The following is a 72,089-nucleotide window of genomic DNA, read 5'->3' on the forward strand; positions in this document are numbered from 1 at the left end:
ACTCTGCTGATGGCTTCTGCTAGAGTGAATTTTGGCCCTCAAGTGTGTAAGATAGACTCCAGTACTAGGCAGGTAAGTTCAATATTATATTTATTAAGGAGAGCAAGCCCGCAACATCCGCTCACACTACAAGGTTCTCTCCATCTGCTCCAGTCTCTCCTTATGGTTTCCCATTCTAGAATATGCAGTATCCTTTTACGTAGGTACATGTAACTAGGATACCACACCTCCCTCTCGTAAAAATGTTTTCAATACTTTAACCAGATACAATACCAAGTAATACTTCACACCGTCACGTAGAAATCTGAAATAATTTAACATTGTAACTCGCCAATTACATGTTCAGCATAAACCCTGAACACCCCTACTCAGTAAACACAAAAAACAATTTACGTATTTACATAAATTCTCCATTGAGAGATAGCACTTTAACATCTCATCACAAACTAATTGAATTTCTTTGGCAACATTATCAACCTACCCCCACGCGTTGTTATATTGGTCTCCACATTTAATTCATTGATATTATCTTCTGGATAATGGGAGGTATTCTTCATTTAATCTAGAATCTCTGCTCTCGAAGAAGATGTACTGGTATGTACTGTTGATGTTTCTGTTCCTCCACAAGTATCAGTTACATCATCCCACATCCATTCCATCTGATGTGTATGATCCCCTTCTCTCCTTTTATTAATTTGCAAATCATGAATCCTATTGCGCCTACACATCCTGCTAAAGTGCCATATTTTTTTTTCACTTAACAAAGCAGATTTATTATGAACTTCTGTCACTTGTAGTGGGTCTGAAAACTTGCTACATCCTTTTCTTGTTTTGTGACCCAACTTTACTCTTACCCAACCGGCTGGTGTTAAGTGCATGTTTTTTATCATAATACGTTTTGTACAATTCTTGCATTTTAATCATGTTCCCTTTTACTACAGAAGGGGACAGTTTGCTGCAATCTTTCCTATCCTTCCAAACTAGGTTGTCTTATGTAAACAGTTCTCTCCCTGGTAAAATTCAAAACTGACTATACCCTATCCCTGTGGGAGTAAATCTATATGCCCTGACTGTACTGTTCAACTCCTTTACCCAATCCTTGTCAGCTTTGATAGCTGCTTGTATACTGCCCATTATCACTTTGTTAACGCGTTCTAGAATTCCATTCCCAGCAGGATTGCAAACTGGGATTTTGTTTTTACCTGTAATCCTATTCCTGCTAAAAAAATAATCCATATTTCTCAGAATTAAATTTCTGTCCATTCTGATTTAAAACATGCTTGGAAACAACTTCTTTAAAAATAATCTTTCTAGAAATCCAATCACAGCTTTAGCCTCAGTTTCCTCTATCACCTCAATTCCTGGCCACTTAGAATAATGATCCATAACACCAATTCCATACCTTGGTACACCCCATTTATCTAAAATAGGTCCCAGGGTGGCTATGCTAACCTCTTTCCATGGATAGTCTTCGTACTTCCATTCACCCAAAGATGGTCTATGTATTCATTGGGTTTTGCCAGAATTGGGACATACTTCGCAGTTCTTTGCAACTCTTTCTATTTCTGTATCAACACATGGCCACCAATACATAGATTCCACCCTTTTCTTTAGTTTTACAATACTCAAGTGACCATCATGATTTATATCCAATATTCTTAGTCTCAATCCAGAAGGTACTAATTTGTCTCCCCTGAAAATGTATCCTGGTTTACTAAGATATAATTCTTCTTTCATCTCCCAGTCTGTTTCTATTTCTTCATCAATATTTAAAGGCTAGTGAGTTAAATAAACTGCTACCTTGTTCATTTTTCCTGATAAACATTCAACATTTTATACATAATCTAAAAATCTCAGAGTCATTCTTGCTATGTGTGGTGTTGCTCTAATATTTCCTTTAGAAGTCCTTACAATTCTATGTATTCCTACTTCAAATCCTGATGAAGAACACACCTTACATATATCTTGTTTGACTTTTTTCAAAATCTACTTTCAATTGTTAATTCCACTTGAATTCCTGCCTCACTTTTGACAATTGCCTAATTTTTGTTTTTAGACATTGGAGCTGGGGAATGGCTTAAAGGTTTAATGATGTTTTTCTTTGGTGAAATACCCTCACTAACTACTTCGTGGTCCAGATATGTTGCAAAATGTACTGCAAATTTGTGTTTCTTTAATTCAACCTTCAGCCCATATTCAACTCATTTTTTCAATACCAACTCCGGTCTATAATCATGTTCCCGCCTGTCTCGACCCATTACTAAAATGTTGTCTTGAAAATAAGTCACTCAATCTACACCTATGAAAAGTTTGTACATAGGGTGTTGAAAAACTGCTGCCACTGAAGCAAGGCCAAATGGCATGCGAACAAATCTATGATGTTCAAATAGAGTGATAAATGCTGTGAGACTTCTGCTAGATGTATGTAGTTGGACCTGGTGATAGCCTGACGTTAAGTATATTGTTGAGAATCATTTAGTATCTTTCGATTGAGATCAAAGTTCATCAATCTTAGGTAGTGGGAACTTGCCAATAACAATGTTTTTATTCAACTCCCTAAGGTCATGCATAGTCATAATCGCATGTCAGGTTTGCAAGCTACTACCTGGGGAGTTAACCATTCTGCATTTTCCACTGGTCCTATGATCCCTTTCTTCACTAAATATTTTAATTTCTTCATGACATTTTCTTTAAAACTCATGGGTATATTTTTGACTTTGTGACAAATTGGTTTAGCCCCCATTCTTCAAGACAATTCTATAGACAAACCCTTTTAATGTTCATACATCACCAGAAAATACACTCGGAAATTGTTTCTTGACCTCCTCTTCAATATTCATTGTCAAATCAGCCAGTAAAATTACTTGGTATCCACTGTTAGGATCAAGTATGATGCCTAGAGCGTCTTGGTCAATCCATCCAAATACTGAGGGTCCCTTCTCAGTCTCTTTCAATTTTCCTTTGGCTGTTGCGTCCTTAAATTCAAATTCCACGTCTTTAAAGCCTACCATGGGGATCTTTTCACCCGTGAAGGTGACTGGGTGTATGTTTGATTCAATTGGAACCTCAAAATTGCTACAAATTTGTCTTCCCACAATGAATGTTCTACCATGGTGTATGGAGATCCTGAATCTGCAGCCACTTTTCTATGTACACCACATATTTTTACATCACATTTTGTTTTTTTTCTTGGAACTAATATTTACATCTAAAGCTGCATCTTCAATGCTGAGTACACCTTCATTGCCAGTAGAATCATTTTCTTCTTCTAAATTTTCTTCCTTATCTAACACGCATTTGACTGTATAGTTTTCACCTTTTTTGCACATTTTAGCATAGTAGCCCATGATCTCACAATGATCACATTTAATTATGATTGCAGGACAGTTTTTGCTTCTGGCTATGTGCCCCATGTTACCACATCTAAGACACACTGGTCTTTTGTCCTCTAATTCAGGTTTACCTTTTACTGATTTCCTCATCCCAGAATTGTTTGTGCATTTCTTGTCCACACTCTTTTTGACTTCTTTAGGATTAATTACCTTGCACACTGACTCTCCTTTGCTACTGTTCTTTAGAATTACTTTAGCACACCTTTTTGACATTTCAGCGTTCTTTCCTATTTCAGTAATCTCAATTATGATCACCACAAACATATTGTTTTCCTTGAATATTTGAAATATTAGAGTGCATAACTAATTGATCTCTAATGAGATCATGTATGGTCCCAAATTTAGAGTTGATTGTCAGTTTTTTTAGAGAAGCTTAGTAGTTTCATACTTCATCTGATTCCTTTGGAAGAATGTATACCTAACGATAGCCATATAAACTGCTGGTTGGTAATCAGCTTCCAGATCCTCCAAGACATCTCTAAATGCATCTGTTCTATCAGCTTGTCTGTATTTCATTTCAATCTGAAAGTATATTCGCAACACTTCAGGACCAAGACTATGTAAAAATATTTCCTTCTTTCAAGACAAAGTAAGTTCCTCATCATTCTCTTCCTCTACGTCTGATATGTAGTTTACAAAACATTCCTTCCAGTCTAACCATTTTAATAAAGGATCACCTGGTCTCGGAAAAAAACAGTACAGGAGGAGTGAGACCATTATTTTGAGAACTCATTCTAACTTGCAAACTTCCAAAACGTATTTACAATATTTAACAGTAGTTCATTTATGTGAAGTTATTATTAATCCATTTACCTAAGGTGTGCGAATCACCGAAATGTGCACTCTGTCCCGTAGATTACCTTAGAAGGTTACCTTGTATGGTGAGCAAATCACAAGATTAGCACTATGATTAAGGTGTGCACATTACTGTAATTCAGGAAAGATTCCTGTGATGCGCTGGAAGTATTACAATTAGAAGCAGCTTACAGGAATGGTGTGTATCACCGGACACGCTACTAAACTGAATGATGACAATTTGATGCGGTGTGCTCATACCCCGATACCTTCGAAAAAGTAAGTGAGCCCAAACTAAGATGGCTGTCAGTGTGACGTGCTGCTGCATCTCTTGCGTGCACTGCCAGGGGACGTAGTATGATGTGGTGCATCACTACAGCATGTCTCTGGCTTTTTCTTGCTTCCAGTAGGTACCACGTGCAGGTGAAATGGACATATATCATTCTCCAACTTTAGCGAGGTGGAGCGTGAGCAGTTCAATAAGGTGGAGCATGAGGGGCTCTATTCCCCTCCCCTCCCAGCTGCTCATTCTTATCACCAACTTCTGAAATGGTCAAGAACTTCTCAATTGTTCCTTTCATCTCTACAGCTAACTTATCTCATTGCCAAGATCAGCAGGAATACCTTTAACGTCAGCAATGCAGAAACTACTGGCTTGCTGTCCTCCTATAGGCACTCCAGTCTGGGTGTGAGCTCTCTGACACCGGAGCTTCCTCCTTGCCGCCAAATTCATAGGATAGACTTCAGTACTTCACTAATATATTTATTAAGGAGAGCAAGCCAGCAACGTCTGCTCACACTACAGCATTCTCTCCAACTGCTCCAACCCTCTCTTTACGTTTCCTCATTCTAGAACATGCAGCATCCTGTTACCTAGGTACATGTAACTAGGATATCACAAAGTGCTATCCCTGAGTTCTGGAATTCTTAACCGTGTCATAATGCACTCCTCCTAACATCGTGAGAAATCTGTAAATTGGAAACTCCTTGGCTCCAAAGACCTCTGGAGAATTGGGACATAAAATCCAAGCAGATCCAATGAAGATTCATTGCCGCTGGGTTGAAGATTCAGGTTTCCCCCACACCAAGCTTAACTGCAGGAGCAAATCTGATTTAGTGGGTCCTCACACAGATGTTATAAAGCATTTTTGAGCCCTCTTCAGGCAGATCCTGCACTATAGTCCCACCAGAGTATTTTGCACCCCAAAACTCCAAACATAGAAGTGTTCACTGTAAGAAGGTGTCAAAAGAATTAGACCAGTAAGAGACCTTCTTTGGGTGTGAAATTAAAATTTCTCTTGCTGTCTCTCCAAAACGGAATACCAGTAACCCAAGGCCAGTTTCAGCCTAGTTGGGTCTTTTCAGTCAGGTGAACCCTGGTCCAGTGGCACAGTGTGCACAGGATCCATGGCTAGATATTCCCCTGGGCGTTTAAAGAATGACATCAATCACAAAAAAATTGACAGGAGTAATGCTTGCAAATACTCTAACCACCAACATTCACCCGGGGTAGGATTCTAAACAATTGTTTCTTTTCGCCCACCATGTCACCTCAGATTAGCCCCAGGCATCTGTGACTTAGTTCAACTTTGACAAGGTTATGCTATTTGAAAAAACACTAATTACTTAGTAGTCAATAATGTTATCATTTAACTATATACCTTGGAAAGATGTATCAAATGGATTCCAGTATCCTTTGATGGATTAGTGTGTCATTAATTTAAAATCATTAAGGTTAGCAATTTTGAATTTCTTTTGGACCTAAAATGATATTCAACCCTGGAATACTGCCAATTTTTCCTGTATTTAAAGTGTGGTTATTCAATATTCTCCAACTATATTTGATTAACTTTGTTAGAGAACCTATTACAAACAATTGATTCTGTTAAGGTTTGTATGTGATTTTGCTTGTGGCCCCATTTGGGTCTTCTTACACTGTGAATTAATCTTCTAGCGGAAAATGTCTTTATTTGATTATCCATTCTCTCTGTTTCATTCTTTTGAACAGAGACATTTGTGATAGCTCCCATGTATAGACCAAGTATGTCTCAGCAGTTTAGTCCTCTGAGTTAGTAGTTATCACAAACAGTCCAAAGTATCTTTCAGGAGCATTATGGTTACCCTTCACTCTATAGTTTAGTCTTCTATTCCTGATCATTTAAGTGTTCCTAATGCACTATATATATGTTTCTTTTCTTGCAGGTTTGCCACATTATTTGTTATGCCCATCCTGTATTTTAATATATACTTCTCTTCTCTGTTCTGATTTGTCTGTGTTGAAAAAAGAGAATCTTGGGGTTTGGACTGCTTTCTCCACTAAATATCTTTTCCTTTTTGAAATCCGTAGGACATCCAATAAGGTGTGATATCCTATATATTCTTGTGCAACTGTCTTTCATTTGACTGTTTCAGAAACAATGTCCAAGTTTTTGAAATGGTTGCAGCTGATGCATTTAATTTTTTCAACATTATTTTTAGAATTCTTGAATAGTTGCACCCACCTTTCTTATCCTATTTTATGTCTTCTATTATCTGGTGAGTTTCTATTGCCTCTCTTCAGCAACGTTTTGTCAATTCAATTCCACTCTAAATGTAAGTTGAGTTGCATGTCCGACCTTTAATTTATGGTGGAAGGAAACATTATTCTCACAGAGAAAGAACATTAGAAACAACCATGAAATGCACTGCAGGTCGTCCTGTGCCTTGTAACTAACATGTGTGTGCATATCGTGCAACCATTTCTCAGCGCACTGTTCTGGCCAGAATGTCATTTACCAGAAATGAAGAGACAGACTGTTGCCTTAACACTGGGTTGTTGCTACTTCTGCAATGGCTTTTGGTTTAATTTGTTCTGCCACTGCCCTTCTATTGACTAGCCAATGTGCATAGTTTAGATTACATAGACAAAACATGTGACATGGTTCTGGTGGTTACTGATAGTATTCCAGAGCCCTACCATCCAACCATATAGCCTTTAGAAATGAGGTCAGATGGGGGCCTTGACAGTGGAGCAATGGGTGGCAATGCTGCCAACCCAGGTGGGTGTGGGGTGGCAAGACAGCAAGAAAGGAAAGGAGGACGCTATGGAGCAAATACTGAGAGAATTACACATGAATGCGCTGATGGAAAGCAATGACATCCTGATGGAAAATCATGAGAATAAGAAATATCACTGTTATATCCCCACAGCCACCCTCTTTCTACTCTTCTTTACTTACCTATTACATATATATTATATAATTCTAACCTACACTACTGTTTTTTCTCTTATGTCACAGACCCTTAGCTGAAATCAAGTTTTAATTGGAAAGTACAAACTGTTGTTTGGATTGCAAAGCTCACATGCAACTAGGCTCTGAGCTCCAGTTTGCAGGAAGGAAGAATTAGATGCAACCTAAAGAAGGCTACTATAGAGGCGAATGTTTTAGAAGGCTAGGAAGCAAAAGGAGCCCACTAGTGCCAAATCCCAATGGCATGCCTCCTAATTTACTCAGGGCCAGAGAACCCGGGCACAGAGGAGATCCCATGATGTTTTCTAAAACACATGGGACTCAGACTTTAAGAATAGAATGCTCCCTCTCCAAAGGTCGAATCATCTCAGAGCTATCAATAACATTAATAGGAAAAAAGATTCCAAGAAATCAAGCAACATATCTAGACTTAACCACCTACACAGAGAGGATACATAGTGTAGTGATAATTTATTGGTTGTCCTTGCCTTCAACTACTTGCAAGTTATCTTTGAAAGGAGTGTGAAGCAGATGTTGCAAATGTTGGAGAAATTCAAAAATAGATCTTTCTGGAAAATAGTGAATCTTTAATAAGAGCTGTTTGGAATGGGGTCTCTGGTTAGCAGTCAGTTTGCACTCTGTCCAAGCAGGGTCCCTCACTCTGGTCAGGGCAAATGAGATATACACTCAAAATAACCCCTGTTCACCCCCTTGGTATCATGGCACAAGCAGTCAGGCGTATCACAGAGGAAATGTGTAAACTATCTGTACCAACAATTTACAGTAACACAGTGAAACCACTACAAAATGGACACCACTCCAGTTTGGAAAAATAGGAAATATGTATCTAAATCAAACAAGACCAAAATGACAAAAATCCAACATACACAAGTCAAAATATGAATTTTCAAGAGAATAACAGTCTTACTATATAGAAAACAATGGAAACGATTTTACAAAAAGTACCTGGTTTGCGTCAGAAATAAAGATGCACAGGAGAGTGTGTGTCGAAAAAGTCAGTGATGCGTCAATTCCTCACTCACAAGTGAGACCGTGTGTAGTTGTCTTCCCCAGTTGGGTAGGCGCTGCGTCAATTTTCTCTCCCACAAGAGAGCGATGCTTTGATTTCAGTACGGGCACTTTGGATCCGTGCAGGCTTGCATTGACTTTTGACGGCCATCGATGATGCGTGTGAAATCCGGTCGCACAATGTTGTGAAACCGCGCTATGTGGGGTTTGCGTCATTATTAGCAGCCGCAAGTGGGTGTTGAATCATTTCTCCAGCTGTGATGCATCAATTTTCCAGCTGCAATGCAGGTGGAGTGATGATTTTAGCCGCAAAGCAGGTGGCATGTCATTTTTCAGCTGCATTGCAGGTAGTGCATCAATATTTTCCCCACACAGTGTTCTGTGCATGGATTTCAGTCCTTGTTCTGCCAACTTCACCTTTCGAGGGCCCAGGGACTGGATGTGCCATCACTTGGCAGGGCAGGAGTCTCAGCAGAGAGTCTAGGTGCTGGCAGAGGAAGTCTTTGATGGCCCAAGACATCAAAACAGGAGGAAAGCTCAGTCCAAGCCCTTGGAGATTCTTCACAAGCAGGAATGCACAACAAATTCCAGTCTTTGTCCTCTTTCAGGCAGAAGTAGCACTGCAGGCCAACCCTTCAGAGCACAGTCACAGGCAAAGGGACAGTACTCCTCCAGCTCTTCAGCTCTTTTCTTTGGCAGAGGTTCCTCTTGATCCCAGAAGTAATCTAAAAATTTGGGGTTTTGGGTCCACTGCTTATACCCATTTCTGCCTTTGAAGCAGGCAAACTTTGAAGGAAAGTCTCTGTTGTTCACAGGATCCAGCTTTGCCCAGGCCTGGCCACAGATGCACACCAGGGTGTTGGGGAGTGCATTGTGTGAGGGCAGGCACCGCCCATTCAGGTGTAAGTGACCACTCCTCCCTCCACTCTAGCACAGATGGCCCATCACAATATGCAGGCGACACCCCAGCTACTTTTGTCTCACTGTCTAGAGGGGATTCACAAACAGCCCAACTGTCACAGAATGGTTTAAGCAAGAAAATGCACACTTTTTAAAATACCATTTTGAAACTGACAATTTAAAAACCAACTTTACCAAAAGCTGTATTTTCAAAATTGTGAGTTCAGAGACATCGAACTCCATTTTTCTATCTATTCCCAAAGGGAAACTGCTCTTAAAAGGTATTTAAATACAGCCCCATTGTTAACCTATGAGAAAAGGCCTTGCAACAGTGAAAACAAAATGTGGCAGTATTTTAGTCTTAGGTCATGTAAAACACATACACTGCACCCAGCCCATGGGGCTACCCAGGGCCTACCTTAGGGGTGCCTTACATGTATGAAAAGGGAAGGTTGGGGCCTTGCAAGTGGCTACAGTTGCCAGGTCGATTTGGCAGTTTACAACTGCACACACAGACACTGAAGTGGCAGGTCTGAGCCATGTTTACAGGGCTACTTATGTGGGTGGCACAACCAGTGCTGCAGGCCCACTAGTAGCATTTGATTTACAGGCCCTTGGCATCTCTAGTGCACTTGACTAGGTACTTACTAGTAAAGAAAAAGTGCCACTCATGGAAAAGCCAATTACACATATATTTTACACAGGAGCACTTGCACTTTAGCATGGTCAGCAGTGGTAAGGTACCCAGATTACCAAAAACAGGAAAAACGGAGTCCAGCACACAGTCAGAACATGGGAAGACAAGGCAAAAAGACAGGGGAGACCACTCTAAGGATGCCAGGTCTAACAAGAGCATAGCAGATAAGTAAGCCTGGAGGTCTGCCATAAAGGGATCTGTCAAGGACCACATAAACAGCCCATCATGTTATCGAATAAGCATACACCAAACAACGTCTATGGCTGTGCTCCAATAGTAGAGAGGCATTAGTAACAATGGAAGCTATGTGAGTCATAAACTAGACAGATGGTAAAGAAATTAATTTGGTTAATGTTTTCTGTTTACACCATTGGACTAAAACATTCTGAAAACGTATTGTTAGAAATGGAAGCAATGCCTCCAATGAGGCAGCTATATCTCTTACATAGATCGTAGCTCCACTGAAGCACTATTCACATAGCCTTGTGAATAGTGAAAAGAACGTAGTAGGTGGAGACTGAATGACTTTAGAAAAGAGCATCTCATAGGAATCTGGATTGCTAGTACATGTATTGTTCCATCATGATTCAGGTCTTTGGATAACCTGTCTCATTTTGCTTTGTTTTGTTTGAAATCTCCTTGCTCATCGTGTCTCAAAACCTTGAGGGTGCTGTGGGTTCCTTCTCTGTTCCTCCTTTGTTAAATTTCTAAGGTATTCAATATTAAGCAATTGTACAGGTTATAAGGATTACATATTAATTTTGTTTGTCTGTGGATGGATTGTAATTTGGAACTGCCACCATGCACAACTGGGGAACCTAAGCTCCAGTGAACCTATCCTCTAATTAATATTGAGTTTTTGCTTTTGCTGAGCTTTGCACAGGTAATGCATATTTCATTCTAATATTTACTTGCCACGTATGAGACTTTTATTGAGGTACTCACTACCTTTTCTCTATCTTTTACAGATACATTGATACAGCTCCAGGTCAGAATTCCAAATTTTCTCTACATCTAGATTCTGCTTTGGCATCCCAACAAGAGCATACTAACTTTAATAGGCTGAATCATACAAGTCTTTGTCGAAGCACTTATTTGGTTCATAGGTTCCATATGGAAAAAAGTGTCAGTGTACAAAATAATTTAACCTACTGACATACTGACTTGTCAACCGGCCCTCTGGATTTTCAATATTTCTTCTACAGCGAAATGTTGGCATCAGTTTCGGTACTTTATTGTGTATCCAAGTACGCAATAAAGTATATATTAAGTATAAACAATAAAGTATAGTTAATAATGGCTATGGGAGGATATTTAGCTAATTGTCTACAATAAACATTATGAATGTCTGACTGGGCTAATAGTCACTATGGCCGTCACCAATGATTTATCAGTTAGAACTGTACAAATACGGACAAGAATACCTGCTCTTGCCAATACATGGGACATCGGATGCTTCCACTAGCAAGATATACCGGAGTGGATGATACACTATGGACATGTGTGAATGACAGCATACCATCTAGTAACCATAGCTCTCCATGGAATATGTATTGGGGGCCCTCTAAAAATGTATGCATTCCTTGCACAATAGAATGTACTTTGCCTGTGCAGGCCACCAGTATATGAAGGCAAACTTTTGATTTTTCTTTTTGCTTTCTTCTTGAGTGGAGAGGCCACCTTAAGAGCCTTCTCACAGGTAATTGATAACAGCTCTTTGTTCTATAATTGGAATAGATTCTAAGGTGAGTTTCTTAAGATATTTGACCACTGTCAAGGTGAGTAATGCATTGAAAACACAGTACAAAAGAGAAACAAGACATTAAAGATTTCTACTGCTACCTAAGTTGGTTCAATCTGTTTATTCATTAGTACGCTTGAGGGTGAACAAAAAAGCAGTTTTTTCATGCCGTAAAAGTCAGATTAAAGGATGACATGGGCCATGAGATTCTGCATTGCAGTCACCAGCATCCTCCTCGCTATTTTCCATCTCTAATAAAATCTGGGATTTATGAACCTTTATATGGTATAGAACATTAAACAGGTTGAACATAGATCATATATATCCTTGGCTTTTGATTCCTGATCTCCTAGCCAAGTTAAGAATTCACCCAAATGTCATGGCGCATATCATCATAAAACAGCGTGAGAAATAGAAAACCCCGCCATACACCGAATCCTATGTCAATATGCGTATCTAGTATACCCTTGCTGCATTTCAGCACCTGATGGACAAAGCATTAAGCAATTTTGGCTAACATTTATATAGATTATCTATTAATTTTGAGAACTATTTGAACACATCTAGAGGAGGTTGCGAAAAACGAGGCATAGTTATGTATTTGTCCAACCACAGAGGTGCATATTTTATCCACTCACCAGGTAATTTCAGGGCTTAACATTTAGATAGGCATAGAAATGGATACCCAAAAAGTGCAGGTAATAATTGAATACCTCAGCTTAAATAAAAGATATGCAAAGCTTCATGGATTTCACAAACCTTCATAGATCCTTGTTAAAAGAATTTTCTAGGATAGTGACCCCACTGCATAGCTATTGAGAACAGTTTTCCCATTCCTCTGGGATAAAAAAAACAGGCAATGCCTTGACTTTTTCAAGGTGTTTTTCATGACTGTTCGTATAGTAAGTCACCCTGCTCAGCTATAGCCTTATTATGGAGTAGCACATTTTGGAATCTACTCTATACATATTGTCCCAAAGATATCCAGGCATACGTAAATTATATTTTGTTACTACTACGCACTGCACATTTCTAGACAAGGAGTTATTGTCCATATATTATTGTATTTAAAACACTGTATCATAACTTATTTTGAGCTAGACATACTATCACTTTCCTTATAAATGCACTGTATCTAAAAAGTGTACAAATGCTTTCTACTAGACACTTGTGATGGTTGTTTTTATTTTATTTTAAATTTGTTCTCATATTACAACAATGGAAATGAAATAGAAAAGCACATGCTCTCTCAAAGAATCTGAAGCATTCACTTTGATAATTGTACTATATTTAAATTGTGGAGCTAAATTGTGATGAGACATTTTGGTAGACATGAAATTACTTCCAAGTTGAATCGTAAAAAAATGTAGGGTCCAAATGACAAAGACATGGCACTCTCCAGCTATTTACCACGCATGGCAAAGTCACTATCCAGGCTCATGTTGTCAAGGATTGGATTCTGAAATGGTCTGTTAAGTTTTGTTGCGGAAAGGGCGACTCCTCCCAGAAGCAAACGTGACAGCCTGCATAGAATAGTTCATATGAAAAATGTTGTGTCTCATTTAAAGGGCCCCAAATAGAATGAAAAGCCACATAGGATAAAATCCATCTTGGCAACCCTGTAGTATTTGATTGAAGATTAAATTTAAGGCAGAAGTAAATAAAAAAAGTTATCAAGTTTTTCCATGATATGAGGGAAAAGGAAAGGCATCTAGCAGGAGACCCAAATGAACATTCTAACTATAAGGAGCAAAAACATCGGAGACAAAAAGTCTATATAGGGCAATAAATATGACAAAAACTAAGGGAAAATACAAAATGCAACACTTCCTTCACCACACTCATCAACACCTTCACGTATATTATTCAAACAGGAAGTCACATTACAGGAAAATCTCTCAAAACAACATATTGGGAAGGGCAAATCACAAGATTTTCAATGTTCCTTTCAATAATGTGTTGCATCAGTCTGACAGACGAAGGAATTCAAGTTTGATACCTTTTTAATGGCACAGAAATCCAAAGTCACATCACTGTCCTTCTATCTAGCATTTCACACTAATTGTGGGAAATTCTTTGGGTGCCCATGACCATGAAGTGAGCAGCACAGTCTCAGACTGCCAGGACATTGAGTGACAGTGCCAGGCTGCATGACACATGCACTGTCATCTTCTTGAAAATTCTTGTCCCCAGAGTTAAGTAGTTTGACCTTCCTCAGATGAGCAGCAACAGTCTAAAGTGACAAAAGCCATTCATAGCTCCTAAAGTCTGTGAGTGCTTGATATGACTAACAAGATGACAGATAGTAAAACTAAAGAAATATTGTGACAGGAATACTGAATGTGAGAAAGTGCATCTTTTTGCATGGTCACTCACATTCTTTGTGGACTGATGATGCTGTTTTTTTACTCTTTGCCTTGGGAGGCTGCTAACCAGGCCTTGGTGCATTCTAACCCCTATAAAATGTAGAAATTGGCTAACACCCTAATTGCTATATTTCAGTTATCTATAGGGCCATATGATATGGGCCTAAAATACATCCATGGCATTGAAAGTTATATCTCAACTATGGACTACAGTTCTAATCTGCCATCCACTAGTGTGACAACTGAAACAGGACTCCAGTCCTACCAATTTAGCCAGGTTGCTGCACTTTTAAAATGGCAAACTGGCCTTTTAAACTAAACCCTATTGATGGGAGAAACACTCTCTTTTAAATACTAATATGTCGCCCCCTATGTAGGACCTTGTAAGACAGAATGCATGCTATTTAAAAGTAGGATATGTAGAAATTCAAAGTTAACATGTCCTTAAAGTGACTAGATTTCAGCCTCAAATGCTATGTTCACTATTGCAAGGCAGGCTGCTCCATAGAGAAACAGTGGGAAAGATCTATTAAATATTAATTCTGCTATCTCAGGCTAGGAACCAGCTAGACCAAATTCAAAGAAACATTTTAATTTTTCCTGCCTGAAGCCCCACAAGCTAGTGTCAGGCATAAATGTGCCATTCACTCTCAGACTCCTGATAATACTACTGGACCAATAGAAGAAGAGAAGAAGGACTACACATGCTGTTTAAGGCCTCTGAGGATACCTGAAGGAAGGGCCTGTTTGCATTTGTACCCAGGACATACAAGTGGACTCCAATGGTCAGTTGGTTGACCCATTTAGTAAGCTAGAAGGCCACAATAAGCTGCAAGAGACCTTTTCCTGAAGTGGCAACTGACTAGTATCAACTGGACCTTTTCCTGAATCCTGCTAGTTGCAATGAGTCCTGACCCCAGGCGCTGTTTGTGAGGTCTTTGTAGGTCCTGGGACCCATGACTTTATCAATTGGACTTTTCCTCATAATCCTAAAAATCTGGTACTTGAAACATTTTTGGACTTCAAGATCTCCAGAGGACATGGACAAACTTGCCAAAGTGATCCACCCAAGGTAGTTGTGTGGCTGAAGAAACACATTTGCCCCTCTGGGAGCTTCTATGCAGCAGTTATTCATTCCAGCAGTCCCTCAGATAGAAGATACCTGGCCTTGTGCAACCTTCATTAAACACAGCCTTCAGCCTAGCCTCACTGAAGGATTTAGAGCTCTGAAAAAAAGACCAAGGCCGTATTTCTGGGATTTTGGCTCAGGACAGAACAGCAAGTCACCTTCCTGCACAAAAACAATCCTAAGAGGTGTTTTTCTATACGTGCTGCAGAATGCAGCACTCATAGAAAGAGAAAAGAGAAGGAGAAATAAAGATACTTCTCCTTGTTGCCCATCCACTCATGAGGCATAAGGTTTTGGCACATTCCTAGGTTTATAAGGTCTTGTAAATCCGAGGATGTGTCAAGACCCATTGGCGTTGCATGGGAACACCCAGTCTAACGCCCATGGGACACCTCCCTTGCACAAAGTAAGGCAATGCGGCGATTTGCACTGCCTTGCCTTACTTCTTATCTATGAGGCCATTCAAACCCATGCAAAGTGGTTTTGCATGGCCTCATAGATATGATTTCATAGTTTACTCTGTTGTTGCATCACATGAAGTGTGATGCCAAACCATCTCAAATTCTGCAAGACTACTTGTGAAAGTTTCGAGCAATGCTGAGTCTGGGATAAGGAAAGTACTAGTGAGGCACAAAATTGAAAAGCCCCCAATTAAGGTTTGCATACAAAGGCATTTGCAAAACTGCATCCTCACTTTTTGTGATCTCTATGTAATTTTGTGATACGACATATGAGCTATAAATCAAATATAGTTTTTAGATCCGTGATCTGATCAATACACAATCCCACATTCTCTGATTCACTATTCATATCCTCATCCTTGTCAGATTTTGTATATATATATATATATATATATATATATATATATATATATATATATGATGTAAGGTAAAGTGTACAATTAGTGAGATCATTTGATTTGACAATTCAGAAAAGCTTTAAAATAAAGGTAAAGGTAGTGTGGAGGTGTGTTCGCCTTTCTGATTCTGATTCTTCAAACACACCTATAAGATTCAGTTATGTTCTCTGTAAGAAATTGGATTATTATTTAGGGTGGATGACTGCCCTCCTGTGAGACTAATCCGAATTCTTGTCAGAGTTAACCCTCAAATATCTAAATTATCCTGAGATGAACCACCTGGTAGCTAAACCACAGAGAATATAGGCTTAACTTAGAGCAATGTTGAAAAAAATTGATGCAGTAGAAAACCAGTATTACAGTAACAATATCAAGCAGAAAGAAATTCCAAACTCAATTAGAAAAATATTAAAATGGAGAAAAATGTAATGAAATAAATTACACTAAAATGACAAATATCCAATAAGGAGATGGCAGAGATAATAATTATGAAGGATTTAAGAAAAAATAGCACCTAAAAGCACTAAGCGCTAATGGTAGTCAATAGCCCCCCCAGACAGGGCAATAGGCATAAATTCAGGTTGACCAGGATGGAGTAAAGGGTAGATACACCAACCAGGTCTGTCCTGGTGAAAGATTTTCCCTTCTATCTTAGAGTCTTGACTGTGCTGTGCAGCAGACTTTCAAATTTCAATATCTTTATCTATTTTCAAAAACAAAATTTTAGAGCAGTATTTTCTTTTTGAAAATGAAATAAGCATTCCCCCCCATGCCATGCAAGTTTTGTCACAAGCAGTGGGTGCCCTTAAAATGTTTTACTTTCAGTACTGCGGTGTTTTGAAAGGCAAAGTGTGAAGTAAAAACTAGCCATTTATCTACTCAATCTAAATAGGGTGGGCAGACAAATGGCCAATCCTCCGATGGCCCTAATTCCATTGGGCCATCAGAGAAGTATGTCAACAACAAAGATCAGTAGTCTCCATCATGGACATACTTAAGTTTTGCCCTATTCTAAAGGAGGCAGCAGAATTCCAGTTTGTCGATGATGTTACTCTATCACCATTGTGACTGACTACCCTCTCTTCCAAACTGTAAATCAGGCCCTAAATCTTTGAAGTCCTAGTCAACAACAGGAGTACATTCGTAGTCAGAGGTCAGGAGCAAAGTCCATTCCAAGTCTAGTTGAACCTAGTCAGCTGCAGACTTTAGAAAAAAGGCCTCTTGCAGTCTTTAGCCAAACAGGAGATCAGCCAACTGACCCTTGGAATCCACTTCCTTTCCCTGGGTACATGAGTGAGTATGCCCAGTCCTTCAAGGTCCCTCTCCTCTCAGGTCACACACAGCAGGTACAGTTCTCTTTCATTCTTCCACAAGGCCAGAGGTGTTCCTAAATGGATACCTAGAGATGTCACATTAATATCTGGCACCAACTACTGTGTGGGGGTGAATCCTAGATACTTTCTAACCAGTGGGGTAGGTCCTGGGCTTACCCTACCCACTTTTCAGTAGTTTCCGCTTGCTTTACTGAAACAGGCCAACAATGCCACGTTTCAGGGAATTTTTAAGATGGTTAAATCCTTCAGCCACACTAAAATTGGGCTCTGATGTCAGGAATCCCCAAGGTGCCTCCTGCATTATCTGTCAGCATCCCCAGGGATTAGGGTTAAATCATATCTCTGTTCTTGGTTAAACCTTCATGTTTCTAAGAAACCATAATGTGCTGTGTTACACAATTGGCTTTATCAATGCTTGTTTTACCAATGCTTGTTTGCTAATGTGAGCAGGTGTAGACATGTGCTTCCAATTGGTTGTTGTGTAGACATGTGCTTCTAATTGGGTGTGGTGACTCATCCACATGTGGAAACTCAACTGCTTTCCTGATTGGCTATAAATAGCAGAGTGAAGCATGCCTCTGTGCTTGGCTTTGTTTTTCTTCCTGATCTCAGCATCTGATTTGGCAGTCCAGCCCCTGCTGTCATCCTCGTATTCAGGACTTTTGAGGCACTTCTTTTCTTTGTTCCTGTACCAGCTGACACCAGGCATTCCTCCAGCACTGCGGAAAAGACTGCAGCTAAGTGACTAGTATTCTCCAGGGAGTTTGTTCTTTGAGCGCTGCACTTTCCTAGAACAGTTGGTATATTTCAGACCTCGTATTTTGGCAGAGTGCCTATCTTGAAGAGACAACTGCATTTCTGAACATTCTACATTATTATTTGAGTTACTTGCCTAAATGTGCTTCAGGAAATCTGCTTGAGCTCAAGTACCACAAAAAGTGACAGTGCAATTTTAAAAGAGTATTTCTGTGACTTTTCTTTCTCTAATAGCATAACTCTTGGATTTAAATTGTGTCATTCACGCCTGTGTTTCAGGTTTGAGTAATTTGATTTTTAATGGTTTTTCATACACACAGTGAAACCAAACCATACTGTGCCACCCTAATTGTTTAAACCCATATTGTACATTTGGATTTCTTGGATTGTTTTGTTCCTTTTAGTTTAAACTTATGCATGCAGGAAAGTTAAACGTGATATAATTAATGCCATTGTCTGTCTTTCTTGTGCATGAGAAGTGCAACCACAGTTCTAATTGTAGTGTGCAACAGTGAATCTCTGTGGAGCCATCCCTAGTGTTGCAGTACTTATTGTTATGGTTCTCAGTTTGGGTTTTTGGTAATGCAGTGTTAGTAAATGTGCTAACAGTTATTATCCAAGAAAAGTGCTGGAGCATCCTGGGGTTCTTCTACCGCTCCCGTGCCCATATCAGAAAGAGAGATTCAGTTTCAAGGAAGTTGAGTGCACTAACTCTACTATCACTCTGTCAACAACAACCTGCCCCCAAAGATACAGGGTACCTGGCTGGACCGGCAAGACGTGGCAGTGTTTTGTCTCATTCTCTTCCACTCCCCCTTTCCTTTTGGGACACCTGCTGGGGTTTCTGTGTCCACCAGGAAGTGCAGAGAGGTGTTCCAGGAGGTCGGGGGCACACCATCGCCCCTGCAGACATCCTGCTTTTCAGGTGAGTGGACCTGTCTCGACATCTGAGGGGTGATTGAGTGAGTGTGTGTGTGGGGTGTATACTATGGTATTCCTAGTGTCCTCCCACACCTAACACTAAAATCTACTGTGAAGCAGGCATTGTATCCAGAACAAACTGAGAAGACAAAAGTGGGTCCTTCAAAAACCAGACAGGGGGTCAACAAGAATTGTCTTGACATCCTGTTCTCTCCTTGCCAAGTGTGTCAAAGGTGTTGCATGTGGCTAAACATCCCTGCAAAGTAGGATTTGGCACTGTGGTGCCACAGAATGCCCACAGCCCCCACTCTCAATATTCTGTTGAGCTCAGATGAGTCATCCCTACCTGTTCAGGTCAAATTGTTGTTTACTACTGGGAGGCAAATCACACCTGAACTCAGGCTAAGAGCTGGCTAATTAGCATTCTAACGGTTCAGACAGGTAAATGGTATCTATTTAAATGTTACTTTTCCAAAATAATAAATTAAATAAATTTTGACCATTGAATTTATTTTTAATAACTATTAGAAATAGCGATAATTATTTTCCAGTCACATTCCTCAGATATATTATCAGTATTTAAGGGCCAGATGTATCATTCATCCAAGTAGCGATTACTTAATTGCGATTATCTGGGACCACAATTACGTAATCGCTATTTGAAAGTATGAAACTTCAGCAGTTTCATTTAGCGATTCCCAATGGCTCAAAAATCGACCTACCTCAATAATATTCATGAGGTAGATCGCTGTTTTCAACCTGTGGTGAATGCCTACAATCACAGGGATAGTGGCCTGCTGGGTTCAGCTGACCACCATGTCTGTGATTGCTTTTAAATAAAGCAATCTTTTTTTTTTTAATGCAGCCCAATTTCCTGAAAGGAAATCAGGATGTGTTTAAAAAAGAAAAATGTAAAGTTTTCTTTTAATTTTGTAAGAGTACGCAGTGGTCCTTGGGACCACTGCCTGCTTTTAAAAAATGTTTTCGTATACATTCACAAATTAGAAGGGGAAGGGTTTCCTTGGGGACCCCTTCCCATTTGCAAATGGATTACTACCTACTTGAAGTAGGTGGTAATTGTGAATGTTTTGCGACCGCATTTCAGTCACAAAACATTCCTACATACTTTTACATTTCGGTTTTAGGAAGGGACGCTCTTGATACGCCCCTTCCTAATACCGAATCAGTATGTAGTCACAATTCGAATTTGTGATTAGGTAACAAGTTACCGAATCGCACATTGGGATTCATACATACCAAAATAAATTTTTGCGATCGAAAAAATGCATGATATATCTGGCCCTAAATCTTTGCTCTGTTTTTTGACATGGGATAGCTAGGCCTGCCACATTAAAAATTGGTTTTAGAGCCTTGTCACTGTAGGTACCTGGTAATAATAATTTTCAACTTTTAAGCCCTTTGCTGCCAGGCCTTTTCCCCTCAGATGCAAAGCTTTTTTTTTGGCTATTTGGGGCAGTTCGGGCTTTGGCCCTCATAACTTTTTGTCCACATAAGCTACCCACACCAGAGTTGCGTCCATTTTTCCCAACATCCTAGGGAATCTAGAGGTACCTAGAGTTTGTGGGTTACCCATGAGGAAACCAAGAAATTAGCCAAAATACAGCTAAAATTTCACAACAATGGGAAAAAAGGGCTACAGAAGAAAGCATGTGTTTTTTCCTCTGAAAATGGCATCAACAAATGGTTTGCGTTGCTAAAATCACCATCCTCCAACAGGCAGACTTGAATTATAAAAACACATTTTTCAACACAATTTAGACATTTTACTGGGAAATACTCCCATTTTTACTATTTTTGTGCTTTTAGCCTCCTTTCAGTTAGTAACAGCAATGGGTATGAAACCAGTGCTGGATCCCGGACAGCTTAACATTTCAGAAATGTAGACAACATTCTAAATTCATCAGGGGTCATTTGTGTAGATTCTTCAAGGTTTTCCTACAGAAAATAACAGCTAAAATAAAAGATTTTGAAATTGAGGTGAAAAAAGAGCCTTTTCTGTCCACGATTTCTCCTATAGCTTTTTCCAGCTATGGCAGATTTGTTGAAGCAATATACTATTACATTTGCTGGACCCTTCTGGTTGTAGGGATATATAGGGCTTGTAGGTTCATCCAGCACCCTAGGGCCCGTATTTATACTTTTTGACTCTAAACTGCGCTAACGCAGTTTAGCGTCAAAAAATTTTGCGCCGGCTAACGCCATTCTGAAGCGCCATGCGGGCGCCGTATTTATTGAATGCCGTTAGCCGGCGCAAGCAGACCGGTGCTGCCTGGTGTGCGTGGAAAAAAACCACGTACACCAGGCAGCGCCGGCGTAGGGAAAAATGGCGTTAGGGCGTCTTCAAAATGGCGCAAGTCAGGTTGACGCTAAAAAATCGTCTTAACCCGATTTGCGCCATTTTAAACGACGCCCAGACGCCATTTACATGACTCCTGTCTTAGTAAAGACAGGAGTCATGCCCCCTTGCCCAATGGCCATGCCCAGGGGACTTATGTCCCCTGGGCATGGTCATTGGGCATAGTGGCATGTAGGGGGGCACAAATAAGGCCCCCCTATGCCACCCAAAAAAAAAAAAAAATGTATACTTACCTGAACTTACCTGAATGTCCCTGGGATGGGTCCCTCCATCCTTGGGTGTCCTCCTGGGGTGGGCAAGGGTGGCAGGGGGGGTCTCTGGGGGCAGGGGAGGGCACCTGTGGGCTCATTTTGAGCCCACAGGCCCCTTAACGCCTACCCTGACCCAGGCGTTAAAAAGTGGCGCAAATGCGGGGTTTTTTGACCCGACCACTCCCGGGCGTGATTTTTGCCCGGGAGTATAAATACGACGCATTTGCGTCGCCGTCATTTTTTTAGACGGGAACGCCTTCCTTGCATCTCATTAACGCAAGGAAGGCGTTCCCGCAAAAAAATGACGCTATTTGCCCATACTTTGGCGCTAGACGCGCCTAACGCCAAGGTATAAATATGGCGTTAGTTTTGCGCCGAATTTGCGTCGAAAAAAACGACGCTAATTCGGCGCAAACGGAGTATAAATATGCCCCTAGGTACCCAGAGCCAATAAATAAGCTGCACCTTCCAATGGGTTTTATTGTATTCCGGGTATGCAGCATCTTATTTGGTAAAATATAAAGAGTCAAAAATAGGTATCAAGGAAACATTTGAATTGCGAAAATGGCCACAAGATAAGGTGTTGGCTGTGGTTATTTGCACATGTCTGAATTAGGGGGTCCCCACACTAGCATGACAATTACAGGACATTTCTCAAATACACTTCTTTATTACACACTGTCTTACATTTGGAAGGAGAAAATGTAGAGAAAGACAATGGGCAGTAACACTTGTTCTTCTATTCTGTGTTCCCCCATGTTTCCCGATAAAAATTATGCCTCACTTGTGTGGGTAGGCCCAGTGCCCACGACAGGAAATGCCCAAAAACACAACATGCACACATCAAATTTTCCAAAGAAAACTGAAATGTTTTTAGCAAAGTGCCTAGCTGTGGATTTTGGCCTCTATCTCAACCGGCACCTAGGGAAATCTAGCAAACCTGGACCTTTCTGGAAACTAGACACCAGGGTGAAGCTACTATGGGGTAACTTGTGGAACACTTACCAGGTTCTGTTTCCCAGAATCCTTAGCAAACATCAAGATTTGGCCAAAAAATAAAACTTTTTCGTGCTGCAAAGTTCTGGAATCTGAGGGGAGCCACAAACATCCTTCTATCTAGCATTCCCCCACATCTCCCAATAAAAATGGTTCCTCACTTGTGTGGGTAGCCTAGTGCCCATCGACAGGAAATGCCCCAAAACACAACGTGGACACATACATTTTCCCAAGAAAAACTGACCTGTTTTTTACAAAGTGCCTAGCTGTGGTCTGTGGACTCTAGCTCAGCCGGCACCTAAGAAAACTAGACATCTAGGGAAATTCAGAATGGGGTGACTTGTGGGGCTCTCATCAGGTTCTATTACCCAGAATCCTTCCCCAACCTCAAAATTTGACAAAATAACACTTTTTCCTCACATTTCGGTGGTGCAAAGATCTGGAATCTGAGGGGAGCCACAAACTTCCTCCTACCCAGCGTTCCTTCAAGCCTTTCAATAATAATGGTACCTCACTTGTGTGGATACACCCAGTCCCTGCGTTAGGAAATGCCCTAAAACAGAACATGGACACATCAAAATGATCTATTACAAAACAACCTGTTTTGGCAGGGGAACTGACACCTGCGTTTTTAGTCCCAGGCGTGGCGGTTATCTAGGGAAAACTACTAAACCCAGACTTTTTGTTAAAACTAGACACCCGGAGTCATCTAGGGAAGTGTGACACGCATGGTTCCCCCAACATTTTCTTACCCAGACATACCATTACAAACCTCAAATATAGCTAAAAAAAAGTACAGCTAAAAAAAACACATTTTCCACACTTTGCTTTGTTGGATCACTGTGCTGGTACAAATTCCCTACCACCCAATGTTCCCCTCAGTCTGCCGATAAAAATGATACCTCACTTGTGTGGGTCGCCAGGTGCCTGCTACAGGAAAAGACAAAAAATGTGTAGAGATTGTGTGGAGATTGATGGGATAGCACAGCGAGTTGATAAGCACAGATTATTTTTATAAATTTTTAGGCTGAGTCTGCTTTGGGGACCCACACAAGTAAGGTTTCATTTTACTTGGGAGACTGAGGGGAACGCTGGGTGGTAGGTCCTTTTCCAAGCCCGCCGAAGCCACTGCAGGCAAAAGACCACCAGTGCTGACGATCTTTAGTCCACCATATTAGGAGTCCTTGGAGGAAGTCAGACTCTGAAGTGGCGGTTGCATCGCCAGGACAGCCATGGCCGCAGGACAACGCCCGCCGTATTACAAGCCATAATACAGATTGGCAGAGTCCTGTGGTGGTGCTGGCGATGCAAGACCTCCAGGACCTATCCCTTCCCGTCCTCCCCAATGGAGAAGGTAAGTGGGCATCTGAAAGGGGGGGAGGGTGTTTGTGTGTGTGGGTGTGTGTCTGCGTGTCTGCGGAGGGAGGTGGTGAATGCGTACGTGTATGCGAGTGAGTGTGAATGTGTGTGTGCATGTATGTGCACATGTATGAGGGTGTCTGTGTGGATGAATGCGAGTGAGTGGGGGTTTCTGAGTGAACACTTGTGTCTGTGTGGATGTATGCATATGCTGAATTGGTGTGTGTGTGAATGCATGCGTGCGTGAAGGGGTTGGAGGGTGTTTTGTGAGTGTGCAGACAGATGGGGAGGCATGTGTTCATGTGTGTGCCGATGACAGGAATGGAGACTCCTGTTGCCGGGTGCGCAACCACTGGGGTTTTCAAGGCAGGGTGGCTGCCACGGAAAGCCTGGAAGTTTGCAGCCTCGTAATCTGGCAGGCCGTCTGAGGCCTGCTGCTGGGTTGGAGGTGCTCACTGCCTGTTGCGACAGTGCGACTGCACCGGTTGACTAGGCGGAGTTGTGGAGGCTTGGCGTCAGCCAAGCCCCACAACTCATAATGTGGCAGTTCTTACCGCCTGCTCTGCGGCAGAAAAACAGCCACGGTGAGGTTGGCAGTCTGATAACCGCCAGCCTCGTAATGAGGGCCTAAGGGCCTGACTTAGAGTTTAACAGATGGGTTGCTCAGTCACAAACCTGGCAGATATCCTGTCCAGTGTGTTTGATTTCCCTAGGATATAATAGAATCGTAATATGGCAGACTGGATATCCGTCACATTTGTGACAGAGTAACCCCATCCTCCAAACTCTAAATCAGGCCCTAAGTCCGACTGTAGAGATCTCTAGAGCGACTTCGCGCAGCAGCTCCCCGACGACGCCTCCTCCTTGGACACTGCCAGCTGCTTTGACCCACTAATCTTAACCTTCTCAGACCTTCTTCTTTCAAAATTCTTCTTTGTCCGGAGTTAAGGGGAGACCAGGCCTAATACACTTCTTGCATATGAACTGCTTTCCATTCAAGTTACTAACTCACTTTAAAGTTTGAAAATTCATAACTCTTGGTCCAATTATTGGATTTTTGCCATTTAAGTGTCACTTCGTTTTTTCAAATGTACTCTATTTTTCTAAATTAGTGTGGAATGTTTCACTTTATTAATGCCTAAGTGCTGCACAAACCTTTACACACTGACTCTAAGTTAAGTTAGACTGTTTTTTACGCAAACTACCATAGTGTTAAGCATGGGATAATTTAGTAACTTTTTGTGGTTCACCCTGACAAGGATTGTGGCTGTTGCTTGAGTAGGACTTTACCACCTCTACCATCAACTAAATTTCTCATACATGGCAAATCATTTGTCAAGTATTGAATACATTACAATGGCCCAGTCTTACAGTCTGCTTTTTTATTTTTTGCCAGATAGACAGATAAGACAGAGTAAAGAAAGAACCAATTCCTTCTCTGCCCATAATTTCTTTCTCAAAACCTCAAAGCTAAACGAAGAAGAAGTAAAGATGGCACCCAAGAAATCTGCTCCTGACATTTTAGCCCGATTTTTTAGTGTTTCATCTGTTGGATCCTCTTTTGGGCAGAAATATGTTGGATTTGTTCTGGTTGCAGAACAAAATGATATGTTTGAGAGTGAGGCTGTTTTGTCCCAAGACTAAGGCTGTCAGTTGCCATCTGAGGCATAGCACTGATGGATGGCTCTTCACTACTTATTTCTAGGATTGTCTCTTTCTGCTTCCCTTTACCACAATTTGGCAGTTTTTCAAACAATTTGCTCATCTTCTCAAGCCACACAGAATTTTCAGTTATGACTCTAGCCTGCCACCCTGTTGCTGGTGATGTTTCCTGTCCCTGACAGGCTGTTTGTTTTAGAAGGAAAAATACACTGAATTACCCACCACAGATAACACATATTTGCGAAGTTATGCAAATCTGTTTCTTCAATACCCTTACACTGATTGTCCTGCACTCGCCCCCTCGTTTATTATCCAATGTCTTTGTGCTTTATTTTCTATTTGATATCATCAATTCTTTAGGATTAGACAGACTGATGTAAGGATGGGTTAGCATTAAACTAAGGAACGATGTATGGGAAGTTTTAAATGCTTAAGGTTGCGGTAATGGTAGGGCAATGATTATGGTAGGAATAAGGCAGGAAAATGGTTTAAGGAAGGTTAGGGTAGAATTAGGATAGGTTAGGCTTAGAATAATAGAACATGTAAGTGATGGAATGAGGGATGATTTAAGAAAGAAAGTGTGGAAAAGGGATGGCACTTCTATCCTGCCAACATAAAAGGGCAAAAACCCATGTTGGAAGGGAAAAAGGTAAAAGTAAGGAGAAATAAGGTGGTAACAGTTTGGGTTTAGATTAATACTTACTGTATGTGTTTGAAAAATGTGGAAATGTATTGAAGCAAAGGTGACCTTTTCAACCTCTAAGATATGTGTGTTTCTGGCTGCTACAATTTTCATACTGTAGATTTTTGTTTTCTCATTTTTACATACTATTCTGCACTTACATGTAGAAGCATAGTACATGGGTGACACACAGTTTGCCTACCTTTTAGCACATCCACCTCCTAACCCCCTGATCCAACAGAGTGAACTATCTCACTGTTATCCATCAGTTTTACTACATGAACACAGCAACATGAGTACTGCATCCCAGTACTCATCAGTTATGACAACCCATGGAAAGGACTACCTGCCAGTCCCAAGGGTAAGCTTGCTGTGTGAAAAAAATGCAACTGTGTAAGGAGGAGTTGAGGAGGGGCGGTACGAGGTGAATTATTTGGTATGGGGAGGTTCCCCATTTATGTCACAAGGGTTGGCGTGGTGAAGGCAGGTGAGCCACGTGTTGGTCCAAGCCTACGTTTGTGGTTTTGCAGGGGCAAATAAGGTTTTTAGATGAAGAAGTGAAGTATTCATACCTTGGCAGGATTAAAGCAGAAAATGTTTAACTTACCTTGGTAATCAATCAGGGATTTCTATTAACGGATGAATTTCTTCTCTGAGAAGGAAAGATTTTGAGTAATGTATTCAATATTGAGACTGTGGCATAATCTCTTGAACCAGGCAGCCATTGATGATGGTTCTGCCTTCTCCCTTCACCGTACCATGATCTGTTTAGCTGCCCTGGTCAAGTGTCAGGCTAGTGCCCAGTCCACATGTGTCATACCTTCCAAAGTTAGGGGTTTCAATCCCAGTAGTAGGGTGGATAGATTATTTGGCATTGTTTATCCCAGTAGGTCCTTGTTATGTCCAGGAATATCTTTCCAGTATGACTGAATTACTGAACAGAACAATCTGAATCTGCTTTGTCTTTTCAGCAGCAAGGTGGGGAAGGTGGGGAACATGAAGGCAATTTTGATGGATGTCAAATGTTATGGGAACACCACTTTGAGGGCTGATACCCTATTGGGTATGCTCTTGTGTGTTTTGAGAACCTTTTTCCAGAGGTTGTCCTACTTTTTTTCTGATAAGTCCCATCCAAGATAGGATTCCCATCCTGAAAGATCAGTGTGAGCAGTATGTGCTTTGGAGATAGGATCATAGGTTCAAAGGAAGTGACAGTGTGGTTGGCTGCTAGGACATTTGTTGGGTGTAACACCCAATGTCCGAGGTGTGGTTATTGAAGCCGAGATGACTCTGAAACACTAGTGTGTTTCTTGCATTGCTCAAATGAATTAATGGTGGGTCCCTGAAAGACATTGCACAGCATCCTAAATGTTCCTCCCGTCCAAGTTACACATTCTTTAGGGCCAAGGGTGAGGAGGAAATCTGGGTTATATGCCAACTGGGTGTTTGGAGAGGGAAAAGTAGTCAAGCCCTTTTTGATAGCTATATGTGCCCATATATCCAGGACAGATTTTGTTCAAGTTGTTAAGTATGCATTTTGGGGTGGCTGGCTTTGAAAAGCCAGACCAGGTCACACGGCTCAGTCAATATCAAACCCCATCTTCTAACTTCACAGACTACCCACTGTTAGAAATGGGGCCTTTGATTGATAGTCAGGTTACCCCCTGTTCAAGCAAGGACCCTCACTCTAGTCAGGGTCAAAGAGAATCACCCTCAGCTAACCCCTGGTTACTCCCTTGGTAGCTTGGCAGAGTAGTAGCCTTAACTTCAGAGTGCGAGGTGTAAAGTATTTGTACCAACACACACAGTAACTCAATGAAAACACTACAATATGACACAACGCCAGTTTAGAAAAATAGGAAATATTTATCTAAACAAAACAAGACCAAAACAACAAAAATCCGACATACACAAGTCAAGCTATGAATTTTTAAAGATTAAACTCAAAAATAGCACTTAGAAACACAAAATGCTTCGATGAGGTATTAACACGGCATCATAACGGAGTCGTTTCCAACAATCTGACACCAGCGGTGCTGGACACGGAGTCGCGTAGATCCCCAGGTACAGTACCTTGGTAAAGAAATGAAAACGAGCCGATGCGCGAAGTCAGGGATAGCGGCGTCTGTGCGAAACATCGAATCTGCGCACTTCGAGCGGCGTCGGTCACAACGTGGTGTGGCAACTTCCACAGAGTCGCGGACTTCAGCAGGGCTGCAGCGATGTCGTGCCTGCGAAGGTCGGCGCGTTACAGCGAAGATCATGGAGTCGGGTGGAGGCGGCGTCACCGTATTCAGCAGCAGCGTCGGTCCGAAGTCGTCCCAAGTCGATTTCCTTCGATTTTCACCAGCTTTCCTTTCAAGGGCCCAGGGACTGGATAGGGCACTACTTGTCAGAGCAGGAGTCTCTCCACAGACTCCAAGTGCTGTTAGAAAGAAGTCTTTGCTGTTCCTGAGACTTCAAACAACAGGAGGCAAGCTCTACATCAAGCTCTTGGAGATTGCTTCACAAAATGGAAGGCACACAAAGTCCAGACTTTGCCCTCTTACTCTGGCAGAAGCAGTAACTGCGGGATAACTCCACAATGCACAGCCACAGGCAGGGCAGTTCTTTTTCCTCAGCTCTTCAGCTCTTCTCCAGGCCTCTTGTTTCCAGAAGGGTTCTAAAGTCTGTGGTTTTGGGTGCCCTTCTTATACCCAATTTCTCCTTTGAAGTAGGCCTACTTCAAAGTAAAGTCTCTTTTGAATGTGAAATCCTACCTTGCCCAAGCCAGGCCCCAGACACTCACCAGGGTGTCGGAGACTGCATTGTGTGAGGACAGGCACATCCCTTTCAGGTGTAAGTGACCACTCCTCCCAACCCTCCTAGCACAGATGGCTCATCAGGAAATGCAGACTACACCCCAGCTCCCTTTGTGTCACTGTCTAGGGTGAGTTGCAACCAGCCCAACTGTCAAAGTGACCCAGACAGGAAATCCACAACCAGGCAGAGTCACAGAAATGGTATAAGCAAGAAAATGGTCACTTTCTAAAAGTGGCATTTTCAAACACACAATCTTAAAATCAACTTCACTAAAAGATGTATTTTTAAATTGTGAGGTCAGAGACTCCAAACTCCAAACGTCCATCCGCTCCAAAAGGAAATCAACACTTTAATTAGATTTAAAGGTAGCCCTATGTTAATCTATGATAGGGACAGGCTTTGCAACAGTGAAAAATGAATTTAGTAAGATTTCACTGTCAGGACATATAAAACATATTACTATATGTCCTACCTTAACCATACACTGCACCCTGCCCTTTGGGCTACCTAGGGCCTACCTTAGGCGTGCCTTATATGTAGGAATAGGGAAGGTTTAGGCCTGGGAAGTGGGTCCACTTGCCAAGTCAATTTACAGTTAAAACTGCACACACAGACACTGCAATGGCAGGTCTGACACATGATTACAGAGCTACTTATGTGGGTGGCACAACCAGTGCTGCATGCCCACTAGTAGCATTTGATTTACAGGCCCTGGCACCTCTAGTGCACCTTACTAGGGACTTACTAGTAAATCAAATATGCCAATCTTGGATAGACCAATCAACCATACAATTTACACAGAGAGCCTCTACACTTTAGCACTGGTTAGCAGTGGTAAAGTGCTCAGAGTTCAAAAGCCAACAGCAACAGATCAGAAAAGATAGGAGGCAGGAGGCAAAAGATTGGGGATGACCCTGCTTAAGCAAAAAAGTCCAACACCCACGGAAATACAAACCAGAGATGAGCCGCCAATACCATTCTAGCAGGTTCGAGCATGGTAGGCCTCCTATTACATTGGTATCATTGATAATTGGGGTCTGGCCCCCCTTCCAGATAAAGAGCTTCAGTTTGTTCTGCAGAAAAATACAGAAATGCAAAATTGCAGTCTCAGCGACCGGTGTGTGCAATCTGTAACACATGAAGCAGCCTCAGGAGGATATTCATTTTGCCCATGTAAGAAATTGGGTTACTAGTTGAGGGGGTGAAATCATACTCAAGCAAGAACCACAATCCTTGTCAGGGTATAGTCACAAGCAAATCCTAAATTAACAAGTGCTCAACCCTCTGGTAGCTTGGCACAGAGCAGTCAGGCTTAACTTAGGGGCAATGTGTAACATCTTTATGCAGCACTTCAAACAGTAACAACGTGAAAATACGCCACATAAAGGATCCCACACCAGTTTAGAAATGAGACATTTTAATAAATTAGAGAAGGCCACAATGACAAACATGGAAGCAGCAGAACCGGAGATTTGTAGTTTTTGAAGAGTTAAGTCAAAATAGTGTCAAGAAGCGCAAAGTGCCAGCTGTGGATATCTGGTTGTGCTGGCCTGCGACAAAGTCACAAGTTCAGGCTGACTATGGTAGAGCATGGGTCAACTACAGGGATCCAGTTAGGCCCACTGAACAAGAGTATCCTAAATACTGAGGGGCATATTTATCATTGAGTTGCGTTTCCCTTGCGCCATGCCTGGGAGATGCAACTACTAAGCCAGATTTATCAAGCCATGCAAGGCCACCTTATATGGCCCTTCATGGCTTGATAAATCTAAAGTAAGGCAACACAGCGCACATTGCTATGTTGCATTACTGTTCCCAAGGGAGGTGTTCCGTAGGTGGAGTGAGGGTGATTTTGGTGCATTCCCACATTTACCAACAGTGCTGCACACTTAGAAACTGGGAAATAACTCTCAGGATTGTTTTGTGCAGGAAGACGCGCTTTCCTGCACAAAAACAATCCTGCCCACAATACAGGCACCCTTACAGCATGGCACAGGTGTGTTTGAGTTAGTGTTAGGCAGCTAAAAGGGCACCAGTGCAAGGAATGGACCGGAATGCACTACAATTATGTTATATACTACGCATTTCTGCCCTTTGCCTTTCACTCATCACAGCGCAGCAAGTTGGCTTGCTGTGCTGTGTGAAGTTTGATAAATCTGCCTTTGGATGCAGAGCTTTGCGAGGTCCTGCATCAAGGATGCTTTGCGCAGTTGAGGCAATGCGTGGTTCATGGGAGAGAAGCACAGCACAGCTCACATTCTGAGGACCTACGAGGCTACCATCTGAGATCCTGCATCATTGTCAAGTAGGTCGTCAATGTGAAAAGCTTGCAATGTGAAGTCCTGTGCTGAGTATGGTGCATACCTCTTGAATCTAAAGAGACTGCAGACCCTGGGGTGGAAAGTTCTACATCATAGACAAGGGGCTTGTGATGCAAAGTCCTGCATTGTGGATGCATCACACCCCAGCTGGTTCTGAAGCAGCATCATTGAAGATGCTGTTGCTGATGCGGGTTGCCATGCAAGTGCCTGCATCAAGTATACAACACACAGTAGCTGTTTTAATGAGGCTGCAGGCTGTGGTGGTGATGTGATGGCCATGTCCATGCAGCAGAGTTGATACATTGGTTCTGCTTTGGATTGCACTATGCAACAGAGGAGGTGTCAACAGGTGGGCTAGCAAAATACCTTCAGACTCCCTTCAAAGGTTAACATCCCATACGGTACTACACAAAGGCAAATATACAAATAAGGAAAGAAAGAAAAGATTCAGAAAAACAGAAAAAAAACATAATGTTGAATAGCAGGATCCATCACTTACATCAGGTACAGTACATAATCAGGTGCACACTATCTGGCCCACTTCCAAGGGCCCAGAGTTAGGGTGGCACCACTTGGCAGGGAAGGTCAGGTGCTGAGTCCAGATGCTGGTTACAAAAGATTAGCCTTTGTGTCATTCTGGTGGTCCTGGCTTCAGGTTGCAGGCCTAGCCCTTCTCACCCAGCGAAGAGGTCAGCACAACAGGGCAGCAGTCCTTCAGGTCAGGAGTCCAGCAGAGTGGCAGTTCTTTCAGCAGCAGTTCTTCTTAGGAGTGTCTTCCTCAAGTCCAGAATTGTACTGAAGAATTGATGTTCTGAAGTCCAATATTTATACCTCGTGCCGCCTTTGAAGTTGGAGAAGCTTCTAAAGGTTTCACAACGAAGTGCACAGGTTTCCTGCCTCCCCTGTCCTGGCTCCAGACTAATCCTTTGTATGAAGGCAAGGCACAACCTATTCAGGTGAAAGTGAAGCTGTGTCTAACTCTGCCATCTCAACGTGCCACTGATGGCCATCCAGGTACATCTAAGCTCTCTATTTTGTGTGGCTGTCTGGGAGGAATACATTAAGACCAAGGGGGTCATTTTGACCCTGGCGGTACGAGACCGCCAGGGCAAAATGACAGAAGCACCGCCAACAGGCTGGCGGTGCTTCCAGGCCTATTACGACCGCGCCGGAAGCGCCGCAGTAGCACCGCCGGGGCTGGCGGTATTCTGCCACTTTTGCCCTGGCGGTGATAATCCGCAGGGGATTACGAGTCCCCAACCACCAGCCTTTTTCTGGCGGAACGGGGAGTCGTGGGGCCCCTGACATGGGCAGTGCAGGGGCCCCCTGACAGGGCCCCATGCAGCTTTTCACTGTCTGCTATGCAGACAGTGAAAAGCGCGACGGGTGCAACTGCACCCGTCGCACGGCCGCAACACCACCGGCTCCATTTGGAGCCGGCTCCTATGTTTCAACCGTGATCCCCGGTGGGCCGGCGGGCGGAAACCAGGTTTCTGCCCGCAGTCCCAGCGCGGATCTCCAAATGGCCGTGGCGGGGTTGCGGCTGCACATTGGTCAGATCTTGGCGGCCGGTCGTAATGACCCCCCAAGTGCCAACTACCACCAGTCATGTGAACAAGAGATGGGCTGCAGGAACTGAATAGCTAAGGCAGGAAAATGACAACTCTCTAAGAGTAGGATTTTCAAATATGTAACCAATAAAAAAACATCTTCACCATAAAAGATGATTTTTCATCATAGTTCTAAATACCCTAAACATGAACTGGTAACCTATTCCCATTTGAAAGTTACAGCTTATTATATTTATGGGTTCTGCCTTCTTAGGTCTTCAATGGTGGCATGACATAGGGCTGGGCAGATGGACTTTGTCCACTCATCAAGGTGAGGTGTGATATTAATGCCAAGATAGCAGAGATAACATGGGGCCCATTGGAATAGAGGCATGAACCACAGTGGTTGGACTAGGTCATCAGGTATAGTGAGGTTTAAAGCCTGGGATTTATCAAGGTTTACTTTAAAGCCCGAGACATGTTAAAAAGCCTCTAGTAGGTGAATCACCTCAGGCAGGCAGATGGAGGGGTTGGTGAGGCTTAGAAGAAGGTAGTCGGCAAAGAGGTGCACCTTGTGAGTGCTACCTCCAAAAGTGAGTCCTTAGATCCCAGGAATCCCTTGGATGTGGGCGTCCAGAGAAGACATCCTTTTGATTTCAATGGGAGGTGTATGAATCTGTACCTCACATTCTATTTGCTTGTATAGCTTACGCCTGACCCCAGCAGATCTGCTTAAAACACTTAGGTAAACAGTTGGGTACACAAAGCCATTACTCTTCTCCCAGAATTTTAAGGATGGACCTCTCCCTTTGTTTGCTTCTTCAGTAGCTAAATTTATCTGATGCATGCATGCTATAAGAAGAAGGGTGATCCTTTCATAGCTCAAACAAGGGTGATATTGGACTTTGCAATTTATGTCTCATTGTGAGACTCCTTCTGCCACTTGTGAATCTGTTTTGTTGATGTTTAACTATGTATGATTATCTGTTTTATGTGTTTAATCATGCTTGCATGTCCAAATTATGTAAAGATTTTTTGATTGATATTATGCACTACCACGATACGCTGTACTGTGTTTTTAGCTCTTTTTAAGTTTGTCCAACAACATGTATTCTATCTCATACTTTTATGGCTTGATTGCTATAACTAACGTTAATTGAACTGAACTGAACTTAATGGGAGGCATACAGTGGGCATTGAGGCAAATGAAAGCAAAGGAAGATGCATATGCTGCCATAATCCTGTTGATAATTGTCAAAGCTCATACAAGTTTGAGTAGGCCCTTCTGCAGGAAAGCCCAGCTCAAGCATTTAATTTCTTTCTCTTCATCCAGAGACAGCATCAGAGAAGGGATTTTGCACCTTTGCCATGTTTCCAGTAAATTAACCAACCACTGGACATTATCTGCTCCATTTCAGTTGCAGATGATGCCCACCTAGTCTAGCTCAACCAGGGATGGGAAAAGGGGCTTTAGGCATAATGAAAGCATAAAGTTTGGAATCTTTATTTAGCTGGGCAATGGGATGATAAGAGGTGAAATTGTGGGGTCTTTCTCAGGCTTCAGAATTAATACAATGCTGCCGCACTCATGGTGGGATTAATATAATTTAATATTAATATAATATAATGTATGCCTCATACATGGTGGGGGTCAGAGTTGTGGTATGAGTAAATGATTTAAAGAGGTGGGTAAGGTGATTTAGGGAAAGTGGGAGAGAAATTTTGTAGAACATGTCAGGTGGGCCATAAGGCCCTGGGGAGTTCCTAATGGGCTTTACTCAGAGCTCTTTCTTTATTTTGTCACTTGCAATAGTAGCTTCTGAAAGTTCCCTATGAGTGAGGCCAATGGGTGTCAAGAGACAGGCGTGAAGATAAGCCTATATGCCAGGGGGTCGCTCATCACCCCGGTCGAAGATGGTCTGGTAGAAGTCTCAAAACACCTTGTGTTTATTAGGTTTTTTGGTCTCCCATGTGCCGTCTTGAAGCTTAAGTTGGGCAATGTACGTAGAGGCCCTTTAGAGGCCCAGTTTACCCACTAATAATATTCCCCAGAATAAGTTTTAGATTTAAATGAGAGTAAAAATAGACAAAATCAGGGCTGATATACTCTTCTGACCAAAACACTGTTAGATCAGTTCCAGAGGCCAGTCACAGGGTCAGCAGGGGCTACTGGGCCCCAGCTATGGAGTTGGTTTTTTGGGGGGTAAACTATCCTGGGGCTTTTCCTACTATGGCTTTGCCAACAGAGCCAGATTCCACCCTACAGCACTTGGGGTATCAATGGTAAGCCATCACAGACTGCTCAAGAAGTTTAAAGTGAGGATACAACAGGCACTGAACAAACACCAAATAAACATGATACTAAACACTACATAAACTCAGGCACTCAGTGACTCTGGTTCAGGGCCACTATCCTATAGGTAAGGATACCTCTTCTGCTCACCACACATCCCTACATTCCCTCACTCTCTCTCAGTGACAGGGTAACTCTGGAGTACATCTCCGGAACAGGTACAGTTCACCTGCCCCCACCCCTAAAGCAGAATCATGTCCCTAGACTCGCAGTCTAATGTTTCTCACCAAATGTGGGCCTCAGCCAGACCCTGGTGTTCTTTAGTTCATGTTCTCTACCCTGTGCAGGGAAGATGCACCCACTACTGGAGTGCCGGCCCACTGCTCTGACTCCTGGAGTAGGTGTGGCAGTGTGGCGATTCAAGAGGCAGCGTCAGGCAGAAGTGCAGCTGATTTGCAGGCGTTCAATGATTCGGCTGGAACTTAAGACCTACAGGCCATCACAGGATCCTCCTGCCGGGGTCAAGGTGGTGATGCAGTCTGCTTTTTCTCGAGCCCGGGTGGCAACAGTTGGACCACTTCTAGGCTTTTCAAAATTCAGCTGCAGAGGCATCTTGCAATGGGTCACTTGGTGTTGGTTAGTGCATCAGAAGCACTGAGGGAAACAGTGGACAGGTGCTTTAAGGCAGCAGCTTCAAATACAGTGGTACAGTCCACTCCGGCATACCAACCAACAGAGGTATCAACCAAGCGCAAGTCACCAAAATTAGATTTGCATATTTTATGGGCTGTTATGTTATTTTTCTTGGTTCAACTCTGTTGAACTCTCTACCCAATCCTTCGTATGCAGGAAATCTCCTCAAACCCTGCTGTTTTGTTAATTTCTGATTTCTTTCCCTTCTCCCTCTTTTCCCCCTTTCGTTTATCCAGCAGAGGTCTGTAGGTTTAGTATTTTGAATAAATTTGAGGGGAACGTAATCTGGTCTGTCTCATTTAACTGAACACCGTAATGGACTGATTAAGAATTTACATGGTAGAAACACACGCAGTACGACTGGAAGTAATTGCTTCTAGGCCTAAGGTAAAGAATCTGTTCAATTTGACAAGCATACAAATATAGCAGCCATTACAAGATTTCCACCAGAATGACATACATTCTGAAAAAGCTCAAATTTGAAAAGGTACACTGATTTTACTCTCATACCATACTGTATATAACTTCCCCATTCTAAACAGCAAACACCTTGGCCCACGTGCAGAAAATAGCGAAGTAGTCCACGTGGTCTGATGGCTCTGTTACCAACCTTGTCACCTCGATTCCAATGAAAGTAGTGGTCTTTGGACTGATACACATGTTTTCCCAGTCACACACATATTCTCGTGCCAGAAATGTAAAACAATGCGTGCAATGGAAATACCAAATTCTGTACTGAATGTGACCTGGTGCAGTCTGGTCTAAATTACATGTTGCCACTCACCTCTCCGCTCACATCATGGCTCATGAGAAGCCTCTATCCTGTCTGTTTCCTTCCTTTCATTTCCCCATTTTGTAGCAGTCTACACTGTAATGGTTTACATAGAGCTCTCTGCTTTTAGTGTTTTCATCCATGATATACCTTGTACATTAGTGAAAATCAAGGGCCATATTTATACTTTTTGACGCAAAACTGCGCTAACGCAGTTTTGCATCAAAAAGTTTAACGCGGGCTAACCCCATTCCAACGCACCAGCAGGGCGGCATATTTATGGAATGACGTTAGCCGGCGCTGCTGCCTGGTGAGCGTAAAAAAAAATGGCGCGAACCGGGCAGCGCTGGCGTAGGGAATAATGGGGGTTGTGCGTAAAAAAATGGTGCAAGTCAGGTTAGAGTCACAAATGTTGACGCTAACCTGACTCGCGTCATTTAATGATGCACAACCACCATGGAAATGACTCCTGTCTTAGCAAAGACAGGAGTCATGCCCCACTGCCCAATTTCCATGCCCAGAGGACTTCTGTCCCCTGGGCATGGCCATTGGGCACGGTGGCATTTAGGGGGGCCCAAGTTAGGCCCCCCTATGCCACTTAAAAAATATAAAAAATAATACTTACCTCTACTTACCTGTACTTACCTGAGATGGGTCCCCACATCCATGGGTGTCCTCCAGGGGTGGGCGAGGGTGGCAGGGGGTGTCCCTGGGGGCATGGGAGGGTCCCTCTGGGCTCCTGCCGAGCCCACAGATCCCTTAACGCCTGCCCTGACCAGGTGTTAAAAAATTACGCAAATGCGGCTGCGCATAATTTTTTAAGGCCAGCCCCCTCCTGTGCGTCATTTTTGCACAGGAGTTTAAATAAGGCGCAAATGCCTTAGAGTCATTTTTAGCATGGAAATGCCTACCCTGCATCTCATTAACGCAAGGTAGGTGTCCATGCTAAAAAATGACGCAAACTCCAAGAATTTTGACGCTAGACGGGTCTAGCGTCAAAGTATAAATATGGAGTTAGCTTTGCGTTGGATTTGCGTAAAAAAAACAATGCAAATCCGGCGCAAACAGAGTATAAATATGCCCCCAAATGCTAACTTACTCCTTCTTGACAAAAGAAGAAGTTGGGTTGATTGATAATGTCCCTGCATTGAAAACATGTAGTAATAAATAAATTTGAATATTATTGTTCTTATTATAGGAATCGACAAGGGAGGTTTAGGTCTAGAGGATGAGCATCCATAGCCCTATCATACTGATGTTCCATTTGCAAATATGTTCATGCCATAAAACGTCCAGTTTGCTCCCACTTTACCAGCAAACCTCACAGGCTATGGAAAAACTAGCCAAAGTTAAGCTTCATATGACATTGTAAAGATATACACCTTAACTTTCCAAATGCATTTATCAAGTATTTGCTGCCTTTAATCAGCCCCAAGAAGAATATTCAAAGTGGTCAATGATGTAAGGTAGCCCAAACATTTTGCCTGTGTCAAATTCTGCTTTGGAGGAGATTTGAAATCGACTTGTGGAACATTTCATATTAAAAATACAAGACATGCACTAGTTATTGCAAACCACAATCCACTGCTTATTAGCCTAAATTATTGTGACATTATAGTCCCAAATAAAAAAAAAATACATAAATGCTGCATCTCCAACCTTCCTTATTCTTCAGATCTACCACACCTTGAATTTCATCCAAACCCATATGACCTACTAACTTTGAAGCACCTTTCTCTAACCATTAATCTTTAAATATTCCTCTACGCGCTCCTACACATCACTTGACGCAAACACAGTACCGCGGCAATTAAAAAATGCAGAGGTAAATCTTCTAGCAAAAAAAAGGATTAGACTCACTATGCGGCATTACTTGTCTAACATAATTTAACGATCTTTACTTCCTTAATTTTATTATGACAACCTTTTCAAACACTAACTCTGAATCATGCTCCCAGCTCGAAACAAGACAAATACCTATCCTATCATTATAGCACAGGGCACATTTGGTTACTTTGAACAACTGTAGACATTTAACAAAATAGTCCCAGGCCCTGTGTTTTCCATTCTACTACAAAAGAAACAAACACATTTCAATAACCTTACCTTCAAATGTTACTACATGAAATGGTAAAGTGCAAAATGATATGCAAAATTGCATGAAAGTGCAAGATGCCGCCCAGAGGCACATTTCAACTGTTGGGCCTACCCCAAAAAAATAATAATGATAAATAATGTTTGTGTGTTTTTTCATTTAAATGACTTGGTGGAATGGGGGGCGGGTGAATGGCAGGAAAACAGACTAGAAGGGTGAGATGGGGGAGCTACATGTATAGTGGAAGAATATATATTGGTTCAATAAAACACACTAATGCTCACATAGTGATAAAGGTAGAAGAAAACTATAGCACCCAGAATATAAGGAGTGAATGGACACAAGCGAGCCAATGAAAAGGATGGTACGAAGATGTGCCCCAGGGGAGATGCAAAGAAGAAGAAAAACCATTGCGTAAAATGTAAGAAGCAAATAAGGCAGGAAAGACAACCAATGATTAATAATGAGTTGATCCAAAGTCCACTATTTGTACATATTTCTCTGGATTGGAGACAAGAGGTTTTCAGTAATAGCTAGCTAAAGCTGTCTATAAATGATACCTAAAAACAAGCACTGCCAAAAGGACTAGGTTTACTGTAGTACCATATGCAAACAATGGAATGTACAATCGGCCAAATCTATGTGCACATTAGTGTTAACCTGTGTTCGCATCACATGATCTTTGACCTGATTGACAACAACATCAGAGGAAATGTAATCATTTGTCCAAGAACATGATTCAGAAAATCATCGTGGCCCACCGACCCATAAGAATTCACAAGAAATAATAAGAAATGAAATGGGAAAAATCACCAAAGTTGGAACATTAACTTCACTAACACATTTGCCATCATCTAAAATTCAGTAACAACTATTGAATGTGGTACAGATGGGAACCAGGTTATGAAAAAAGTGACAATCACACATTTAGTGATTTACAATTTACCTTGCTAAATGATAACATATGAACACTTTTGTCACAAGAGGACACCTTCCTGGTGGTCAGTAAATATGTGGAGGGACTCTTAAGGAAATTTCATGGGAGGATGTTGCTGTAGCAAACAAAACAAAAACAAAATAAGAAGTTTCAGAATAGATTTGTTTGAATAAGAGGTGGACTATGACAAACACCCCTGCACACCACCTAACCCACAAAGTGGGTGGCTAAGGGATGCAAGGCTGGCCCTCATACTGAGTGAATACAGCATGACACATGGGTACCAAATCTTCCAGTGGGCAGAACCCAACTGCAGTGAGAGTTGAGGCAATTCCTTCACATACTGAGGGATTTGTTGCTGTCACTGGTGCTACAAATGCTGCTCCTGGATCTTCAGAAGCTCCAAGATTTGCTCATAGTTTGTATGTAGTAAAGTGCTCTTTCCATGCAAACACTGGTGATATGCTGGGTGACAAAGAGAGCCTGGCCAGTGACCCATCTCCAGTGTGTTCCTGGTGCTGCAAGACCAATACCTTGTCCTTCTTTCTGACTTCAGAACCGGCATGGAACTGAGAAACCAGTATTTTGTTTTTCCTCTTGATTTTGGAGCCTCCTGTGCCCTACGACAACAGTCCTGTGAAACATCAGCCAATTTGGCATCAGCAGAATTGTTCCCTCTATCTCCATGAGGGGAAGGAAGGAAGACCCCTTTTCCCCATGTCTGGACAACGTATATTTGTTAACAGGAGGTACTATTTGATGGTTGAGAAATATTAGAGCAGAAGAGCAGCACCCTTTGAGGCAGTCTGGATCCAAGTGTCCTAGTTTCATGATTGACTGAGCTACCTTCCTGCTATCCTCCTTGGTATGTCACACATCTATCAATTTACAGCTCTGAAGAGACATGTATTCTTTATATGTGCTCATATCCTGTCAAAAGTCAGGCTGTTCTGTCTCATGATCCACTTCCTGGACCTCTGAGATCTACCAAATAATGATGTTGGGTGTCTGCCTAGGCTTCAGAGTAGGTTTTGTTCCACACCAAATGTTCTGTGTAAGACTGTGGCATACCGTGGCTGTGCCAGTTGTATGTTATTTAGGGATTCTGGGATGATGGGAATTCAGCATGGTCATACTGTGATTTTTTTCTGTCCGGTTTGCACATTCAGGCTGCAAAGACTAAGAGTACATTTTTCAATTTACAAACAAACCTCAAACCTAATGCGGTGAATGCAGCAGACACATCCACTGGGGATGCATCAATGTCCCTATTGTCCTGTGAACCTACATTTCCATCCCATATCATGTCTGCTGCCTTTTTCATTCTAGTGTCTAAAGCTCATGCTTAGTATGAAAAAGGGACAATGAATTGAGTCCTCACAGATGCTTAAGATGCTTCTTGCTACTCCTGGACCATGGCGTGACATGCTTTGACAAATCCCAAACACCAGCAGCACATGGAGATAGCCATAACTGGGAACACTGAGCCACAGCATCAGTGCAATCATCACAACAGCAATCATCCTTACAAAAAGAAAAGGTTAATAAACTAGCTTGATTAATAAACTAGCTTAATAAGCAGCAACAATCAGATATGTATTTGTGACAAGGCAAGTGCAAGGTATAGAACATTGCTTCCATGAAGTTGTGCACTGAGTAGCTCTGTACTCCATTCAATTTTGAGGAGAATTCTTTTGTCTGAGATCGTTGCCATTGTCACTATCACATAGCTGCTATGTAAACAATTTCCCACACACCTCAATGCTGGGACAGGCTGTGCATTATGCTGTGTCGCAATGACCCTTCTGCTTTTGACATTTTGAGCAGGAAGTGATGAAGCTATGACAGCTGTGCATGCCCTGAGGATGCACATACTGACATTTTGACTTTGGAGGAGATAGGATTTGGGACTAGCATGGCCAAAACGAATGAAATATGGAGTAACTGGATGGGGCTCCCAAAATAATTATCTTGGAGTACAGAAGGTAAGTGAGCAATAAATATGTCTTTAAAGTTTGTTTTTATTTGGCGACATCAGTTGTGCATTCAAAGACAGAGGTCAACTGTCAGGCTATGTCTTGAGAAATTGATACTTAATCCATAAATAAAGAAATTGATGTTTATTTTTCCTACTCTGACTGCCAATTGAGAGGATTTTGTAATGTGAACGATGTGACAATCTTGCTTGGGCACAAGGAGCATGAAAGGAAAGGCAGTAGGATGTATTTTTTCGTAAAACACAACAACATTAAAATACCTGTAAATGACCGCTACACATATTTCAAAGTATATCAACAGTTAGGATAGCAAAATTGAAACACATTTTTGTAATTATGAAGAGCAATGTTAACAATGAATGTTATAGGACCAAAACAAACCTAAACAACTTCATAAAGCACAATTGATAAATATTCACTGATGCTCCATATTCACATATTGTTTATATTGGTAAAACTGCATGTCTGTGCAAATGCAGTGGCCATTGCAATGTAAAATGTGCTGCCTGTGAATGACAGTGCCCTACCAGACTATGCTTTAGTAATATAGTTGTGACAGTGTGCTCCACAATGCACCACTGCTTACACACCACCACTGCTGAATGGTCCTGTCTCATTTACTACATATGTTCTTGGGGAGACAGTTTGATTTTCTGCAATCCGTATGACTTCATTGATTCTCCACTGATGGCAGCATCACTGACGCCCCTGTCATTGTTCCAGCACAACTGTGTATAACTGTGCAAAACCTATCTATAAATTCTCTCTTTATTCAAATTTATTGCTCTGGTAGCCAAATAAAACAAATCAAGATCGTGGAAATCTCAAGCCCTTGGAACGACGTTCTATTGCAAGATCATTCCAACTGTATCTAGCAGTTGAAAAACGCGTATTTCCAGTCAGCAGGAATGCTTTAAAAGTTACATTATTTAAATATACTGCTTTTAGCACAGCGACCATACTGTGCTTTGGTTCATATTCACAGTCAATAGGACTCCCCAGTAAGCAAATACAAACAATCCCAGCGCGCACGTTATAGAACTCAGAGTGCCTCTCTATACATTCACCTTAGTGGGCAGAAACCGTTGTGTGCGTGCAGTGTATTGTTCTCCTACAGGCAGCAGGATCACAGGGTGTATATAAAGGCTGCTAAGCGCCCATGAACAGCACCGAGGTCGATAACCATCCAGCAGCCAACATGGGGAAGGTGAGTGAGAAATGCCAGGTTGTGATTTGTTTTGTGATAGAGACACATTCGTACACAAGAATCTTCTCATTTATATGATTAGCAGGATATGAGCATTTAATCCGGGCATGAACATTTGATATGCACCAAATTAACATTAATGTAATTTTTGTTTCTAAAAGATCCTCTCATTTATAGTTTTGCTTGGCACTTTTATTTCAGCAGCTGATCACAAGGAGGTATTGGCTTGTTGTAGTACTTACTCTGAAATCAGGTTTTATTATGAAGGTCTTGGTTGACCATTGCCTTACTATACTACATAGACACCTGGCCTCTCTAAACACACATCAGCCATGTCATTTGAGCAGCTAATACATCGTTTAAAGGTGACATATGCATTTTATGCATACAGATGCTGTAGCACATCTTTATTAGTTTAGAGTTCTTTATGTTGGAACACACCAGATTAACCGACCATCTGATGTTATGCAGTGCAAAGTTTACCTACTTAGATAGTCACACAGGGCTTTGCATAAAAACAATGCCTTCTTGAACAAGGAGAAATGTTTTAATTTCTCAAAAAATCCACCAATTAATTGCATTTGTGCTGAAATTGACAGCACACATTCAGTGTGTGGTATTTTCTATCTTTGTAGAAACATAGGAACGTGTACTGCAAGTGTGTGCTTCCAACACAAATCCATTCCATCATGCCGAGGAGTTTCACACACACTCCTGAGACCTTACTCTGTGTCTCTTCTATACCTTATACTTCTAGATGAGACGGAGGGCTTACATGTCCTTTTTCTCTACATACACGCCTGCTTAATTATCGGGGATCAAGACACAGCGCCCCCAACACAAGAATATACCCAAAAGAGCTGTTTTGTTTATAGATCGCACCGTAAAAGATTTTGGATCCATACATGCTGACTTATGAGTACTCCCTCAAGAAGACTCGGGGACAATAGTGTTTTGCCCCCGTCACGTGATTCCCACCACTCTTTCTCTAATAATCGTACATTATCTTGAAGAGTTTTACTTGATTAGGATAAGCCATTTATTAATGTTAACACCTTACTTATACTTTGCCCTGAGGAAGTCAATGAGATTAATTTCTCGGAGACGAAACACATGTTGGCTGTTGGATGTTGTTGTGATGACCACATATGGAATCTTTCTGATGTGATGAACATGTATGAAAACCTCGCACAAGAATAAAGACACTGAACTTTAACTCTGTTTGGGTTATATATTGATTCTCCGAAGACCAAGAACCTAACTGCACAGACTCTTATCTTATTTCAAATGAGTGCCCTGGCCTTTTGAATCAATTTGTTTTTTCCTACTGGAGAAACACTGGAGGTTCTGGGAGGACCCTCCGTTCGGGAGCACTGTATTTACCATCTATTGGTAAAGAAATGTTTTGGTGATATTCTGTTAGCGCCTATCCCTATAATTTTCCCCCCTTTTCTTCACAACTTACAAATCCAATGCTAGAGTATGCGCCCTGACCTCCATGAAGTTGTGGGTCACACAAGGCAGCTTTTTAGAGTGCCAACTAGGATGGGCCAGTCATAGCAGATTGACTCTGTGCTGTGTTTTCCCCTCTGCACAATGCAGTGCAACATTACGCAAAGAGGAAAGCATACTGTGTGCTGTGTGAATTTTTTTTAAATCTACCCCATAGTTTCCTATAAAGTGGGTTGGCTACTTCTCAACAGGCTTTTCTACTGTGTGGTGGTGGTGGTATGGCCTTCAGTTTATTACATAAACTGTCATAGCTCTACTCTTTCCACAGCTGCTTAACCATTTCCATATGATATGATAACCCACAGACCCGTTTTCTGTTTTGGGTTTTCAAGTCTTCATTCCTTATGGCCTTCTATTTAGGCCCCAAGCAAAAGGATTTGACCTTGGCTGTATTGAGGCAAACTATTTCCGCCACCAAATATTTATAGTTATACAACAAATCCATATCTGGAATTAGAAGAGTAATAATCTCACGAAAACTCCCAATACTGTTTAAATAATAGCATTTTTAATTAGTTTTCCTTTTACTTAGCTGCGTTCTTTTCAATCCATACCCTGGTTCCTGTTAAGTACAGCGATCCAAGTTACACAACAAAAGATCAGACAAAAAATTTGAATTTTATTGTTATCATTTAGTTTAGGTGAAAAGAGCCATAAACATATCTCTTCATATTATAGCATGAGTTTGTCTAGACAAAAGGAAAATCACTGGCATGATTTTAGAAGCCGTACTTCTAATATTTAAGTACTGATATAGGTCCTCATTATAGGAATTAACTTGTTTTAAATAGCTTTCAATTTTAGCACGTTTGGGAAATGAGGCACAAGAATACAATGTCGAAAACTCATCTTTAGCCTCTAAAATCATCAAATAGTAATTAGCTGGCACTTCCCTTGTTTAGGCGTTTCCTAGGATTTTACTTTGTTAGACAATTAAGAAATGAATTACTCAATGGTTGTTCAGAAGCACCAGTATGAAATGCAGACCGATGTATATGCATTGAGGTCCGTCCCTAAGGATTGAACTGTAGTGTCCAACATGAACCTACTGATCTTTCAGCAAAGTTTTTCTTGTTACTCCACCGGTTAGACATTACCACAGAAGTGGCCTCCCTCATAAGGGTGACAAACAAGTTGAGGAATATTTTGCTTCTTCACATTAGGTCCGCTACGGACCAGTCAGTCCATATAAAGCAGAGTAAAACTTGTATTTTAATCTATTTTACAAAACATTTCTTAGGTCGGTTAGTTGGTTCATTATTTTTAGATTCTCAGCACCAGTGACACGTTTGATTACTTATTTGTGCTCAATTAATTAAAAACAAAAGATTTAACTGAAAACTAGATTTAGATATGACTTTTCCTCCCTTAATGCACTAAAATCAATAATCCAAATTTCAACCAATAGTAATTTTAGTGTGTCATTTCTATTTCACTATATTATACATTTCACATATTAACTGGTAACAAGGAACCTGAGCCAAAAAAAGCTTTGTGAAATTCCAATATAATGATTTGCTATTAGATACTAATAGCAAAGTCTTAAATTGATTCGGTAAACCTGAACCCACAGAATGAAAGAACGGCAAGCCGGATGATCCGTCTCTATTGCTTTGACTTGCATTAATCAAGAACTATGAAAATAATGTGTGGTACTTCACCTTTCATTGTGATGTATTTATTATCTTCTGTTCCACTGCAAATGTCAGAAGTTTATCCCAAGAACAAACAGAACTACATATTAAATATCAATATGTGTAATTTTTGTTACAGATAATCCTCTACGAGGACAAGAACTTCCAGGGCCGCTCCTATGAGTGCAGCACTGAGTGTGCCGATCTGAGCTCCTATTTCAGCCGCTGCAACTCCATCCGATTGGAAAGTGGCAACTGGATACTCTATGAACACCCCAACTTCAGGGGGCACCAGTACTATCTGGGAAGAGGGGAGTACCCTGACTTCCAGCACTGGATGGGCTTCAATGACTCGATCAGGTCCTGTCGCTTGACCCCACAAGTGAGTGTTTCTCAGTTTTGTTTTGTGTATTTGGAGTGTCCTTTTCAGTCTAGCTCTTCAAATATGCCAATCCGTAAAATAGTCCCATGGCCTAATTCAAAAATTTAAATTTACACTTTTGTGTAAGTTTCCATTTGCTTAAATACCTTTACTACTTTGTGGAATTCACAAACGAAGTGTAATTTTACTACTAGTGTAAGTTTTTTGTGTGAATGCGGGTCTTACTTTGTATATACTCTATGCTAAAATGGCCATATCCCATAAATAAACTGTCTGTGTCATTTGTGTGTGCTTGCAGTAAAATTGAGACGGCAGCCTTTCCTTCTTGGTGTCTTGCAATTCGAGATTGCTAGACACCAAGAAGGAAAGAAGTGTGTTGGTGGTTTGTGAAGGATAGAATTGTGTGCCGTGTCATATAACATTCTCACATTCTATTTGTGAGAAAACAGGGCTGATTGCAGAGGCCCCATAACTTTTTGCCCCCATTTTCCACTTTTTGCTGGTGTTTTCCTGACTCTGATGGTGCCCTGGGTACTGCTAAACAGTCCCAGGGCCTGTGCTCTGTGCAAAATGGATATGCAAATTAGGCTAATTATAATTGGCTAAGTTAACCTACCTATAAGTCCCTAGTATATGGTAGGGCATGTAGGTTTAGGGACCACAGCATAGGTGGTGCACACCTAGGTGCACTGCTGAGGTGCCCAGTGTCATTTTAAAAACAAGCCTGCCTTGCTGGCTGCTTTTAAATTAAAGTTATATGCAAATTCGACTTTGGAATTAAAGGTACTTCCAAAGTCTTAAACTACCTTATTTTTACATATAAGTCACCCCTAAGGTGTGCCCTATGTGCCCCTAGGGCTGGGTGCCATGTAACTATAAGCAGGGACTTTATAAAAATAGATTTATAAGCCCTGGTGAGGTAAAAACAACCAAATTCGTTTTTCCCTCATTGAAGTAAATGGCCTTCATAGGCTAGAATGGGCAGACTTTATTTTAAATTTTAAAGTCTCCTTAAATGTTACATACCAAGAATTTGGTATCAAATTGATTGTTGTAATAAATCCCACAACTTCCAGTTGTTGGATTTAATATAACTTGTCCAGGTAAAAAGTTTAGACTTTACCTAAAAAGTTGCCAATTTCAGCTCTGCATTGTTTTTGCTGCTGTGCTCTGATTGGCCAGCCTGCAGCAGCTTCTGCCAGGCTACCTTGATGAGGTGTGAAGTGGCCTGACTTCACACAAAGGAATGTGCTTGGGGGAGAGAATCTCCCCTCAGCAGATGGTGAGGCAGGAAGGGGGAGGGCTGCCAAACTGGTCTTCAAAGGCAGAGAAGGACATTTGCAGCACCCAGCAACACCCCCACATCCTGCAACCCCAGACAATTAGGTGCCCCCTTGATTAGATTAGGAGAGGGCAGGAGAGGGGTGTGTTTATGATTTTTAGCCACACCAGTGGGTGGGCTCAGCCAGATGTAACCTCCAAAAATCAGATTCAGCCATGTTGGATTTTTAGAGACTGTTGCCTTTTGGGATGGATTTTTGCCACACTTCCCAGGAAGTGGTCATCCCAGGGGGACGACCCTGTACCTGATTGGAGGATCAGGACCCCCCTGCTTTTCACCCAGGAGCAAGGATAAAACTGGCAGACCTGCCCCCACACCTCAGATCCCCTCCAGAATTCAACAAGAAAGGAACTAAAGAAGAAGAAGGACTGCCCTGCTGGACCCCTGGCCTGCACCTGGACCCTGCACACAGAAGGACTGCACCAGCTGCACACTTGGGCTTCACCACAAGAAGGACTTTGCCTGGCTTCAACTGGTTCAAGGAGGGACTCCCTGTTTGCTACAGGTGAAAAATTGCTAAACCAGAGTCCCCTGCACCAACTCCTGAAGAAAGCGACCAGCTGACCACTGTCCAGTGGCCAAAAAGGAGTTTGCGCCAGGTGCATTCTGGGAGTTGAAGTCCGCACCCCCCAAGGACCATCACAGAACTCCTGGAACCTTGGGGTGAGCTGTGGACCCCAAAAGAACCTTAAAAGAACATCTGGGTGAAGCCCCAGAAGTTTGGAAAAGATTTGAGAATTTTTGGAAAAAAGCTCCAGAGAGGGACCGACCCGCCGCGGAAATTCTAGCCGGCTTGCCTCAACCGCGACCCGGCCTGACTTCGTGGTTCGTCCCGGTAAAGAAAAACATCCAAAAAAAAGACTAAGTCCGAACGTAAAAAGTTGACCGGGACCTCCCAGCCATCGTATCCGAGAAGGGCTCCATGGACGTCGGATCAAGATCCAGGTTTACCCCGGTCGAAGGATTTTCATCTCGAAAAAACGACTAAGTCCGAAGGTAAAAGTCTCCACCGAGGAAATCCACATTGCGTATCCGGACAAGGGCTCCAGGAGGTCGGATTCAACTGGCAGGTTCGTCCCGGTGAAGAAAAACTTCAAAATAAAGACTAAGTCAGAAGGTAACTTTTTAACCGAGGCCTCCCGCGACCTGTAGCCGAGCAGGGCTCCATCGCGGTCGGCCTGAAAGTTTGACTTTGCCCCGGTCGAGGTGCAACCAGATGACCTGATTGGCGCTTTTTGTTTCTAAGCGCTAGAAAAGTAATAATTCTTAAAAAATTCATATCTCCGGTTCCCCTGAACCGATTTTAATCGTTTTTGTGTCATTTTAAAGATAAAAATATAAACTATTTTTATAAATTGGTTTTGGATTTTTAAACTGTTTCCTGTGTTTTATTTAATTACTGTTTTGTGATATTTGAATGCTTTACACTTTGTCTCCTAAGTTAAGCCCTGACGCTCGTTGCCAAGCTACCAAGGGTTGAGCTGGGATTAATTTACTGAGACCTAACTGTACCTATGTGGAGGTTAGTGGCTTGTTGCTAGGTGTAGGTACCTACCTGCCCTACCAATAACCCATTTTCCAACATAATTGGAAGCAGCGACGGGATCCTGTACTTGTGTTCCATATCACGTTACAGTTTTAGGTAAAACAAATTAAAAATCCTTTAAATTGTCCTAGTGCAAAAATTGTTTTTAATTTTTAATTTGGATTAATTTCAAATATTGAATTTTTGTAATTTTTCTAAATTCTTGTTTCCAATTTTTGCAAAAAGTTTTTGTTGACACAAAACTAGGGAACCATGGAGCTTGATCTGGCTAGCCTACCCACACTGACAGTAGTCCAGCTTAGGGGGTTGTGTATTGAAAGAGGGTTGCCTGCAACCAATGATCTCAGGAAGCAAATCCTGATCACATCCCTGACAGCATGGGCTGAGGCCCAAGAGGTAGAGTCAGAAGAAGCTCCAGAGGAGGGTAAATGGCCTTCATAGGCTAGAATGGGCAGACTTTATTTTAAATTTTAAAGTCTCCTTAAATGTTACATACCAAGAATTTGGTATCAAATTGATTGTTGTAATAAATCCCACAACTTCCAGTTGTTGGATTTAATATAACTTGTCCAGGTAAAAAGTTTAGACTTTACCTAAAAAGTTGCCAATTTCAGCTCTGCATTGTTTTTGCTGCTGTGCTCTGATTGGCCAGCCTGCAGCAGCTTCTGCCAGGCTACCTTGATGAGGTGTGAAGTGGCCTGACTTCACACAAAGGAATGTGCTTGGGGGAGAGAATCTCCCCTCAGCAGATGGTGAGGCAGGAAGGGGGAGGGCTGCCAAACTGGTCTTCAAAGGCAGAGAAGGACATTTGCAGCACCCAGCAACACCCCCACATCCTGCAACCCCAGACAATTAGGTGCCCGCTTGATTAGATTAGGAGAGGGCAGGAGAGGGGTGTGTTTATGATTTTTAGCCACACCAGTGGGTGGGCTCAGCCAGATGTAACCTCCAAAAATCAGATTCAGCCATGTTGGATTTTTAGAGACTGTTGCCTTTTGGGATGGATTTTTGCCACACTTCCCAGGAAGTGGTCATCACAGGGGGACGACCCTGTACCTGATTGGAGGATCAGGACCCCCCTGCTTTTCACCCAGGAGCAAGGATAAAACTGGCAGACCTGCCCCCACACCTCAGATCCCCTCCACAATTCAACAAGAAAGGAACTAAAAAATAAGAAGGACTGCCCTGCTGGACCCCTGGCCTGCACCTGGACCCTGCACTCAGAAGGACTGCACCAGCTGCACACTTGGGCTTCACCACAAGAAGGACTTTGCCTGGCTTCAACTGGTTCAAGGAGGGACTCCCTGTTTGCTACAGGTGAAAAATTGCTAAACCAGAGTCCCCTGCACCAACTCCTGAAGAAAGCGACCAGCTGACCACTGTCCAGTGGCCAAAAAGGAGTTTGCGCCAGGTGCATTCTGGGAGTTGAAGTCCGCACCCCCCAAGGACCATCACAGAACTCCTGGACCCTTGGGGTGAGCTGTGGACCCCAAAAGAACCTTAAAAGAACATCTGGGTGAAGCCCCAGAAGTTTGGAAAAGATTTGAGAATTTTTGGAAAAAAGCTCCAGAGAGGGACCGACCCGCCGCGGAAATTCTAGCCGGCTTGCCTCAACCGCGACCCGGCCTGACTTCGTGGTTCGTCCCGGTAAAGAAAAACATCCAAAAAAAAGACTAAGTCCGAACGTAAAAAGTTGACCGGGACCTCCCAGCCATCGTATCCGAGAAGGGCTCCATGGACGTCGGATCAAGATCCAGGTTTACCCCGGTCGAAGGATTTTCATCTCGAAAAAACGACTAAGTCCGAAGGTAAAAGTCTCCACCGAGGAAACCCACATCGCGTATCCGGACAAGGGCTCCAGGAGGTCGGATTCAACTGGCAGGTTCGTCCCGGTGAAGAAAAACTTCAAAATAAAGACTAAGTCAGAAGGTAACTTTTTAACCGAGGCCTCCTGCGACCTGTAGCCGAGCAGGGCTCCATCGCGGTCGGCCTGAAAGTTTGACTTTGCCCCGGTCGAGGTGCAACCAGATGACCTGATTGGCGCTTTTTGTTTCTAAGCGCTAGAAAAGTAATAATTCTTTAAAAATTCATATCTCCGGTTCCCCTGAACCGATTTTAATCGTTTTTGTGTCATTTTAAAGATAAAAATATAAACTATTTTTATAAATTGGTTTTGGATTTTTAAACTGTTTCCTGTGTTTTATTTAATTACTGTTTTGTGATATTTGAATGCTTTACACTTTGTCTCCTAAATTAAGCCCTGACGCTCGTTGCCAAGCTACCAAGGGTTGAGCTGGGATTAATTTACTGAGACCTAACTGTACCTATGTGGAGGTTAGTGGCTTGTTGCTAGGTGTAGGTACCTACCTGCCCTACCAATAACCCATTTTCCAACATAATTGGAAGCAGCGACGGGATCCTGTACTTGTGTTCCATATCACGTTACAGTTTTAGGTAAAACAAATTAAAAATCCTTTAAATTGTCCTAGTGCAAAAATTGTTTTTAATTTTTAATTTGGATTAATTTCAAGTATTGATATTTGTAATTTTTCTAAATTCTTGTTTCCAATTTTTGCAAAAAGTTTTTGTTGACACAAAACTAGGGAACCATGGAGCTTGATCTGGCTAGCCTACCCACACTGACAGTAGTCCAGCTTAGGGGGTTGTGTATTGAAAGAGGGTTGCCTGCAACCAATGATCTCAGGAAGCAAATCCTGATGACATCCCTGACAGCATGGGCTGACGCCCAAGAGGTAGAGTCAGAAGAAGCTCCAGAGGAGGGAAAAAGAAGGGGGTATGCAAGCTCTAACCACTCAGGGGAGGGAAGGCATCTGAGCCTAAGTGAGGATGAGGAAGAACGGTCCTCAGTAGATACAGTCACTAGGGGCAGAGCCAAAGCTAGTGGTAGGAAGGGGGTCCTTTCAGGAGGAGAGAACCCATCCATCAGAGAAAGAGAGCTGGAGGCCCAGCTAGCATACATAGCTTTGGAAGCAGAGAAGCTGGCCCTAGAAAAGAAAAAGTGGACATACAAAGAGAAAAGAGATGGAAGCAGCGATAAAGAAGCTGAGGTGTCCATGGGTGGGGGAGTTTGCCCCAGATTACCCAAGGGGGTAGTTCCTGCTTATGTAGAGGGGGATGACATAGATAAGTGGCTGGGGGCCTTTGAAAGGGCACTCCAAATGAGAAGGGTTAGGCCTCAATACTGGGGTTCCCTTTTGTGGGAGTTGGTCCCCAACTCAGGGAGGGATAGGCTTCTGACCTTAAGGGGGGAGGAGGCAGATTCATACCCTAGTATGAAGAGGTGCTTAGCCAAGAAGTTTGGTCTGACCCCAGAGCAATATAGAATGAAGTTCAGGGACACCCAGAAGGTCAGTACCCAGTCTTGGGTTGACTTTGTGGACATTTCACTAAAGGCACTAGAGGGCTGGATTATTGGTAACAAAGTAGATACTTATGAGGGGTTATACAATCTGATCATGAGAGAGCACATCTTGACCAATTGTACCCAAGAAAGGTTACGCCAGCATCTAGTGGACTCTAAGCAGACCAACCCTAGAGAGCTAGGGGAGGCAGCTGATGAGTGGTTGAGAACCAGGGTGGTTGTCAAGTCCCAGGGGGGAGACTCCAAGAAGGGGGGGACAGGTCCCCAAAAACCTAAGGAGGGAGGTGGTAAGCCCACCACAGAGACTCCCTCTGTACCCCAGAACCCTAAGAAGGAGGAGAGTAAATCCCACTCCCACTCTGACAAGCAGAGACAGGGAGACCCAGGGTTAAAAAAACTCTTGGACAGTAGGGCTTCCTTTGACTGTCAGCAGACAGGTCACTTCAGAGGAGATGCAGCCTGTCCAAAGAAGGTGGTTAGCACTGGGCTGTCCAGTGTAGCCATAGAGGAGGATTCCTCAGATGATGAAGTCCTCCTAGCATTGAGCTGGGAGACAGGACCAGATGGTAAGCTGGTGATCCCTGAGGGTGGGAGTAGGCACTTCCACCACATTCAAGTGAATGGGATCCCTACCACTGGCCTGAGAGACACCTGTGCCAGTCACACTATAGTGAGTGACCGGTTAGTGACCCCAGACATGTATGTCCCAGGAAAGACAAAGAAAGTCAGGATAGCCACAGGGGAGGTCACCTCCAAACCTGTAGCCATAGTGCCCCTAGAGAGGGAGGGTATCCTTGACTGGATTAGGGTGGTAGTCAGTGCTGACCTTCCCCTAGATTGTATCCTGGGCAATGACCTCCCAGAGGTGAGTCTGGTCACAGATGGGGTGGTCGCCCAGGGCGCCCCCCCAACCCAAAGTCCTGGGGAGTCAGTCCCTACAGTTAGGAGACAGGGGTCGCCAAGAAAAGGAAAGAAGAAAAGGAAGGGTAGGCCACTCTTAAAGAGAGTTCCAGGGAGCCAAAGGCCTTCTGCCCCAGTAGGGGGGGAGCCCAGAGTTGGCACTGGTGAGGCCTCACCTGACCCCAAGGAAGTCCTGAGTAGTCAGGCATCTGTCCAGATGCAAGGTGTTGCCCCTGCACTGACAGAAGAGAGAGTGGAAGGAGGGTGTCTGCCATAGGAGGTGGTAGCCCCCCACTCTAGACAGCAAGAGGGGTGCCAGGACCCCAAAGTTGCCCTTGAAGCAGCTCAGCCACCTGTCAGTGGAGAGCTTAGGGTGTGGTTCTGGGTACTGACAGCTGTGAGTAGCCTCTGCTGGGTGCTAGCCTTCCTGGCAGCACTGTACTTGGCCTGGGAGGCAGACCCCAGGGCCAATAGCAAAGTAGGCCCCCTGACCCTATTGGTCATGGTGGGGTTGCTCAAGTGTTGGGTGACCTCTTTGGGTAAGCTAGGTGTTGCCCTAGCAAAGTTAGGAGTAGGGGAGGTGGGCACCTCACTACCCAAGTTGGCAGAGAGAAAGGAGGAAGACCCCCTAGAGGGAAGTTTCAGTTTGAGTTGGGTCCTTTTACTGTTGGGATGGCTTCACTACCCATAGGGAGTGACCCTGACAGGAGGATATAAGGCAGAGTAGGCCCTGCAAAGGGACAGCCAGTTTTCTTCACTGTCTTCCTCGCCTAACAAGCCAGGAAGACTCTCCCAGGGTTGGGCTGAGTCTCCTGGGCGTGTGGGCTGGGGGGGGGGGTTGTGTGAGAAAACAGGGCTGATTGCAGAGGCCCCATAACTTTTTGCCCCCATTTTCCACTTTTTGCTGGTGTTTTCCTGACTCTGATGGTGCCCTGGGTACTGCTAAACAGTCCCAGGGCCTGTGCTCTGTGTAAAATGGATATGCAAATTAGGCTAATTATAATTGGCTAAGTTAACCTACCTATAAGTCCCTAGTATATGGTAGGGCATGTAGGTTTAGGGACCACAGCATAGGTGGTGCACACCTAGGTGCACTGCTGAGGTGCCCAGTGTCATTTTAAAAACAAGCCTGCCTTGCTGGCTGCTTTTAAATTAAAGTTATATGCAAATTCGACTTTGGAATTAAAGTCACTTCCAAAGTCTTAAACTACCTTATTTTTACATATAAGTCACCCCTAAGGTGTGCCCTATGTGCCCCTAGGGCTGGGTGCCATGTAACTATAAGCAGGGACTTTATAAAAATGGATTTATAAGCCCTGGTGAGGTAAAAACAGCCAAATTTGTTTTTCCCTCATTGAAGTAAATGGCCTTCATAGGCTAGAATGGGCAGACTTTATTTTAAATTTTAAAGTCTCCTTAAATGTTACATACCAAGAATTTGGTATCAAATTGATTGTTGTAATAAATCCCACAACTTCCAGTTGTTGGATTTAATATAACTTGTCCAGGTAAAAAGTTTAGACTTTACCTAAAAAGTTGCCAATTTCAGCTCTGCATTGTTTTTGCTGCTGTGCTCTGATTGGCCAGCCTGCAGCAGCTTCTGCCAGGCTACCTTGATGAGGTGTGAAGTGGCCTGACTTCACACAAAGGAATGTGCTTGGGGGAGAGAATCTCCCCTCAGCAGATTGTGAGGCAGGAAGGGGGAGGGCTGCCAAACTGGTCTTCAAAGGCAGAGAAGGACATTTGCAGCACCCAGCAACACTCCCACATCCTGCAACCCCAGACAATTAGGTGCCCCCTTGATTAGATTAGGAGAGGGCAGGAGAGGGGTGTGTTTATGATTTTTAGCCACACCAGTGGGTGGGCTCACCCAGATGTAACCTCCAAAAATCAGATTCAGCCATGTTGGATTTTTAGAGACTGTTGCCTTTTGGGATGGATTTTTGCCACACTTCCCAGGAAGTGGTCATCACAGGGGGACGACCCTGTACCTGATTGGAGGATCAGGACCCCCCTGCTTTTCACCCAGGAGCAAGGATAAAACTGGCAGACCTGCCCCCACACCTCAGATCCCCTCCAGAATTCAACAAGAAAGGAACTAAAGAAGAAGAAGGACTGCCCTGCTGGACCCCTGGCCTGCACCTGGACCCTGCACTCAGAAGGACTGCACTAGCTGCACTCTTGGGCTTCACCACAAGAAGGACTTTGCCTGGCTTTAACTGGTTCAAGGAGGGACTCCCTGTTTGCTACAGGTGAAAAATTGCTAAACCAGAGTCCCCTGCACCAACTCCTGAAGAAAGCGACCAGCTGACCACTGTCCAGTGGCCAAAAAGGAGTTTGCGCCAGGTGCATTCTGGGAGTTGAAGTCCGCACCCCCCAAGGACCATCACAGAACTCCTGGACCCTTGGGGTGAGCTGTGGACCCCAAAAGAACCTTAAAAGAACATCTGGGTGAAGCCCCAGAAGTTTGGAAAAGATTTGAGAATTTTTGGAAAAAAGCTCCAGAGAGGGACCGACCCGCTGCGGAAATTCCAGCCGGCTTGCCTCAACCGCGACCCGGCCTGACTTCGTGGTTCGTCCCGGTAAAGAAAAACATCCCAAAAAAAGACTAAGTCCGAACGTAAAAAGTTGACCGGGACCTCCCAGCCATCGTATCCGAGAAGGGCTCCATGGACGTCGGATCAAGATCCAGGTTTACCCCGGTCGAAGGATTTTCATCTCGAAAAAACGACTAAGTCCGAAGGTAAAAGTCTCCACCGAGGAAACCCACATCGCGTATCCGGACAAGGGCTCCAGGAGGTCGGATTCAACTGGCAGGTTCGTCCCGGTGAAGAAAAACTTCAAAATAAAGACTAAGTCAGAAGGTAACTTTTTAACCGAGGCCTCACGCGACCTGTAGCCGAGCAGGGCTCCATCGCGGTCGGCCTGAAAGTTTGACTTTGCCCCGGTCGAGGTGCAACCAGATGACCCGATTGGCGCTTTTTGTTTCTAAGCGCTAGAAAAGTAATAATTCTTTAAAAATTCATATCTCCGGTTCCCCTGAACCGATTTTAATCGTTTTTGTGTCATTTTAAAGATAAAAATATAAACTATTTTTATAAATTGGTTTTGGATTTTTAAACTGTTTCCTGTGTTTTATTTAATTACTGTTTTGTGATATTTGAATGCTTTACACTTTGTCTCCTAAGTTAAGCCCTGACGCTCGTTGCCAAGCTACCAAGGGTTGAGCTGGGATTAATTTACTGAGACCTAACTGTACCTTTGTGGAGGTTAGTGGCTTGTTGCTAGGTGTAGGTACCTACCTGCCCTACCAATAACCCATTTTCCAACACTATTATTCCAGAATATCCTGCAATCTTATATTAGTAAAGTAAACTTCCAGTGCTTTAATGGTTACAAAAACTACCTTAAAATTAGTTGGTAAATTCTGACTAGACTTATTTCGTCTCTATAAATGTGTGTCTTTGTGATGTAATGAAAGGTACTTGATGGTCCGCAGGAATTATTATGCAAGTGTTCCTACATATATGCTTGAAACAGTGTTCTAGTTATAAGGCAATGTCATTCTCAAAATAATTCTATTGGATGTAGTAATGCATCCCTTTAACTCTTGCTGGGTAAAGTGAAATGGGCTTGCACCAGGTGCAGGCCGCCATTGTGCATCAAATTCTGCAAAGTACTGTAACCAAGTAGGAGTAGTTGCTGCATCAGTGAGGGGCATCATCCTGGCCTCCTGACCCAGATCACAAAATTAATGACTGTCTTTCAGGAATTCCAGAACTTTAGCCAATCATCTAGACCGCCTCTATACCACTGATGGGCTTGGCAGTGTAAAGGGGGCAAGTGCCTGTTTGCCTAGCCATCTCTGGATTCCCCTATTGCCATTAAAAGTGCCACAATGAAAATGGGAGTCCAGCATCACATCCATGTGATTTATAATCTCCACTGCACATCAGTTATTGCTGAAACTGCTGCACAGCTATTTTATAATACAAAACTGCACCCCACTCAGTAAAAGCAGGACAAACTGAGGTTTGATCAGACTCATATACCCAAGAACACCTTATCCAATACACTTGTGCAAGAAAATAGGAAAATATAAGGAAAAGTGTTCTGTAGCACAAAAGATCAGCTTAGAAATATAAACACTTATGAATGAATTGTTGTCTTGTATTATCAATTATCGTTTCTGAACATATAACACTGTCTGTTATTATACAGACAGGGATCACAAGTTTAGTTTGAAAAGCAAAGTAATGTGTTCCAATATTTTTTAACAAAGGTTTTGTCATTCAATTACATTATCCAGGTTATCTTTTATTTTGTAATACATTTTTATTTTAGGAAGGGTTTTAATACTGGTTTGCCTTCCCTTGCCATTACAGCACCATGGATCCTACAGAATAAGAGTTTATGAGAGGGAAAACTTTGGAGGTCAAATGATGGAGTTCTCTGAAGACTGTCCACATGTGTATGAACAGTTCCGCTACAATGATATCTACTCCTGTAATGTGCAGGATGGGCACTGGGTCTTCTATGAAGAGCCCAACTACAGAGGACGTCAGTACTACTTGAGACCCGGCGAATACAGGAGATACAGCGACTGGGGAGCCTCAAGCCCCAGAGTTGGTTCTTTCAGGAGAGTTAGAGATCATTATTAAAGTTATCTCATTTGCATAGGCTAACATGTACATTTTACCAATAAATTAAAATGCAACATAATTTTGGTATTTGGGGTACTTATTAATATTGAACAGTGAACACGTGATTCAAGCTAAAGAGATGTCAAAGATGTTCACAAGAAGTGTCAATACATTCAAATGGTATATTGCATATCCAATAAGCACCCTCAGCATGTGATTCTAAGTATCAATTTGATCAAAGCAGATTCATGTTTCAAACCTGAATACTACAGCACAAAGCTACTATCTCTATACCATACCCATCCTCCTTGACCTCTGCCATACCTTTCACATCTTTGACCATAAAACCGTTGTAACAACATCTAATCTAGTTTTCATTGGCACAGAACTTTCTTGATTCACCACTTAAAGAGCTAGCCAAATCTGTGTTATGGTGCCACTATATTATCATTCCTGCCCTCCTACCAAGGGTCATCTTTGAAGAGCGTGTGCTAATAAATACTGCTTGTTGTTTATGTCCAAATATGTTCTCCTTTGCCCTCTCTTTCAACAACGATTCTCATGCCTTGACATCATCAGCTATTTGATGGTAGTTCACTGCCTCATTCTGAACTCAGCAAAACAAATTGTTCCTGCCCCGGGTAGTGACCATTTACCCACACAGCTTGAACTAAATTTTCATCGCATGTGCTTCAAGGACTGAAAACTAATAGATTTTGGAGAGTTGGATGAGGTATCCCCTCTGAAGAGAGTAGAATGGACACAAGACAATATGCACACTTTACCAGAATGTTTGAAAACAATTGTACAGGGTACCAACTGCAGAGATAAAGTTCACTTTTAAATGGGTTTGCCAGGTGGCAGGACCATATGTCATATATTGTAGCATTTGTCTGACCCTCCTAAGCAAAGGGCCCAAAAAGGCCCATTGGAAAAAAAGACATTTTAATGAATAAACGATTATGAAGAAGTCTCTTTTACGTGGTGTTACCCCAAACTTTTGCATTAACTGTTGTGGTTGACTGTTAAACTGTACACTTTACCGCTGCTAACCAGAGGTAAAGTGCCTGTGCCTCTCCTTTCAACATGATGACACTGTAAATCATGCCCTCAGGACTCAGGCCTACCATTATAGCCTCACTGAGGCAGCTTTTAAACAGCAATTCTATCCGGCAAAATAAACCCTTTTGTCTGATCAGAACATTCCTTTGCAAGATTATTAAGCCACCTCTACGTAGGACTTACTACCAATGAGGTAGGGTGGATGATATTTAAAAGCAGGACATGAAGAAATGTAAGGTTAAACTTCCTTACAGTGAAGAAACCCCAAAAACTATTTTCAGTGTAGCAAGACTGGCATTTCTATAGGAAACACCTGGTTACTATGTTACATTTAATAATGCTATTTTCAGTTAGAAAACAGCTAAACATGTAATAAAAGGACAATTTTTAATAGTTATTAAAAATCCAATTCAAAGGAAAAATCTATTTTTTATAATAATTAATGAGAAGGCACTTTCAGAAAGTTACTTTTCCTGCCTAAAGCCTCTAGAGGCCTATCTGTATGAACTCCAGCTATGACCCAGCAGCTGTATTGAACCTTGATGAAGTATGAAAAGTGTTCCTAGTGAAGACACACTTTGGTGTGGACTGCTGTTTCTGCTGCTCCAGAATGGCCATTTGGTCTGTATCCAGGAACTTGATTAACTTCAAAGAAGGCCTCTTTGTTCCCCCATCCAAGCAGCAGGCCCCAATCACAGCAGTAAAAGCACCCCCAGAACTGGTTTAGAATAACCATAGAGGAGAGTTTGCCTCCAATATATATTTTTCCTTGTGTAGAGCCCATGTGCCCAACCCAAACGTTTTGTCATGTTGAATTTAGACTGAGAGGGGCACTGTGAGATGGAGGGCACACAGGAAGTGCTGCAAAAGTGGGCAGGGTTTACTCTTACCCAATTGCCTGGTGTTAAGTGCACTTCTTTTACTCCATGATTTTTTTTATTGTTTTTTTTACAATTCTTGCATTTTCAGCATGTTCCCTTTTACTACAGAAGGGGACCATTTGTTTCAATCTTTCCTATACTTCCAAACTTGGTTGTCTTTTGTAAACGGTTCTCTCCCTCTTGAAATTCTAAATGGACTATTCCCCTCTCATGTGGGAGTAATTCTATATGCCCAGACTGTACTGTTCAACTCCTTTACCCAACCCTTGCCAGCTTTGATAGCTTTTTGTATGCTGCCCACTATCACTTTTTTTAAAGCGTTCTACAACACCATTACCAGCAGGATGGTAAACTGGGACTTTTTTCCTGTAACTCTATTCCTCTTAAAAGTGTTTCCATATTTTTCAGAATTACATGGTGGTCCATTCTCACTTAAAACATACTTGGGAATATCACCTCCTAAAACTAGTCTTTCTAGAAGTGCAATCACAGCTTTAGCATCAATTTCTACCATCTCCTCAATTTCTGCCCATTTGGAATAATAATCCAGTACTGCAATTATATACTTCTGTACACCCTATTCATCTAAAATGGGTCCCGGTGTGGTTATGCTCACCTTGTCACATTGATGTTCTGGGTACTTCCATTCACCCAAGGATGGTCTAAGCATGGATTGGGTTTTGTCGGAATTTGCACATACTTCAAAGTCCTTTACAAATCTTTCTACTTCTGTATCGATCCCTGGCTTCCGATACGTAGCTTTCACTCTTTTCATTAGTTTTACGATACCAAAATGACCTTCATGATTTATATCCAATATTCTGAGTCTCAATCCCTTCAGAGGTACTAATCTGTCTTCTCTGAAAATGGATGCTGCCTCACTAAGAGATAATTCTTCTTTAATCTCCAACAAGTTCTTGTTTTTATCTCTCCAACCAATTAATTATTTGATCAAAGTCATATTTTCATCTTCTTAGTTTTTCGATTCCGGTTCATCCTTCAATATAGCATTTTTACTTTCCTCAATCATTGCCACACTGAAGTAATTCCATTCTGTTTCTGTTTGTTCATCAATTAATGAAAGCTAGCGACTTAAATAAACTGCTACCTTGTTTATTTTTCCAGGTAAATATTCAATATGGTATACATAATCTAACAATCTCAGACTCATTTTTGATATGCTTGTGTTGCTCCAATATTGCCTTTGGAAGTAAGTACTTTCATCAGTGGTTTGTGGCCCATTTGGAATGTAAACCTTGAGTCTCATAAACTGTCCAAACTTTTCCATTGCCCACACTGCAGCTAACATTTCTATCTTTATCACGGAGAATTTCTCTTCAGCAGTTGACAATGAATGGGAAGCATAAGCTACTGTACATTCTTCTCCTGATTCAGATGTTTGGGTTATTACTGCACCAAAGCTTTTCCCACTAACATCAGCGCTTACAATAATATGTGCCTGTGGCGGGGCATCCCCCATAGACACAACCTGCAGATGCCCCCGGGGTACTTTTGGTGCTGCCTTGGCCGATCTGGAAGAGCTTCCCATGCAACAGGGGATCGTGGAGACGCCAGACATCGCAGGGATTCTTAAAGCCCGGGAGATAGAGGAGGAGGCGACACAGCTGATGCAGCGACTGCAGAAGCAGAGGAAGACGGACGAGCCAACCGTGACGTGGGAAGACAAGAATCCCACACGGACACACCACTGCGGACCGGGCGATCAGGAGGCAGCAACACGTTGAAGCCGGCCACACTCTAGGAAGAGCGTGGCCTAACCAGATACGGGAAGGGGGGCGGACAAAGAAAGGGCCGTTTAATTTAGTTTTTTTTGCTTGTGATTTTTTTTCTTGCTAAGGCTTTCACTTAAAACTCTAAAACCAGACCCAGATAAAAGGCCTGAACGTAGTGTGAATTGTTTTCTTTCTCTAACCAGAAGGTTGTTTATGTTTTTTGCTGAGACATGGTATATAGTTATAAAGCAACACTAAACAGAATCAAAAGGAAAAAGTAAGGAGACAACGGGAACAGTGAAATTATGTGTTGACATCTTTATTTATATATATATATATATAAGTTATTTTGTGTTGATTATTTGAGAGCAGTTAAAGAAACTAACAAAATAAAGAACAGAACAAAAAGAAACGCAGTAAAGACAGAAAAGTGAAAGCAAGACAGAAAGAAAAGCGGAGAGAAGAGAAGGAGAAAAGCACAACAGGAAGTTAAGGAATTTACAGGATAGAAGTATGACAGAGAGAAAAGCAAAGAAAGACCAGCACCTGGAAAAGAAAAAGTAGAAAGAAAAGTAAGAAACAAAAAAGAAAGAGAAGGAACATAAAAACAGGAAGAGAACATATTCACCAACCTCCTGTGTTCTTCTTTCCTTTACACGTTCATCCTGAGTGGGCCCTGGATAAAAGAAGAACACAAGGGAAAAAAGCTTGAAGATTAAAGGAGAAGGCAAAGACAAAGAGCCAAGACACACCAAGGATAAAACGATTAAGAGACTGTCAAAACTCTTCTTTACTTTAATAAACTACTATAGCAAAGACACATGTGTGCCTCTATTACTGACGCTCTCCTACAGTGCCCCTACTTCAAAACCTTGCAAAGGTCTAGTCGTACATACATCTTGTTAGATGTTTTCAAAATCTGTTTGAAATTGTTCATCCCACTTAAATTCCTGCCTCACATTTAATAATTGCCTCATTCTGTATGTTTTCATTGCAAAGTTTTCTACAAACAGAGTAAAATTTGATATGTTCCAGAGAGGATCTTACATTATCTTTAGACATTGTAGCTGATGAATTGGTTCAAGCTTTAGTGATGTTTTTCTTTGGTGAAATACCCACGCTACCTACTTTGTGGCCCAGATATGTTACTGAAGTTTCTGTAATTCAGCTGTTAGCCCCTTATCAGCTAATTTCTTTAATACCAACTTCAGTCTACAATCATGTTCCTTTCTGCATCAACCAATTACTGCTACATTGTCTTGATAATAAGTAACTTTCTCTATACCTTTCAAAAGTCATCCGGTGCTGAAAAACTGCTGCCGCTGAATCAAGGCCAAATGGCACGCAAACAAATGTATAATGTCCGAATAGAGTGATAAATGTGTAAGATTTCTGCTAAATGTATATAGAAGGACCTGGTGATAAACTCACGTTAAATATATTGTTGAGAACCATTTAGTATTGTTCTATTGAGATCAAAGTTCATCGATCATAGGTAATGCAAACTTGTCAATACCATTGTTTTATTCAACTCCCTAAAGTCTATACATTGTTGTAATCACCGTCAGGTTTGCGAGCTACTACCTGAGGAGCCAACCATTCTGTACTTTCCAATGGTTTTTCCATCCCTTTATTCTCTACGGCTTCTAATTCCTTTATGGCATTTTCTCTAATACTCATGAATATATTTTGGACCTTGTGACAAATTGGCTTAACCCCCTCCCTCAACACAATTTTATTGACAAATCCTTTAAATTTTACTATATCACCAGAAAATACACTCGGAAATTGTTTCTTGATCTCTTCTTCAATACTCATTGCTGAATCACCCAGTTAAATTACTTGGTCTCCATTGTTAGGATAAAATATGATAACAAGAGCTCCCTGGTCAATCCATTCAAGTACTGAAGGCCCCTTCTCAGCTACATTAAATTTTCCTCCTTAAATTTAAATTCTACTTCTTTAAAGCTTACCATGAGGATCTTTTCACCCATGAAGGTGACTGGGTGTATATTTGTGGGACTCAATTGGTCCCCCAAAACTGCTAAAAATGTGTCTTCCTACACTGAACGTTGTACCATGGTGTATGGAGATCCTGAATCTGCAACCACTTGTATATGTACATCACAAATGCTTACATCACAAATTGTTTGTTCTTGGAACTAATATTTACATCTAAAACTGCATCTTCATTGTTCATTATACCTTCATTGCTAGTAGAATAATTTTCTTCTTTTACATGTCATTCTTTATCTAAAACACATTTGACTGTATATTTTTCACCTTTTTTTGCACATTTTAGCATAGTGGCCCATGATCCAGCAAGAGCACACTTTGTTCCAATTGCGGGACAGATTTTGCATTTGGCTATATGCCCCTTGTTACCACACCTAAAACACACTGGTCTTTTGTCCTCTAATTCAGGTTTACTATTTACTGATTTCTTCCAGAATATTTTGGGTATTTCCAGTCCACACTCTGTTCTCTCCTTTGCTACTATTCTTTAGAGCTACTTTATCACACCTTTTAACATTTCAGCTTTCTTTACTATTGCAATAATCCCACTTAAAGGTGAATCACCACAACTAGTTGATCTCTAAGGAGATCATATAAGATCCCAAATTTGCAGTTGATTGGCAATTTTTACAGTGTGGCTATGTAGTCTTCTACTGTTTTATTCTTCATCTGTTTACTTTCGAAGAATGCATACCTATCGATAGCCACACAAACGGTTCATTGCTAGTAGGCATTCAGATTCTCCAAGGCATCTCTAAATGCATCCGTTCTATCAGCTTAGCTGTCTTTCTTTTCAATCTGATTGTATATACCACACCCTTTAGGCGCAAGACTATGTAACAATATATTTTTCTTTCTAATCAATGTAAATTCCTCATCATTCTCTTCCTCTAGCTCTGATGTGTAGTTTACAAAATATTCCTTCTAGTCCAACCATTTTAATAAAGGATCACCTGGTCTGGGAAGAAAAGTTATGCAGTTAATAATAATCTGTTTAACCAAGGAGTGCGAATCACCGAAATGCGCACTCTATTCCGTAGCTCACCTTAAAAGTTTACCTAATATGGTGTGTGAATCACCAAGATTAGCATTATGTTCAGGGTGTGTGCATCACTGTGATTCAGGAAAGACTCCTGTGACCTGCTGGAAGTATGTGTGTGTATTACTTGACATGCTACTAAACTGAATAATGGCAATTTTACTTGGTATGCGCATACGATGATGCCTTTGAAAAAGTAAGTGAGCCCAAACTAAGATGGCTCTCTGCATGACTCGGTGCTGTGTCTTTTTCATGCACGTCCAGGGGACGCAGTATGAAGTGGTGCATCGTTGGCTTCTTCATGCTTCCAGTAGGTGCCGAGTGCAGGGAAAATGCGCATACACCTTACTTCAATGCATGCGAGCTGGAGTGTGAGCAGTTCAACAAGGTGGAGCGTGAGGGGCTCAATTGCTCCACCTCCCAGCTGCTCCTACTCACCACCAACTTCTGAAATCGGGAAGAAGTTCTCAATTATTCCTTTCTTTTCTACTGCCAATTCATCTCATGGCCAAGATCAGCAGGAATACCTTCAATGTTGGCAATACAGGAACTACCAGCTTGCGATTCTTCTGTGTGCACTCCATCCTGGTGTGAGCTCTATGACAACTGAGCTTCCTTCTCATCACCAATTTTGTAAGATATACCCCAGTACTAGGCAGGTAAGTTTACTAGTGTGATTGTTAAGGAGAGCAAGATAGTAACGTCTGCTCACGCTACAAGGTTCTCTCCAACTGCTCCAACCCTCTCCTTATGTTTCCCCATTCTAGAACATGCTGCTTCCTGTTACCTAAGTACATGCAACGGGGATGCCTGTAACCGGGCCGTCACAGCCACGGCTACAATTCAAGCCCCTGAACCGTCCGAGGGGTGCCCCAAGTGTATGCGTCAGGATGACGACAACCCAGAAGTAATTCCAAACCCAGATATCCGGGTTGAAGCAGCGTCATCACCGGGAGATAAAGGGCCAACAAAGAGAGAGGAGGTGCACAACTCCAGGGAGCCAGAGGAGAGACGCAAAGCCGGAGGACGAAGAAGACGATTCCGAGAAGCAGCTGCAGAAAGATTTGAATACGGAGATGCCGACCACAACCGACGAGACACACGGGCGGACCCGCCACGTCCCTGGAGAGGCGTGGCTATCTCACATAGGATCGTGCCTCCAGGTTAACTTTTTCCCACTGTGTGCCAGGAGCGGGAGTGAGAGGGGTTTGCAAGGGAGGGACCGGGAGGAAGAGGTCTTGGGGAAAACTGAGGAAAGTGAATGTAAAGACTAATAATCCACGGGGAAGAGAGGTGAGATAAAACTACCCAGTGACAGAAATAAAAGACTAAACCTCATTAGATAAGTACACTGTGAAGATTGTGGTGCACTTACCTGCCCTGACCCGCTCACCTATCACCCCTGCACGTTTTAAACCAACCCCATTTGATCTCACTTTCCCCGCCTACTAACCCTATCGTAGGAGAAATTCCAGAAAACCTACACTTACCTATTTTTCCGTTTTCCTTGGGGACGACCACCAACAACAGGAATGGAGACATCCAGCTTCATCTAGGCCACAACCCAACCCTTGGTTCCGATGTCCGGGTGAGACGAGCCTGTATGAAGAAAAGGAGAACCAAGTATTATTCCAGGAACAAAAAGAGAAGAAGACCCTGGGACGTCCCCTAAGGACATAAATAGACAGAAAAAGTATTAAAATCAGGGTCAGAAGAATAATAAAGAGCACTTACGCATGATACCTGGTGTACTGTATCCTTTATAAAACATCCTAACCAAGTCCTAAGCCGAACTCACCACAATGCCACAAAGTGTTGTCCCGGAGTCCTGGAATCCTTGACCATGTCATAATGCACTACTCCTAACATCCTGAGAAACCTGTAGTCTAGAAACTTCTTGGCTCCAAAGACCTCTGGAGGATTGGGACACATCTGCCTATCAGATCCGATGAAGGTGCATTGCCGCCGGGCAGAAGATTCAGGTTCCTCCACACCTATCTTTTCTGCAGCATCAAATCTAATTTAGTGGGTCTTCGCACAGACGTTACCAAACCTGACTGAGCCCTTTTCATCCAGAGCCTGCACTCTAGTCCTACCAGAATAGTCTGCACTTCAAAACTCCGAAATTAGAAGTGTTCACTGGGCAAAGGTGTCCAAAGTATGAGGCTGATGAGGGACCTTCTTTGGGCGTGAAATTGAAATTTCTCCTGCTGTCTCTGCTAAACGGAATACCAGTAACCCAAGACCAGTTTCATAATTATTGGATCTCTTCAGTCAGGGGAAAGCCGGTTCCAGTGGCACAGTGAGCAAGGGATCCATGGCCAGATATACCCATGGCGAGTTAAAGCATCATATCAAACACAAATTAATTGATTGGAATAATGCTTGCAGATAGTCTAACCATATTCTAAACTATTGTTTGTTTTTGTCCATCATATCACCTCAGATTAGCCCGTGGCATATGTGACTTAGTTCAACTTTGACAAAGTTATGCTATTTGAAAAACTGCTAATTACTTAGTTGTCAATAATGTTATCATTTACCTATTTATCAAACACATTTCAAATCATCAAAGTTAGCAATTTTTAATTTCTTTTTTGACCTAAAATGATATTCAAATCCGGAATAGTGCCGCATTTTCCTGTATTCAAAGTGTGGTGATTCAACATCATCCAACTATATCTGATTATTGTTTTTAGGGAACCTATTACAAACTTAATTGATTCTGTTAAGGTTTGTATGTGATTTTGCTTGTCAACTCTTTTGGGTCTTCTTACGCTGTAAATTAATCTTCTAGTGGGAAATTTCTTTATTGGGTTATCCATTCTCCATATTTCATGCCTTTGAACAGAGAACTTTGTGATAGATCCCAAAATATAGACCAATTATGTCCCATCAGTTTAAGAGTCATCTAAGTTAGTAGTTATCAAAAACAGTTCAAAGTATCTTTCAAGAGCATTATGATTACCCTTCACTCTATAGTTTAGTCTTCTAGTCTGGATCATTTACATTCATTTTCATTGTGCAATGTGTACTCCTAATGCACAGTATATTTTTTTTCCTTGCCGGTTTGCCACATTATTTGTTATCCCCATTCTGTATTTTAATATGTACTTCTCTTCTTTGGAGAGCTTGCCTGTTCTGATTTGTCTGCATTGAAAAAAATGAATTTTGGGCTTTGAACTGCTTTTTACACTACATATCATTTCGTTATTGAAATCCGGAGGACATCCCATAAGGTACAATATCCTATCAATTTATGTACAACTGTCTTTCATTTGACTGTGTCAGAAAAAGTTCCAAGTTTTTTAAATGGTTGCAGCTGATTCATTTACTTTTGTAAACATTGTTTTCAGAATTATTTTGAACATTTGCACCCACCTATATAATCCTATTTGATATCCTCTATTATCTGGCGAGTTTCTGTTGTCTCTCTTCAGTGACTTTTGTAAATGAAATTCCACTCTAAATGTAAGTGGAGTTGCATGTCCGTCCTTTAGTTTGTGATGGAAGGAAACATTATTCTCATAGACAGAGAATATAGGAAACAATGAGGAAATGCACTGCAGGTGGGCCTGTACCCTGTAACTAACATGTGTGTGCACATAATGCAACGTTTCCTCAGTGCACTGTTCTGGACAGAACACCATTTACCTGAAATGATTAGACAGACTGATGCTTTAACACTGGGTTGCTGCCACTTCTGCAATGGCTTTTGGTTTCATTTTTTCTGCCACTGCCATTCTACTGCATGGCCAATGTACATAACCTCGATTACATAGAAAAAACATGTGACATGGTTCTGGTAGTTACTGATAGTATTCCAGAGCCCTACCATCCAACCATATAGCCTTTAGCCTTGAGGTCAGACGGAGGCCTTGACAGTGGGGCAGTGGGTGGCAATGCTGCTAACACAGGTAAAAGTGGGGTGAAAGGACAGCACGAAAGGAAAGGAGGAAATTAGAGAGCAAATACTGAGAGAGTTACACTTGAAGGTGTTAATGGAAAGCAATGAAATCCTGATGAAAAATCATGACAATAAGAATCCCATAATGATAGCTCGGAATGGGCTTTAGCTAGCACTGCTATATCCTCACAACCACCTACTCTGCTTTAATTACCTATTATACATGTTACCTAACTCCAACTTATACCCCTTTTTTTGCTCTTATGTCACAGCCCCTCGGCTGAAATCAAGTTTGATTTAGAAATTACTGATGTTTCGATTGGAAAGCTGGCATGCGACTGAGCTCCAGTTTGCAGGAAGAGAGAACAGGATGCACGCTAATAGAAGGCTACTACAGAGGTGAAAGTTGAGGAAGGCCAAGAAGCAAGAGGAGCCCACTGGTTCAAAATCCCTATCAAATGCCTCCTAATTTACCCAGGGCTAGAAACCCTGGACACAGAGGAGAACCCATGAAGTGTTCTAAAACACATGGGCCTCAGACTTTAAGAATAAAATGCTCCCTTTACAAATGTCGATAATCTCCGAGCTATCAATAACATTAAAAGGAAAAATGGTTCCAAGAAATCAAGCAACATGACTAAACTTAACCACCTACACAGAGAGTATACACAGTACAGTGATAATCTATTGGTCGTCCATGCTTACAACTACTTGCAAGTTATCTTCAAAAGGAGTGTGAACCCGATGTTGTAAATGTTTGAGAAATTCAAAAAGATATCTTTTTAGAAAACAGTGAGTGTTGTGGGTTCCTCCTCTCCACCTCCACCTCCTTTGTTAAATGTCTAAGGTATGCAATAGTAAGCAATTGTAAAGGATATAAAGATTATATATGATTATATACTCTTTTTGTTTTTCTCTGGAAGCATTATTGTTTGGAACTGTCACCATGCACAAGTGGGAAACGTAGGTCCAGTGAATTTATCCTCTAATTAGTATTGAGTTGTTCCTAGTACTGCAAGTAATATTGCTGAGCTTTGCACAGGTAATGCATATTTCATTCTATTGTTTACTTGCCAAGTTTGAGACTTTTATCAAGGTACTTACTACCTTTTCCCTATCGTTTACTGATACATTGATGCAGCTCCAGGACAAAATTCAAAATGTTGTCTCCATCTACATTGTGCTTTGGCATCCCAACCAGAGGATACTAACTTTGATAAGCTGAATCATGCAAGTCTTTATAGAATTACTCAAAAATGTTGGTGTGTAACATAAGTTAACCTCCTGACAGACTGACTTGCCTACTGGCCCTCTGGATTTTCATTATGTCTTCTACAGCCAAATATTGGCCTCAAGTTTGGTACTTTATGATGTATCCAAGTGCAGTTAATAATGGTTAAGGTTGGATATTTAGCTAATAGTCTACAATAAACATTTTGAATGTCTGACTGAGCTAATAGTCAGTATGGCCACCACCAATGATTTATTGGTTAGAACTGCACAAATACAGGCAAGTATACCTTCTCTTACCACTACATGGGACATCAGATGCTTCCACTAGCAAGATATATCATAGTGGATGATACACTCGGGGCATATGTGAATGACAGCATACCATCTAGTAACCACAGGTCTCCATGGAATATTTATTGCTGGCCCTCTAAAACTGTATGCCTTCCTTGCACAATAGAATGTACATCACCTGTGCAAGGCATCAGTATTCGAAGGCAACCTTGTGATTTTTCTTTTTGGTTTCTTATTTCAGTGGAGAGGCTACCTCCAGAGCCTATCCATGGGTAATTGATAGCAGCCCTTTGTTCTGTAATTAGTATAGGCTCTTAAATGAGTTTCTTCTAATATTTGAACACTGACAAGGTCAGTAGTATATTGAAAACCATTACAGAATTGAAACAAGACATTAAAGATTTATACTGTTACCTAAGTTGGTTTAATCAGTTTGTTCATGAGCACGCTTGCGAGTGAACAAAAAAGCAGTTTTTCTATGCCGTAAAAGTTGGCTTAAAGGATGACTTGAGATTCTACATTACAATCACCAGCATCCTCCTAACTATTTTCCATCTCTAAATCTGGGATTTATGAACTTTTATATGGTAAGAACACTAAAGGGAGTGAACATAGATAATAAGATATCCTTGGCCTTTGATTTCTGCTCTCCTAGATCAAGTTAAGAGTTTACTCAAATGCCATGGTGCATATTATCATAAAACAATGTGACAAATAGAAAACCACACCTTAGACCAAATCCTATATCAATATTAGTATCAACTATTGCCCTTTAGTCTGTTTTTACCCTGGCTGTATTTTAGTACCTGATGGACAAAGCATTAGGCACATTTGGCTGACATTTATATAGATTATCTATTAATTTTTCCAGCAGTTATGAGAACTATGTGAACACATCTAGAGGAGGTTATAAAAACTGAGGCTTAAGATTCCCAAAATTCATGTCCCGAGAGTTCTGTATTTGCAAATTCACAGAAGTGCACATTTTATTCACTCACCAGATAATTTTGGAGCTTTATATAGGCATAGCAATTGATACTCTATTATGCAGGTAATAATTGAATAACCTAGCTTCAATAAAAGACATGCAACGTTTCATAGATTTCACAAACTAGAGTTTTCTAGGATATTGACTCCTATTGCATAGCTGTTGAGGAAAGGTTTCCCATTCCTCTGTGATGAAAAAAACTGGCAATGTTTTAGGTTTCTCAAGGTGTTACTCATGACTGTATATAAAGCCACCCTGCACCACTATTGCCTTATTATGGAGTAGCACATTTTGGAATCTGCTGTATACATATTGTCCCAAAGGTATCAAGGCATAAGTAAATTGTATCTTGTTGTTAGTATGTACAGGAACACACTGCGTAATTCTAGACAAAGAATTGTTGTCAATACATTACTCTATTTAATTTCATGATTTGTTTCGAACTATCACTGTCG

At 42.0% G+C, this 72,089-nt stretch overlaps 1 protein-coding gene across 1 annotated transcript; it reads left to right on the forward strand.

Annotated features, from left to right (window-relative positions):
* The first annotated feature begins 43,107 nt into the window (after positions 1–43,107).
* On the forward strand, positions 43,108–58,576 carry LOC138285686 (gamma-crystallin-3-like). The gene is made up of 3 exons (XM_069225951.1): positions 43,108–43,143; positions 46,429–46,671; positions 58,227–58,576. The coding sequence occupies exons 1-3, from the start codon at positions 43,135–43,137 to the stop codon at positions 58,500–58,502; spliced, it is 528 nt and encodes a 175-aa protein (XP_069082052.1). The 5' UTR covers positions 43,108–43,134; the 3' UTR covers positions 58,503–58,576.
* The last annotated feature ends 13,513 nt before the right edge of the window (positions 58,577–72,089 follow it).

This window comes from Pleurodeles waltl, chromosome 3_1 (genome assembly GCF_031143425.1).
Source record: "Pleurodeles waltl isolate 20211129_DDA chromosome 3_1, aPleWal1.hap1.20221129, whole genome shotgun sequence".
Classification (NCBI taxonomy): Eukaryota; Metazoa; Chordata; class Amphibia; order Caudata; family Salamandridae; genus Pleurodeles; species Pleurodeles waltl.

Coding starts and splice junctions, on each gene's coding strand:
- LOC138285686 (XM_069225951.1), top strand. Junction 46,672..58,226: donor CCTGTCGCTTGACCCCACAA/GTGAGTGTTTCT, acceptor TTGCCATTACAG/CACCATGGATCCTACAGAAT.